The 60,948-nt window shown below is 43.1% G+C and overlaps 4 protein-coding genes across 6 annotated transcripts in view; 3 read left to right on the top strand and 1 right to left on the bottom strand.

Moving 5' to 3' along the window:
- The window catches only part of nrxn1a (neurexin 1a), a 52,448-nt gene extending 40,120 nt beyond the window's left edge, over window positions 1-12,328 (top strand). Inside the window, exons 19-25 of the mRNA XM_030077924.1 lie at window positions 873-992; window positions 1,761-1,942; window positions 2,039-2,210; window positions 3,187-3,276; window positions 4,416-4,726; window positions 10,777-10,855; window positions 11,616-12,328. Coding sequence (XP_029933784.1) covers window positions 873-992; window positions 1,761-1,942; window positions 2,039-2,210; window positions 3,187-3,276; window positions 4,416-4,726; window positions 10,777-10,855; window positions 11,616-11,917 — 1,256 coding nt within the window. The 3' untranslated portion in view covers window positions 11,918-12,328. The remainder of the gene's footprint in view (window positions 1-872; window positions 993-1,760; window positions 1,943-2,038; window positions 2,211-3,186; window positions 3,277-4,415; window positions 4,727-10,776; window positions 10,856-11,615) is intronic.
- Window positions 12,329-17,781: 5,453 nt separating this feature from the next.
- Window positions 17,782-28,104, top strand: fshr (follicle stimulating hormone receptor). Of its 2 annotated transcripts, XM_030078239.1 has the most exons (14): window positions 17,782-18,315; window positions 20,033-20,104; window positions 20,367-20,441; window positions 20,763-20,837; window positions 21,030-21,104; window positions 21,910-21,984; window positions 22,921-23,001; window positions 23,566-23,634; window positions 23,804-23,878; window positions 24,298-24,483; window positions 25,225-25,445; window positions 25,621-25,802; window positions 26,013-26,204; window positions 27,086-28,104. In XM_030078239.1, the coding sequence occupies exons 1-14, from the start codon at window positions 18,095-18,097 to the stop codon at window positions 27,599-27,601; spliced, it is 2,115 nt and encodes a 704-aa protein (XP_029934099.1). In that variant the 5' UTR covers window positions 17,782-18,094; the 3' UTR covers window positions 27,602-28,104. The 2 variants fall into 2 exon arrangements, with proteins under 2 accessions (XP_029934099.1, XP_029934100.1); XM_030078240.1 differs by lacking the exon at window positions 20,033-20,104 and having other exon boundaries at window positions 27,086-27,601.
- Window positions 28,105-33,213: 5,109 nt separating this feature from the next.
- Window positions 33,214-45,916, top strand: fbxo11b (F-box protein 11b). Of its 2 annotated transcripts, none has more exons than XM_030077435.1 (22): window positions 33,214-33,531; window positions 34,934-35,097; window positions 35,331-35,412; window positions 35,679-35,823; window positions 35,959-36,088; window positions 36,602-36,685; window positions 36,856-36,988; window positions 37,143-37,249; window positions 39,709-39,820; window positions 40,368-40,474; window positions 40,625-40,762; window positions 40,864-41,081; window positions 41,341-41,521; window positions 41,631-41,753; window positions 42,505-42,590; window positions 42,913-42,989; window positions 43,081-43,224; window positions 43,506-43,616; window positions 43,719-43,826; window positions 43,973-44,081; window positions 44,197-44,295; window positions 44,415-45,916. In XM_030077435.1, exons 1-22 carry the CDS (start codon window positions 33,444-33,446, stop codon window positions 44,542-44,544), a joined length of 2,676 nt encoding a protein of 891 aa, XP_029933295.1. In that variant the 5' UTR covers window positions 33,214-33,443; the 3' UTR covers window positions 44,545-45,916. The 2 variants fall into 2 exon arrangements, with proteins under 2 accessions (XP_029933295.1, XP_029933296.1); XM_030077436.1 differs by having other exon boundaries at window positions 35,682-35,823.
- Window positions 45,917-47,662: 1,746 nt separating this feature from the next.
- msh2 (mutS homolog 2 (E. coli)) lies at window positions 47,663-59,568 on the bottom strand. The gene is made up of 16 exons (XM_030077434.1): window positions 59,312-59,568; window positions 58,059-58,207; window positions 57,683-57,967; window positions 57,402-57,548; window positions 56,089-56,238; window positions 54,686-54,819; window positions 52,629-52,828; window positions 52,301-52,410; window positions 52,055-52,178; window positions 51,345-51,495; window positions 51,156-51,253; window positions 50,816-51,061; window positions 49,743-49,947; window positions 49,391-49,638; window positions 48,119-48,294; window positions 47,663-47,956 (listed from the first exon to the last, which is right to left on the bottom strand). The coding sequence occupies exons 1-16, from the start codon at window positions 59,517-59,519 to the stop codon at window positions 47,780-47,782; spliced, it is 2,808 nt and encodes a 935-aa protein (XP_029933294.1). The 5' UTR covers window positions 59,520-59,568; the 3' UTR covers window positions 47,663-47,779.
- Between the last annotated feature and the right edge of the window lie 1,380 nt (window positions 59,569-60,948).

Genomic DNA, 60,948 nt, shown 5'->3' on the forward strand with positions numbered 1-60,948 from the left:
TATGCGTGTGTGCGCGTGTTACTATACTTCCCAGTGGTGCCCAGTGTTGTGTGGATCCCAGTGATCCAGAGTCAAAGGTCAGAAGTTACCCGACACTGACCTGTCCTCTCCTGGCCACCGTAGTGACATCATCACAGTAGTGACATCACCACCGCTTGACTTGACCACACCTCCACTACCCGGGATGCCTAGCAGCATGCTCTCTAACCCCTCCCACTGACTCCTAACCTAACCTTGGTTGGATTTCAATACTCTGTCTGTGAATCTTTTCATATCCTTGTCTCCGTGCCTCGTACTAGAAATGCATCAAAAGGGAAGGTTGAGTGTTGACATTTTCTTCTAATGTGGTTGTAGCACGAGGCAAAGAGAGAATGGCGCTGTGCGGCTGAGGAAAGAGTATTGAGATGAAGGCCAAGTCCTTTAAACATAATTCTGCCCTCTTATGTTTAACTTTTCCTCCTGTCTTTGCCCCTCAGATCTAGTCCTGCCACCTGCATGCTTTCAACATTTGGCTCTTTTCACCAGTAGCAGCAAAGTCCATCAGCTAATTTGTAAGATGCAGCATCTTTTGTAAGTGTAAATCTAAGGATTAGGAGCCCTCCGCCAGCAACAAAAATACTATCTACTTTCACAATGATTGTCTACTAATACTACTAATCACTAATAAATACCATCATTGCAGCACAACAGTCTAACCACCACACTCTGAAGCGCATAATGATGATTCAAGGAAATGCAGGTCTGATTATGACCATGCCATACTGACATACTGTAGTGAACACACTGGGCTCCAGTCGAAGTCAAGAATAAGAGTCTTTTCATCTTTTCCTAACTTTCTGTAACCCACTGCCCCCACCCCTCTCTTTCTCCAGGTCCCAGCACCACCTGTCAAGAGGACTCCTGCTCCAATCAGGGGGTTTGTTTGCAGCAGTGGGAGGGCTTTAGCTGCGACTGCAGCATGACTTCATATGCTGGGCCACTATGCAATGATGGTGAGCCTCTCTGCTTCCCACTTCCTGTTTTCTGTCTGAGAGGTTTATGCTTTGAATTATTATAAACTGTATAATTCATTTTGCAGTGTAGACAGCCAGGCGTAACATAATTCTGCCCTCTTATGTTAACTCTTGGGCCGGATTTGCATTTTGATAAATATCAGTTGGTGTTTCTCTGATTATAGGGTGTCAGTGTGGAGTGTCAGTTTCTAAGGAAATTTCAAATATTGAAACTAAGTCTTGCCAGTGTGCATTTTATCTGAGCCACCACATGGGGGCAGTGTCAACTGTTGAGTCTTAACTGGCACTGAAACATTACCTACTCAAAAAAGCTAGTCTGGTTTCTCGTGGGTTTGATATGGAATGATTTTCTCTCCACAATTAATGGCCACAGACTCTACATTATCCTTAGCCAGGCAGAGAAGCAAGATGTGTTATTATTATAAGGCCATCTTATGAGTCATAATACTTGCCTCTTAATACTGAGAAGTGGTTTGGAAAATGCAAATTTAATTGTTGTTTTCAGCCTGCATAAGGCATAAAATAGGCTAGGCAACCAGTCATTTGGGACACCGTAGCTTTTAGAGTCAATATGCCCACTGTATATTTTAAGCACAGGGAGAGAAAAGGCAGAAGTGGCCGTTGCAGTGCGGTTGCAGGACTGAGGCCAGACATATGCCTGATGGGGAACGTCTGATGAGAGCTATTGCTTTTTACTGCATCTAAATGTGTCAGTATACATAATTTTTTTGTCTCTTTGTGTACCAGCTGGGACCACGTATATCTTTGGTCGTGATGGGGGCTTGGTGGTATACACGTGGCCCCCGAATGAACGTCCCAGCACCAGAGCAGACCGCCTGGCCCTTGGGTTCAGCACCCAGCAGAAACACGCCATCCTGCTGAGGGTGGACAGCGCGTCCGGCCTGGGGGATTACCTCCAGCTGCAGATAGTAAGTACACTCTTATGCAAACAGGAGGCAGAGTGATTTTGATGTAGTAACATACAATTTAGCAACATGCTCACTATATTTTCTCCTCCTCTTCAGGACAAAGGCAACATTAGAGTAGTGTTTAATGTCGGTACCGATGACATCAACATTGAGGAGAGCTCCAAATTTGTCAACGACGGAAAGTACCACATAGTTCGGTTCACCCGCAGCGGAGGCAACGCAACCCTACAGCTGGATGATTTGCCCGTCATAGAGCGCTACCCCTCAGGTAGGCCCTGCCCCGCCCACATCAGCCCAGCCCACCAACCACAGCACTGCCCTGCCGCGGCAGAGCCAATCACATATGGGCTCAAACAGCCCGCTTCTGGATTGATGAACCACATCTTTGTTCCTATCAATGTTGATATTCAAACACTGTGCTTTAGAAATATAATGACAGCCTTGTTTTATGTTATTGTGTGTGAAATGAAATATGTGTGATATGATATGAAACATGAATGTTTAAACCATAAAATGACAGATTCATTACAATAGCCTTGTACTAGCCAGTTATGTCATGTTAGGCCTGTTAAATAGTGTTAAAGGTAATCTATGAAAATATTCAATCCAGGTATCAGTTGTTTTTCTCATCATAAAAGAAAATAATAACAGTTGGTGCATTTTTGGACAAACAATAATTTAAAAAGATGTCATATTTTGAGTTAAATGTATAATTAGAGAAAAAATAAGAAAAAGAGAAAAAAAGAGTGTATTTTGTTGAACAGTTTTTGGTTTTATATTTGTTTGTTTTTATATTTTATCCTAAAGTTGTAATCTTAGCTAGTCACCTTTAACACACAGGTCTAGGTTTTATGTAGCTGTTAGCTAAAATGCTAAATGCCAGTTGTTGTGAGGTGTGTGTGAGGGTTCTTCCTGTATGTAACTCTAAACTCAGACAGTCATATAGACAGTATGTGGCAGCTGTAACATTATTTCCCTGTGCTCTTGCAGATGTTAACCCCTGAAATGTCTCTTTAAATTAAACCCAATGAACAGAGAGTAAGAGTCCGCTCACTGGAACCCTAGCAACTTCAATTCCTTTTCTTGTAGCACATTAAGCTTGGATGAAGCTTATCTTAACACAGCCACATGCTAACAATGAGCAGACCATTACTTTCTTTTCATTGCTGTTCTTTTTGTATCCAGCTCCTGTACCACGTTTGGATGTGCGTAATTACTACTGTGTTTTCATCTCTAAATTAAAGGCAACATTGATAACGAGCGCCTGGCCATCGCCAGACAGCGAATCCCCTATCGGCTCGGTCGAGTAGTTGACGATTGGCTACTCGACAAAGGTAAAAACCCTGATTAAAATTCCTTAAAACATTCAGCTTAAAAAAATACAATTTGAAGCCAGTTGAATATACTATACTGTGCACCATCAACTAACATCTAAAAATCTAAATCCATAACTAAGTATTTAAAAGTGGGGCAGCCATAGTGTGTAATAGTGTGTAAACTGTAGTGCCTGTGAACGTATCTTGTTAGTGTGTATCTGATAATATCAGGTTAAAGGGACGATGGAGAGATTTAAATGTGAATAAATCAGAAAATAGAAAACAAGTACTGATAAAAGATGCTTTATTAAGACTGTTTAATAATTTTTCTTTTTTTCTTAATCAAATTGTAAACTATAAAGCATTCACTAAAGATTATATATGGAAAAACAAATTTTTGTCATCAAATTAAAGTACATGCAAAGTATTGTGCCATGTAAGAATTATGTAAATTTGAAATGACTAATAGAGCATTGCTTTTTTTGTTGAACAATGTAAAAGTTTTCCTCTTAAACTTCGGCAGAGCTCCTTAAATTAGCCTCTAGTCCCTTTAACAGTGAGCAGTGCCAGAGCTTATAAACTGTGCATGCTTCATAGGGCTGTTACAACAGTTCTCTAGATCTCTCTCTCTCTCTCTATCTGCCTGTCTGTTGCTCTTTCAAACACAATGTCGTGCTGCACAGCCATCGCCATAGCAACCATCTGTCAGCCCCGTCTTCTCAGGGCCCTCTGACTCCTCTCATCTGCTGCCTCTTCCTCCTTCTCTACCTCGCCTCTTCATTCTCCTCTCCTCAACTTTCTCAGTCTTTTCACCACCGCCCTCCCCTCCCCGTCTTCTTCTTCTTCCTCTTCTCCTCTGTTTTTCCCTCCCTGTTTTCACTCTTATCTCTCTCAGTCTCAGCCCCCTCCACGGTGCTCCACGGCTTCGATTTGCTCTGCCATGCTTAATCTATCCCATCCTCTCACCGTGGCTTGGGGGTGGTAGATTGTGTAACACTCAAACACTCTTGTGTGTGTATGTATGCATGTATGTGACCACTTGTATGTATGTGTGTGTGATTGTATTTGCGTGTGTCTGTCCACCTTCCTTCCCGTGTGTGTGCCTGCCTGTGTGTGACTTTGCGCGTGTGCGTGTGCGTATGTGTGTGTCCGTGCAGGCCGCCAGCTGACCATCTTCAACAGCCAGACGACGGTGCGCGTGGGCGGTGGTGAGCGGGGTGCCGGCATGTTCCAGGGTCAGCTCTCTGGCCTCTACTACAATGGCCTCCGCATCCTCAACATGGCCGCTGAGGGCCACCCGCATATCCGGGTGGAGGGCAGCGCACGCCTGGTGGGCGACATGCCCTCCTCCTCCATTACCCCGCAGTCCAGCGCTGCCGCAGGGGGCAACCGCTCCGACTCCGCCCCCTCCATCAGTGACATGACCACCACCACAGCCACCAACAGGAAACAGGGCACCACGCAGCAGGTCAGTCAGTCAGGTTTATTATTAACTCTTTGTATAAAAGCTTTTTTATGCCCATCAAATCCAGGCTGTGTGTGGTTAACAATAAGATTTAGTGCACTGTGTAATTCCTTGTACATATATGTCCTATCGCTCCTCTGCCAACACACTTCATGGTGGTAATGCGCAATTAATGAGCGTTAATTTTCAGCGATAACTTCCTTATTGAGTCAATAAGAGGATTAGCATGCAGACAGCCCACAACTGAACGACTGACTAGTGGATAGGAAGAAGTAGCGAGGGTGAGATAGTTTTAAGCAGCTTGAAGTCAATCACTGATTCACAAATTTATGCCCCTGCAACACCCGATATCTATCAGAATAAATTGGGCCACAGCTAAAAAGCTCTCTGAGGTGTGCTGTTAACAGCTATCGTGAGCTGTATACTAATCAGGCGTAAGCAATTATGATTCATCATTCTTACCTACAATAAAAGAAGTGGAGCACGCACATCTAATCAGACACTCAGGTGCAGCAGAGACGAGGCAGCAATAGTCTACAAAACGGAGAGTCTGAAGTAAATGTAGCTCCCATGGCTTAGTGATAGATTAGATCAAAGTTTCAACCTCCAGTGGGACACTGATAAAAAGAGCCTGCATGTTTTTTAATCAAATTTTTTTTTTACTTGATATATGCAGCTGATCAATGCAGAAAAAAATCCATTAAGATTAATTCTGCAGTAAGATTAATTTTATCGGTTTGTGATGTAGCAGTACATTTTGTTAACAAGTGCAACAACATTTCTGAATTTTCTGATCTATATGACAACAGGAAAAATTGATTTTTTTTTGTATTATTTGTCATTTAAGATATCCTTATGTCAACACTTAAATGATTATTATCAAGTGTCCTGTAGATTCCAGCCAAAACCAACAATTTAATCAGTGGAAATCGTACACGCTCGTGTCCCCGCTCTCCCACATTCGCAGACGAGAGGATTAGGTAGGAGATTGTTGTTGCGCTCAAAGTAAGTGGTATCCACCCACTAAATTACAGAGGATGAATGTTTGTGTTAATGGAAGCTGTAATAGCTTTCCCCCAATAAATGCCGAGTAAACTGATGCAAATGGGACTCTACAATGGAATCACATAACTGTTGTTGATACTCATTGATAGTGGATGTAGCTGCACGACAAATGTTAATGCAATGCATTATCACGAGCCACACCACAGACTGTTATGGCCCATTGTTGTGATCACTGCCGCGATGTTGTGGAGCTCTTTGTGGGCGTGTGTGCGGTTCTTCTTCTGTGTTATAAAACCGAGCGACTGCCGCACTGAAAAAGATTTTTTTTTTTTTCCCAGTGATACCAGTTGCCATGGAGATAGTGAACCCCAGTACCCGCTGCTTTCTCTCGCTCCCTCCCTGTCTCCCATAGAGAATAGCTCCTCTGTGTATAAGCCGCCAGCTGTCTCAGACATAAATAATAGAATGCAGAGAGCTGTGAGCTAAGCCTCAGGCATCAATAATGGATATGAGAGCTGGATGGATGGCGCTCCAGAGTGACAGACTGTGTCACAGGGGCTTGTTTTCACACCTCACCTCTCCAGCTTTCTCTTGTTTACGTGCATTTGCATGGACCAAGTGTGTGTGTGTGTGTGTGTGTGTGTGTGTGTGTGTGTGTGTGTGTGTGTGTGTGCGTGCTTGTATGTGTGTGTGTGTGTTTCCATTATTTTCATATGAGGTATCCATTGATACACTGATGTCAGTGCTCTATCTGGTATGCAGAGCTGGTATGCACTAGAGTCAATATCACTGTATGGGAACTAGGTCACACTCATTATATGCTCAATATACTGCAGTGTGTGTGTGTGTGTGTGTGTGTGTGTGTGTGTGTGTGTATTTGTGTGAAAGTGCAATCACTCTTTCTGGCCCCAAACTGTGTGTGTGTTTGTCTTATTTAAGAAGAATCTACCACTCTCCAGTGAGGCTGCCTAAGGTTTCCTAGCAACCAACCTGGCCTTAACCAGTACTCACATATAATGTAGAGACGAGCACAGACTCACGTGGACGTGCACACACACATACACATACACACACACAAGCACGCACACACGCACATACACAGGTGGAGTGAGAACAATAGGCTTGAATTGCAGCACATTGCATCAGAGGAGGGGCAGCCAGAGCCGTCTTCCCAAGGTCCCGTTGGTCTAAGCAACTTATCGATTTTGTGCACGAATTCAAGTTGTGTGAGTGCGATGTGTAATGCATATGTGTGTATACTGAACTGGGTCAGCCTAAATTTCCCCGTGGGGTTACGCCTGCCCTCGGTGCTTAGAGCGATAAGAGTATGTTATGTGCCTCCTCCTGCAGTCCACAGTTTGTTGAGATTTTGTGTGTGTCGAAAAGTGGAAAGGATTAATAATGCATGACTGTGAAGCACCAGAGAGGACGAGAGAGAGAGAGTGTGTGTGTGTGTGTGTGTGTGTGTTTGTGCGTGCGTGTGTGTGTATGTGTATGTGCATTTATGTGTGTGTGCAGATGCGGGCTCAGTATTTTGCTACAGGCTGCTCTGACTCACAGTGCTCAGTTTGGTTTTGATGTTTGGTGTCTGTCTGTGTGTGCGTGCGTGCGTGCGTGTCTGTCTATGTGTGTGTGTTTTTGTGTGTGTGTGTGTCTGTGTCTCTCTCTGTTTGATGGGTTAGACTGATAGAAGAAACCTCGGGCTTGGTGAGGTGTCTGATTGGCTACCAGGAGTCAGCTGACCCAGACAGATCTACAAACCTTCTGAGCATCTCTCCCATCCTCCCTCCCGCTTTTTTCTTTCACTTTTTCCCCAACCCCCCACCTCCCTCCCTGCCTCCATATCTTTCACATCTATTTCTTCCCTCTGCCTTTCTTTCTCACTCCCCATCACTTGGAGTTACTTGCTCCCTCCTCTCTTGCTCACTTTTCTCTTCCCTTTCTCTCTCTCTCCTTTGCTCTTCTTCCTCCATATCTTTCCATATTTACCCATCACTTGCTCCCCTCCTCTCTCCGTCCCTCTCCCTCCCTCCCTCCCTCTCTCTCTCTCTCTCACTCTCTCTCTGTGGTTGAGCTCCAGTGATAGGCTGTTAATGCAGGCGGTGTATGAGTCTATCTCGCCATCTGCAGTAGTGGAGCTCGCTGCTTCTCTCTCTCTCTCTCTCCCTCTCTCTCTCGTCAGGATCGCTTCATCAGAGTGCCAACTTCTACCTAATTTGGTGTATGCGCGTATGTGTCTGTGTGTGTGCATGCATGCGTGTGTGTAGATAGATAGAAAAAGGCCAATGGAGGAGTTTTGCCAGTTATAGGGCAGTGTGTGTGTGAGTGTGTGTGTGATTTCCAGTTGTGAAAGTAAGACAGCGGTGATTCTTCTGCAAGAGTGTGTGAGGAAGAGTGCACCTATGTGTGAACTAGGCAGTCAGGGAGGCATGGACGGTCGTTGGCACTGTTCGGCTGCTCAGGTAGAGATTTTTCTCTTTCAGCATGCAGACATCCTTCCCTCCTTTGCTCTCTCTCTCTCTCTCTCTCTCTCTCTCTCTCCCTCTCTCTCTGTCTTTCTCTCTTTGCTTCTTTATTTTTGTCGTTCATCCGCTCTCCTTTGTCCATCTGTGTCAGGCATGTCAGCATGCTCTGTTGCAAGACAACGAAAAGACAAGCAAACATGAGGAGAAGAGGGAGGGAGAGAAGGAGCATTTTGGGTGGTTGAAGGAAGGAAAAAAAAATCTTGCATTACTCTGTCGCCAGGACGTTGGTCTCACTTTGAACTGAGTAGCCACGCGATCGCTGTCCAAACTTCAGTGGCTTATTGACATGCTTGTAGTTTTGTTTGGCATGCCTCTAATTTTCCTTTTGCTCAGTGTCTCCCATGTGATAGCTGGATCAATAGGCCAATTGACACCTTCTCCACTGAATGGGGTGGTCAGCTGACGAGGTGATGTCACAGATCAGAGGAGGGGCCTGGTTAAATTTACTTGTCTGCTTTTGTGTTTTTTTCCCCCCACAGCTCAAATCAGGACATCCAACAGGTTCCTGTGGATGACATAGGGGCCTTTGGGTCGATAATCAAGCTTGGTGGCATTGATCTGTGACAGATGTCAGGGGTGATGTGTTTTCTGCTGTCTGATTGGCTCTTGTGCTATTTGGATCCTGGCAAAGGCACAGAGGTTTATTGACTGGCTGGATTCCAGTGACTAAGCTCACCCAGCAGCATTTGACAGCCCAGTGGGCAGAACTGATTGGAAAGGCAGTGGAGGAGAGAGAGAGAGAGAGAGAGAGAGAGAGAGAGAGAGAGAGAGAGAGAGAGAGAGAGAGAGAGAGAGAGAGAGAGAGAGAGAGAGAGAGAGAGAGAGAGAGAGAGAGAGAGAGAGAGAGAGAGAGAGAGAGAGAGTGAGAGAGCGAGTCAGGCACCAAAACCCTACTGTACGTTCCAGGCCAAAGTAAACCACAGCAGACTTGTGCAGACCAAAGCCGACAAGACCATACCAAACACTTGCAAGCTGAATTGAGATCAGCGCTGGTGGCCAAGTGCAGCTCTAATCTTATATAATCTACACTGCTCTCAGGGCAAGATAGAGAGATCTAGAGAACAAGGGAAGAGAAAGAGCCTGATGAATGCCGCTTTTAAATATTGCCCACAGGTCTTCGCAAAGGCATCATCTAACACTTAGCACTTTGATTTGTTTCTGTTTTTTTCCGGTCTGCTTGTAATCTGCCTCTAGACCTCTTCTTTTTTAGCTCTGCCGCTCTCGCCCCTCTCCTTTGTAACAACTACTGCAATGCATCACAATCCAATTTTAATTTAGTGCTGGCACTGAGCGCCCACCGTGGTTAAAACACACACACACACACACACACACACACACTGACACACAATCATATCTCTCATGCCGAAGCATCTGGGCGGGCGATGTTTAACAGTAGCTCATGAATATGCGGAGCACATTAGCACCGTGTTAAGTAAAGACCGCAGCACTTTGAAGTCCTCCTCCTATCTTGTCTTCTTTTCTCTCCCTTTTCTCCCCAATCACATCTCCCTTAATTCCTTTTTATCTATCTCTCCATCTTTCCCTCCCTCCTCGTTCCTCTCTCTGGCTGGAATGATAAATCAATGCACAGGTCCCCACTGAGCGCGTGCACACTTCCTTTTTATTCCCCATCATTTTTAACACCCTGAACTTAGAGTTGCCATGGCAACAGGAGGAGCAAGGATGGAGAGGAGAAAGGGCGCTTTTTCCATAGAGAAGGAGGGAAGGCAGAGGAGTGGGGGGGCATGGGGGGCGGCGTCGTAGTAGAGAGGGAGTAGTTGAATAAACCTTGAATCTTGAATCTTGAGATAATAGTGGGTTGGGGAAGGTTAGAGGTTGTCTGAGAGTGGGTATTGACAGGCGGCTGTCACAGAGGGGTTAACTAAAGGAGGCTTAATTAACTATCGAGTGTACTGACTTACTCGCCTTCCCTGTGGCAGCGCTCGGCTGGAATCCTAATTGGGAGAAAGACTCCTGCTTTTCATCTTCTTCTTCAACTTCACATAGGCTGAGCACAACCGCAGTGCTCCTACACACACACACACACGCTAGCCCAGATCACTCAGTCAATATCAGGGAACCAGGGAGGTAGGTAGGAATACCAGTGGAGAAAAATAAAGGGAGAGTGCAGAGAGGAGGAGAGGATAACTGTGGCCGCCTCTTGTGGCTTGAAAACACAGCTGGGAGCCTACACTCCTCTCCTCCTCTTTTCTCCTCCCGCTCTCTTTTGCTCTTTGTGATTTTGGATGCATGCCATCGCCGGGGGCCACGGCAGGTAAAATGTCTTTGGCGATTTGCAAAGTAGGCGGGCGGTGGACCAGTGCTGCATGCTCACCCATGCAGAAAATAAACAGGAATCAAAGTGTTTGCCACAGTGACGATTACTGGTCATCCTGGCATCCTGGAGGTCGGGATGTGAGGTGCAAGCAAAGAGAGTTCAGATTCAGAAAAATGAGTGTGTGTGTGTGTCTCTCTGTGTGGTTTTATGTGTTTTATATTCCTAATTTGTCTCCTTTTCTCTAGTCGACAGATGACCTGCTGGTGGCGTCAGCTGAGTGTCCCAGCGATGATGAGGACATTGACCCCTGTGACCCCAGCTCAGGTTAGGCACTCCACCCTCTCAACACACACACACACACACACACACACACACACACACACACACACACACTTCCGTAGGTTTCTTTCCATTTTGGTCACCCACACTTTGCAAAACCCTCACCATCTTCCACTTTTCCCCACTTTGTGTTTTTCACTCCAATGAATTTTTCATTTCCACTTAGGTAGCCAGTTCTGTTCTAAGGTATTACCTAAGACTTTCTCCATCCTCTCACCACTTTTTTTTCTCCATCCCTTACTTCATCTGTTTACCTTACTTTCACCCATTTTCCTCTCCTGCTGCTGCTGTTCACCTATTCCTTTCCTTTCCTTTCCATCCCCATTGTACCCCCCTCTGTTTAACCCACAAAATTAGGATGCAAATTCTTTTACCAACAATCACATGCAGCGTCATATATCGCTGCACCACAGCCTTTGTTGCCTATGTGTGTCATATAATGTGAAATGTGTGTAATATAATTTGATATAATGAAGTCCTGTGCTGCAGCCCTGCATCAGTGTGTAATGTAATCTATTTGTATATTATGATAATCAGAAAATAGCTTTAGCCTAAGCTCCATGGTACGCTTGCCTACATGTAGCATTATGCAAAATGCATGTAAAATTATGTATCATAATGATGTATTATATCCCCTGGCTATAGCCGTCCTCCCACCATCTCAACATGTAATTCATATTAATAATGTATGTGCTATAATGTAACATCCCCTTTCTTCACCCTCCGTCCTCCACACCCCCTATAGCCCGCCCTCCCCTGCCGGAGGTGAAGGTGTTCCCGGGTCCCTCAGAGGTGGTGCGGGAGAGCAGCAGCACCACGGGCATGGTGGTGGGCATCGTGGCGGCAGCTGCCCTCTGCATACTCATCCTGCTGTACGCCATGTACAAGTATCGCAACCGCGACGAAGGCTCCTACCACGTGGACGAGAGCCGCAACTACATCAGCAACTCGGCCACGCAGCCCAACGGCAGCGCCAAGGACAAGCCCCTAGGCATCGCCAAGATCTCCAAGAACAAGAAAAACAAGGACAAGGAGTACTATGTCTGAGGCGGGAGGGTTGAACATGCAGACATATACACATACACCTTTATATATAACGGTATATGTACATACATAGATATACTCTCGAAAAAAAAACACACACACACACACACGCTGACATAGACATGCTGACGTTAATGTTTACTCTCAATACTCACACTTGCACACATGCTGGCAAGCACAAACACACATGCACACAGTCAAACACACACACATACAGAAGCATAAACACACTTTCGGGCACAAACACACACACACAGACTGGCCCAAGGGCATGGACCCATGCTGTACAGTATTAACCAATGAGCAGAGTCTCTGTCAGAGGCTTGTTTTATGAACTTATACACCAGTACAAATGATCTAGAAAGCACCAGTTCAATTCCCAGTTAAGAATCATCAAGGGTCCAGCCAGAAAAAAAAGATCAATCACTCCCCTGCTGCAGGAGGAACTCTCATGTTGGACTGAGAGAGGTTGGAGAGGTTGGGGAAGACTCGAAGTGAAGCACACAACAGGCTTGTGTTCCGTGTTCAGTGAGAAAGCACCAGAACAAAGATGATGAAAAAGCACCACGATCAACACTAAGTGTCTCTTCAAAGCCTCTCGGCCTTCATCTCCGTTAGCGGTCGATTACTGGAGACGAGCACTGAGGACGCTGAGGAAAGAACGAAGCACACCGACGGTCCAAGCATAACCCCAAGCAACAGGACAGGAAATCAGGGTGTAGCCGTAGACACGCAATGAAATACGATAGGGTAGGCAGAGGAAGGGCTGGCGCAGTTAAGATGAGTTGTGCTATGTGCTGTGAGTGTTGCTCTGCGCGTTGCGCCGCAGGGCCGATGTTGTTTTACGACGTCCTATAAATCACGAAGGAGGAATCAGTGGAGAGATATTTTCCTGGAGAGGAAATTTGAGACTTCAGATGCTACCTACAGACACCAGTCATGCATGACTGCGTTGTCACACACACAAACACAGACACACACATATGCACACACATATAGAAATACACTCACACAGACATACATACCTACAACGCTAGATACCCACCATATCTTCATAAGTGACATTTAAGATGTTGATTACACAAGAAGACAATGGTGAAAATGACAACGACCATTATGATTATTGTTATGGCGATGATAATGATGAATATGAAGAACATTCGGGCAGTATAGACTCTGGGGAGGGCGGGAGGGGGGGGACTTATTGCACGTGAATTATCTTACTCCATGTGATTTATACCGAGTTGAAATTTCAGAGGTTCTGCCTCTACGCACCGCCATCATAAACTTACCACCTTGGCTTGAAGTATTCCTGTATACACACTTTAAAATGGTTTTCAGTCCGTGGGATTCAAAAATGATTTACTATAATATAGACGACTCTCAGTTTAAATCCTCATTGACAAAGTGTGACCATCTCGAATGTGCTGCATGCCTGAGTCTCTGAGCCGTGCTGTGGAATGGCGTGTCCCACTGAGTCCAGAGGTGGTAGGTTTGTTGGGAAGGGGGTGCGGGTTGCAGTGTAACCCCGGTGCAGTGACTGGATGTGTGCTCCCGCCGCAGGCCACGCCCTGTTTTCTAGCCTGATGTCCTATAGACCACGCCCCACTATACCTGCTCTAACCGACCACCTTTTATAGCAAAAACCAACCGAGGAAAAGAATCAAAAACAGAACAAAGTAAATGTTACCATGTGTTGCTAATAGATAGAAAAGTCCAGTTCATGATGCCATTGGCTATATGAGAAGTTGAGTTGCTTCGATTTTGTTGGCCCTCCCTTTTCTCTTTCTCTCTTTGTTTTTGTGTCCTTCGCCCTCTCGCCATCGGTTGATTGACCCGTTTCTACTCATGACCAATCCCAGACAGACAGAAGGGTTTCTGATGGGACATGTTGGGGACTTTTTTAGTATTTGAGCCCTCTACTCTGCTATGACCAAGCCTGTTCAAGAAACTGTATTCACATGATTTATCTATACAAATTGTGCCATGGACAAGCCAGTCCAGGTCATCTAAGGAGTGTCATCAATCAATCAGATGCATGCAAATCAGATCGGGGCAGGCAAGGATACAAAAGGACTGTGAATGGAATCTCAAAGTATAATGGCAAGATTTACTTATAATGTATTCCCTCGCTCTCCCGATGCTTAACGGTGTCCTTTTTGACCTCCTTACCCTTCCTTTAGTTTCTCTCTGTCTGCCTACCAGTCTTTCTCTTCCTGTGTTTTATCTCTTTCTTTTCCCCCTCTTATCTGTGTTGTGTTGCCATCCGAAACAAAGGAGACGTCTGAACCAATGGGATTCTACATCTAGGTGTTCATTAACCATGTTTATTTTCTATATGTACAATTTTTCTACAGTATTTACTTTTATTTTTATTGTTACAGTTCTTTGATGAACATAAAGTGGAAATTTATTATGAAAAATAGTTTTGAAGATCTAATGAGTAAATAAAATATTACCCAAGTGAAATGAGCCCAGAGTGCCTTTTTTTTTTTTTTTTTTTTTTTTTTTTTTGTATGTTTTGTTTTTTGTGTTTCTTTTTGCTCCCCTCTGCTGGTGGACATTAGTACTACATTTGAGCTATGCATGTAGCCAGCAGAGCAGATCAGTGGAAAAGTAGGATGCAGTAAGAGCAGCAGCCTGCCCTGGGTCAGTAAGCACCTTAACTATCTTCTAAAAGTGTTGAAGTCCTCCTCTGCGGTCCATCCCTTCCCCTTCCTTTTCACCTCTTGCCTCATCCATGTAAGAAAAGCACCACCTTTTCTTCCGAGTCCCACTCCCCCTTCTAACTGGGACAGTAGACACACATAAATACCCTATTCGTCTGTTCCAGACACACACACCGAGCGAGGCTTTGAAGTATGACTCAGTGCAGCGAACGGAATAAGTCTCTGCAGAGTTGCTGTTTGCTGGATGAAAGATCCCTAAGACTGCAGAGTTGAGCCGGCCTCCTCAGGTGAGAGGAGCTACAAGAACCCACTGTTTCAATAAACACCTCTCCACTCTCTCCCTCTCTCTCACTCTGTCCCTGCCTAAATCTCCCATTTGCATCCCCCTCCTCATCCTCTTCTCTATCCTCACCTCTCATCCTCTTTCATTCGCTCTTTTTCCTTCTTTCTGTCCGTCTTTCTTTCGTTTTTTTTTTTTTTTTTTTTCCTTTTCCAGTCCAGGGATGAAGAATTTGTTTGCTGCACACAGTCTGTGCTCAACAGAAGGCTTCTGTTAGGCTGCTGCCATCTGCTGCTGTGCTGTCCTTGACCACAGCCAGCCAGCAACACGCACAGAGATAGAGATGTAGCCCTGCTATATTTGGGAGGGAAATAAGAAGCAGCTACAGAGCTGACCATCAGTTAACCATATCAACGCCTCCAACATTTACAGATTAAAAAAGGAAATATGAACACAGTGAGGTGGTGCTTTGTGTCTAATCCTCATTGATTTTAATGTATTTTTTGTTTTTTTTAAGGATGGCAGTGTCCTTCTGCATCCCCCAGATTTAGAAAATGTTTTTTTCATCTGCACTCCCCTGCACAGGTGCGGAGGACATTGTCACTGATTTACCAGCAACAGTCAAATTAATCTACAACTTCATATCATAGATGAGCACACAAACTGGTCCTCTGCCCTGCAGCTCCTCTCCTTTTGTCTGTGCACCTGCACTTATCTGCCCCGCTCTGTGTCTTTCTCTCTGCCCTTCTGCTTCTCTTCCTTGCCCTGAATGTGTAAGCAAAACTGTTGGAGATCGAGAATGTACGCATGTGTTCATGTATGCATGTGCATATTTCTGTGTGGGTGGATGTGTGTGTGTGGGTGTGTGCGTTCGTGAAGTCATGTTAGGAGCTCAAGGCTGCAGTTTTTTTGTTGCAGAGGAATAAATCACAAAGACTTACATTCCTTTACATGACGCTCCCACAGCACCACACACACGCTCACACACACACACACACTCTTCACGGGATACAATTGCGGAGGGAATTGTATAGGGATACCTAGACATTTACACAAAGGAAAAAAAAACACTTGATGTTGTGTAAGTGTCAACATATCTGCATGTAAAAGCTAATTATGTTCATTTCTACCAAGGCGACAAAAGAGTTATTACACGCTCAGATCTCAAACCCCACTAATTGTCTGCCAAATGGAGATTATCAATCACAGTGTTGAGTTTACACATGAAGCTGAGGCTGCATCCACACAGGAGGAGAATGCTGCAGCCGTAATTATTCTATAAATATTCAATACATTCTTATTAATGAGACATAATTGTCCAAACAAGGAGCAATTATGTTGAAAGTGATTTTGTCTGTCATGAATATAGAAGGGGAAAAAATTCTTCTGCACACTGGTAATGAAATTAGTCTTGAGGCAGGTAGGAACAAAACAACTGAAGGCTTTAGTGGCCCCCTCCCTCAGGACTTACATATGTGCATCCTTCTAGTCTATTGACGCCGAGGGAACTTTGTATGGCGCCTTATAGAGTCTTACGCCTGCTTTGTTTGCTCTTCAGGTGGATGTGTGCTCCTCATGCTTATATGCTTTCCTATTCAGGTGATAATTTTGGTGTTTTCTTCCTAAACGTTTTTGAGGTTTTGAGGCTTTGTTAATAGAAATGTATAGAGAGAGGTGCTATGAATTAGTACAGGTTGGGTACACTATTTCTAAAGTGTTCTATTTTTGATGCATAATCAATATTTTTTTATTTTTTGATATACCAGGAATGTGTTTTTGCCTTTGATCTTGCATTAGGACTTCTGCAATATATATATATATATATATATATATATATATATATATATAAATATATATATATCCTGTTTAACAGCTGTAATGTTACTGTAACCTATATAAGCATGTGCCAATTTGTCTGTCATTAATGAAAATAGTACAGACAGGAACAAGGCATTTTGAGGAATGGAAATAATTAATCAGAGCTGAAAGTGTAATTTCTGCATCCCAAGTTAAAAATCCTCAAATTTTTGGAAATATTGCATTTTTTAAAGTAGTTTAGCAGCTAAAAAAAAAGAGAGAAAGAATAAAACATCTCCTTTCCACACACTTATTCTTATTCTAAATATTCTGAGGCAGTTTTCCATAAGAACAAACATAAAGAGTCGTGATATGAAGATAAACTGAAAGCGGCTCTTTGTAGCGCTGTATTAGCAGGGGGGCCTAAACTAGGACAAATCATGCCCAGGAAGCCAGCTGAATCTTAAATTTAAATGAAAGTCGGACAAAAAGCTAAAACATGAATTTATGTAAGCCACATTATTATTATAACCCCAGTTAGGAAAGGGCTCATGTGCAATTCCCCACTAGCAGTGCCTCCTCTATCTTTAGAACAACTTGAGGCAGCAGTGGAAATGTAACATTTGAGCACAAGAAGCACTCACACACCGACTTTCGGTGTGTGTGGCCTCTGTTTCGGCTTAATTGCTGCTCATCCTGCCGCTTTGCTTACTTTCTATATTATGCCCAGTGTCTTTGTAAAGTGTTTTGCGACATGCCTGTGTGAAAACCAGATAAGTGTGATTGGATTTGATGGAGAAATTCCAAGAGGTCAAAGGGCAACAAATGGAAAGTGGGAGTAGATTTTTAGACGGACCACAGCGAGCATGTAATTTGAAAAACAACAACATAAAAACATGTTTATCAGATCGTCCTATCAAGGTCTACGCTATGCTGTGATGATCTTCAAACTTGGTCCCATCCCACACACACACACACACACACACACACACACACACACACATACACACATATATGCACTCCCCAGCAGAGACCTCCTATCTCGGATACCCTCAAAGCTTTACACACGCCTCCACACTCAACATTACAAGATCCAAAGACTCTCTCTCTCTCTCTCTCCCTCTCTCTCTCTCACTCACTCACTCACTCACTCTCTCACTCTCTCTCTTTCTCGGACCTGGCACTGAACTCTGAGCAGACAGATGGACGGAAGAACAGAAAACACTCCTATGAAATGAAAAGTGAGTTCTCTGCCGGAAGGCCTGCGTGCGTTACAAACCCACGACAGAGGAGAGAGGAAGACGGGGGAACTGACACAAAACTAGGGTGAGAAGAGGAAAGAGGCACAAACAAGGAGAGAGGAAATACCAAAAGAGAGAGGGGAACAAGGCTCCCGCTGGTCCCAGCTCAGGGAGCAGTGCACAAGCTGTGATAATGACCACAACGATGATGATGATGACAGTAATGATGATGCTGAGGGTGATTGTGATGATGAAGAGCGTGCCAGGCGTTGCAGCCTCAGTGCCGGGCGCTGAGGCGAAGGTGAGGCCCGGGGTTGAGCCCTGCTCGGCCAACAGCACCCAACACTCCTGCCACTGTGTGGGCAGCCGGGTCACTGAGATACCCTCCAACATCCCCAGCAACACCCAGTACCTGTGAGTACACACACACACACACACACACACACACACACACACACATACACTCATGCGTCTGCTTGGGAGGTGTATGCAAAGCTGCAGCCATTGCAAAGGTGAAATTGTATTTGCCCAACACCTGAGGGGATTTTTTTTATATATTCCTGCAGGTGTAAAGCAGAATCTACAAGTTAAAAAAATCTCATATCAATCAGAGGCAATATGGGCAGGCGTGCATTGCCTAATCTTATTGTTTTATCACTAATCCTTGCTTATCTCCTCTTGGCTGAACGGTGTAGTGAACGTGCCAATTTTAGTTTCACTTAACATTCGTTTGCACAGGGAAAGCATGCACATCACGTCTCCAGCTCCTCCCCAGCATCTCCCCGCTTCACGCTCACACTTTGAAACCGCAGCACCGCAACCACAGTTTTATACTATTGGCCACTGAACAACAAAGGGTCAAGAGATTTGATTTATTTTATTGCAGAAAGTAGGGGACGCTGATTATTGACTTGCAGATTTGAAGCATTTCATGGCAAAAACTCCTCCAAAGGTGGGAAGTGGAGGTGTTGCAGTCTGGTGAGGTGTTGCTGACTCGGTGACACAGAGCCAGATGTGTCAGGGGAGGGTGATTGCGACTCAGAGTAAACACTGATCTGTTGTTTTGGCACTTGAAACATTTTGAAGGAATCTCAAGGCTAGGACCACAGATGGGCTCAGGAAGGAGAAGTGTGTGTGTGGTGTGTGTGTGTGTGTGCATGTTTGTGTGTGCCCACATCAAGGTAGATAGTAGAATGAGCTGACACTTGCACAACCATGCACAAGGGCACATCGAGAACATGCATGTCGCACGTTCGCGTATGAGAAGTGCACATACAGTACACACAAAGACACACAGATGCACAAACGAGGACAGACTCTGTGCTAAAAAAAATGGGGATTATTCCCAGGAAGTATCATGAACTCCCTGCCAGCGATGTGTGTGTTCTGTTCTGTCTGAAGGTCAAGGCCGAGGAACATGGGGGATATTTTCAAGTATGCAGCGATGGCTGGCCATTTCAAATGTGATCTGCAACACCAGATGCAAAATAAGTTGGATAGTTTGTAAAGGCACGGTGGACACACAGTTTGCTACTTTGCGGGAAAATAATTTTCCCATTGTTCGGTACATATGACAAGTAGACAGAGAAATCAGCACAAATGGTTCAGTACATTACCAAAAACATCTCATTCTTAGCAAGTCATTTAATCTCAGGGATGAAAACATCTTCTTCTTCTTCCTCTTCTTCCTCCTCCTCTTCTTCTTCTTCTTCTTTTCTTAAAGCAGGGGAAAATCTGCCAGTTGGATGATTTAACTGCAGATGATCCAATTTCACTTGTTTCATGATTTTTTATTTATTTATTTATTTTTATTTTTTTTGTGGGAGTAAGAATAAATATATTGAAACAAGGCAGAATAATACAGATCATGACACTTGACTTTTTTTTTTTTTTTTTAAAATTGAAACAAGTTGACAAACATTGGAAACAAGTTGTATTATCTCATCCTACTGAGGGACTTTTTTATTCACGTGTTTTTGACTGACTATAGGACTAAATGACTTGTTAAGGTGGAGATGGAGACGTTTGCAGTGCGCTGATTGTTGACTGACGTTTGCCCTGAAGTGATTTATGTTTCTGCGATTATGTTATCAGTGAGAACAGATGTGATTGGCTGTCTCTGCATCGACAGGGAACTTAAACAGACACAGCTCAGAGTGATTCCCAAGGCCGCTCTCACCAGCCTGCTGCACCTCAGGAGACTGTAAGTGTGTGTGCGTGTGTGTGTGTGCGTGTGTGTGTGTGTGTGCATGTGTGTGTGTTTAGTCTTTGATTTGGAACATGATGAGTGGAGGAGGTAAAAACACCAAAGTTATGTATCACCCAAACAAAGGTGAGGAAACTGGAAGGTGGGGCAGATTTGTCTCCACTTCTCCCCCTTGCCTTTCCTTTCCTTTCCATTCACTCTTCTTCTTCTCCTCAAAACAAAAATCTGCACTCTTCTTCTTCTTCTCTCATCATTCCAGTGTCATATCAGAGAACGGCATGCTGGAGAATATCAGCGCGTTTGCCTTCGCTAACCTCCCTGAGCTCACTATGATGTGAGTATGCAAGTTTCTAAAAACCAGTGCACATCATGGGTTTGTGTAGCTGTGTGTGTGTGTGTGTGTGTGTGTGTGTGTGCATGCACATGTGTCTGTTTAGTCTTTGATATGGAACATAATGAGCTGGAAATTTGGGGAAAGTAGATCACCCAAACAGTGTGGGAGTAGGCTTGGCGGTGCAGTGGGAGACAAGTGTGTCAAAGAATAAATACGTCTGCAGACCAAACAGCTGTATTTCTCTTTTAAAGCTACACCACCGCCACTGCCACCGCCTGTCACAATATTCACTGACTCATATCTCTTGATTCCCCCTGTTAGTTTCATCTCCGAGAACGGTGTGTTGGAGGGTATCGGCGCTTTTGCCTTCTCTAATCTCCCTGAGCTCACTGACATGTAAGTGCAGAAAATGGTTCAAATCCAAGTTCAAGTTCAAGTTTATTTAAAGCCCAATATGACTGTTAATCCTCATAGAGGGCAAGAAAAAAAAACACAGATGTCACAGGGAAAAAAATGGAAGGCAAAAGATGGTAATAGTGTTATTCCATCCACTCACACGTATTTGGTGGTGTGATTTTTTTTCCCCAGAACCATAACTAAGTCCAAACACCTGCGATACATCCACCCAGACGCCTTCGTTGGCCTCGTGAGGCTGCAGTACCTGTGAGTGCCTGCAACACAGCAGCGAGGAACCTGATCAAAATGAATGCATGTGTGCCTTTTTATGCTTATTGACTTTGTGTGTTTCCAACAGTTTGGACCCAAATTGGGTCATGGGCAGCAGGCCTGATTCTGGTGGGTCCCTGCATGGCCGGAGACGTTATTTTTTAATGAGCCTGCGTCTCCTGGAAGAGAAATTAACTGTCACATTTGACTCCGAGGCAGAAAAAAAGTTGCCCCGAAATGAGTTCACTATTTCAATATTCCATTCAATATTCAATATTCATTTCACAGTCCTTTGCAAAACAGCTGATGGCAAGAATAATAAACTGGATTCTTTATATTTTCGAAATGGTACATGATAAATTTCAAAGCATGATTTTTTTTTTTTTTTTTTTTTTTTTTTTTTTAAATTGAGTTATATAGCATTATGGAAATGAGGTTTAGCAACTGTGCTGAATCTCAGAATGATCTAAAGCTGAATTCTGGTTCACTGGTGTAATGACAACACTTTCACCGCCTGGATCATATTTTAAAGATATTGAATGTTAAATATTTAATGAGCTTTTGCCCAAAAAGGCTTTAAAGCTTTCTGGGATAGAATTCACACTTTAATGCGTCCAGCTGCCCCTTTAGCCTCTTGCTAATAAATCCACACTTGGTCTCTTAGCCTTGGTTAATTTAACGAACGCTGCATTGTCAGACGGTATTACTGCAAGTAATTAGTCTGTGCAAAGTGTGTGTGTGTGTTGTTTGGAGGTTTTGGTGTGGCTGTAGTGACGTTCTGTGGATACTCTCCCCGTCACAGGACCATTTCCAACACTGGACTGACCATTTTCCCAAACTTCACCAAGATCCACTCCACTGCCCTTGGCTTTCTGCTGTAGGTCAACCCACCCCTCTGCACACACACAGTCAGACACACACGCTTGTACATATCCACACATACTGTATGTTCATATATTCCCCAGCAGACACGGGCAGCATTGTTCAAATCAATGCATTTACTGTACAGAATATCAGCGATGCACAGGCTTAGAAATCCTACTTAAAGTCACAATGAAATGAAAATTGCATTTTTTAGTTAATTTTCCATGCAGGAATATTTATTTAAAAGTGCACTATGCAAAGTGTTGATTGGAGTAAGCGTTGTTTAGACTCAACTTGCAAAAAAACTTAGAAATATCTATGGCCAGAGTTCAAATTTTGTGTTTATTCCATGTTTTTTGTCAGCTGAGTTACATAGTGCACCATTAACAATAAATGCCACAGAGTTTGTTAAATTTAAAATTTTTTTTCATATTTGTATATTTCTACATCCTGCAAAAGAGTGTATCTTCAGTGTTGGCATGATACTGAACTCGTAGGCATGAACAAAATTTTCAACTCATGAAAAAAAAGTCACAGTTTTGACTAATCATGTCCCTCCCACTGAAATAAAAATGTCTTTCTCTCTGATTGTTCACCCATCGGTTTACAATTTGTGAAAGATGCTTCTCTGCGTTAAGCCGTGCTCCAACGACCTCATTCAACACAAAAAAATACAGCAAATTAAGGAAACGAGAGGCTCTCAAAACGACTTATCACTCTCCTCGCTTTTATCTGCATCTCCACTTCACAATCAAACGCATGAAGTGAAATCAATAAGGGGGTTTTAGCCTTCAGCTGGATTTCCCTGGTCTGGCAATTTACCCCCCAAAAAAGCAGGCATTCCTTATATTCTGCACACTCAGTTTGTATCTGCTCTTATGCTAATAGTTTGTCAGCATTTTAGAGTGTGTAATTTGTCATGTGTGTTGTGGTGTGTGTTGCTGTGTAGTGACCTGCACGAGAACAGCCACATAGACAGAGTCCCAGCCAACGCCTTCAGAGGGCTCTGCACCCAAACTATCACTGAGATGTAAGGGATTTATTATACTCTTCTTTTTTTTTTTTTAGAAACACATACGCCTCACTCTTTGACAGCTCCAAGAGGGCTTTACCTGCACAGTGATGAATGTTCCCTCAAACGCTCCCTGCCCTCCTTCCTGCCTTCTATCTTCTCTTATTTGTCTCTATTTTCTCCATCTCTAACACACCTATCTCTGTACGTCTCTCATTTTTCTTCCGCTGGTCTCCTTTTATGCTGCAGAACGGGAATCCTGTTGAAACGCATGAATCAGGCTCAGTAAAGCACGCTTATACGGATTTTAGCTGCATGCATTTATGTATTTTTCCTCCACAAATAACATGAAACTAAAAATAATCCTACTAGTATGACTATTACTACTAATAATTCATATAACTGACAAGAATGTGGAATTGCAGAAACAGGAATAATAGATAATTCTAAACAGCCATAGCTATAGCTTTAGACACAAAAATAAGAATTATATATGCTTCTGAAAATTAGCCTAGATTGTCCAAATGTGAGTTTGCTGTTGGAGCCACGTGGCTGTAACTTGGCTTCTCTTCCCGATGACAGACGGCTGAACAGAAATGGAATCAAGGAGGTGGAAAGTGCCGCTTTCAATGGCACCAAGATGTACCGATTGTGAGTCACAGGCACAGACACACATTTACACACCAAAGCTAAAAAAAAAAAAAAAAAACACCATCAGCTGACATGTGCACTTTGCTTCTTTCTTTGTTCCTTGTCTTTTCTTTCTTCACCCCCTTTCCCTCCCTCTCTCTCTTTCTCTCCATCTCCCTCTCTTTCTCAGGTTTTTGACGAGCAACGAGCAGCTTACTCACATAAGTCCCAACGCCTTTGTGGGTTCCAGTGGGCTGGTGGTGCTGTAAGCGTGATGACCAACAGTAACTCATGCCCACATGACTCACCACTCCCATCATCAGTTGTTATTAAATCCTCGACATGTAGGAGAAAACAATGAGAAATGCGGCCCGTGTGTGGGGAGGCTCGATAAAAAAACACAAAATGCCAGATTTATGTTAAAAATATTCTCACAACTAAAGTGAAGTCGAATTTAACAAGAGAGACGGTGACACTTTTTTCCACATAAGAATTGCTGGCATTAAAAAGTGCCAATCTGCAAAATCATGAGCTAGGTTGAATCATTGATGTGTTATTTCAATCTGCACCAGAGAGTGGCAGGGCATTTAATTATGAAAATGTCGTGGATTATTATTATTTCAAAACGGGGCTTCCACTCCTCCTTCGGCCCAGCTGTTGAATCGGCTGTGTTTGTGTTTGCAGGGACATTTCCGGCACAAAGCTGAGCTCCCTGCCAGAGTCCATCCTGGGAGAACTCCAGCGGCTGATTGCAGAGAAGGCCACCCATCTGAAAACGCTCCCTCCTCTGCAGCTTTTCACCAAGCTGCACCAAGCTGCGCTCACCTACCCCTCACACTGCTGCGCCTTCCGCAACATCCACAGGAACAGGTCTGCCCCAACACGCTCTACTCACACATGCACATACATATGTACAAGCGCGGTAGGCTATTATATGTTCATACTCAAGGTGAATTATTAAAAAGATACATGCTGTTCAAAACATAACCACTGTTTTTGATTTTTAATAGAGCAGTTTACTCCTCTTGGGAAAATGTTTATATTTTCCCCACTTGCAGTCTACACACCCAGAGAGTTTCTGTGAGATTTAGCGAGGTTTCCAGTCTGCTCTTATTTGGATAAACTGTTCCTTTAATTACTCGAATGCCACATTTCAAGGCAGAGATCTGGGGTTAAGTCTTTTTTGTAATATGGGATTTTTGTCGGGTGATCAGAAAAAAAAAAAAGATCAGAAAAAAATATTGCGTAATAAAAACTCAATAAAACATACCATTTTAAAAATGTATTCACTTATGACAGATGAACAACCGACCAAATATACTGGCAAGAATGATAAATAAAGACATTTTCCCTACAGTTTTAGTTTATGTTAGTTTTGCAAACACATATTACAGTTTCAATTAGTTTTTTTTTTTCATTAACAATAATAACCATGGTGTGGTCATATAGATGCATGCATGTTAAAAAGGCTCTAATGCAAAATGTCAACAAAATGCCTGTCTTTGTGTACATGCATATGTACATACATATATAAGTGTGTGTTTCTGACTTTGCCTGTCCATGTGTGTTGCATCCACTGCACGTGTGTGTGTGTGTGTGTGTGTGTGCTAGGTCCAAGTGGAGCGACCTGTGCTCCCACCCCAAGGCTCAGGACAGCCCGGACTTCTACAGAGACTACTGCTCCAACTCCACCTCCATCACCTGCAGCCCCACCCCCGATGCCTTTAACCCCTGTGAGGACATCATGGCCGGCATCCCCCTGCGGGTCCTCATCTGGATCATCTCTGTCCTCGCACTGCTCGGGAACTCAGCCGTGCTTTTTGTCTTATTAGGTATTAAAGGGGAAGTCGCCTTTAAAGCAGCATTCACACAACTCTCAGATTTAGGCATTTCTATGAATATTTATCCAATTTTCCTGTTACATTGGTTTGTCAGATGGTGCGGTGCTGCTCTGTACTCGTGAGACTCATTGTTCTCACTTTCCTTTTCCCACCTTTGCGTTGCCAGGCAGCCGAGCCAAGCTGACAGTTCCCCGTTTCCTCATGTGCCACTTGGCATTTGCTGACCTCTTCATGGGTATATACCTGGTCGTCATAGCAACTGTAGACATGCTCACTCGTGGCTGCTACTACAACCACGCTATCGACTGGCAGACTGGCCTGGGCTGCAGCATTGCAGGCTTCTTCACGGTGTGTGTGTGTGGGTGTGGGTTTACGAGACTGTGTGTGTGTGTGTGTTTGCAAGCATGTGTGCATAAGTCTGTGTATTTGACATTGCTTTTGAGGGAAGTCACATTCCCAGACATTGCATACAGTAACCAATAACAGGTTTATAGTATTTGTGCAGTATATTTTATAAATTTATTCATATATTTCTGTGTGTGTGTGTGTCACTCTCAGGTGTTTGCCAGTGAGCTGTCAGTCTTTACACTAACTGCCATCACCCTGGAGCGCTGGCACACCATCACACACGCTCTGCGCCTCGACCGTAAACTCCGCCTCCGACACGCCTGTATTGTCATGGCAGCAGGCTGGGCCTTCTGCTGCCTGGCTGCTCTGCTTCCCACAGTGGGGGTCAGCAGCTACAGCAAGGTGGAAGCTGCTTATAATCCCTGCACATTCTTTATATGCTGTCATGACTGCTTAGATAGGAGATACATTGTTCCAGCGTCCAAAGTGCTGTCTGGAGTAAATGCCATTTACCTAGAGAAATACATTTATTGGAGGCAATTTGTGTATATTTTGAAAAACATCTCACGAAACAGAAGCAGTTGGAAACTGTATCATGCACCAAAAAAAAAAAAAAAAAAAGTTTGCTGTCAACACTGCTATAAGTGACGAGCACTTCAAAGCAAGAAATGGGCACAAAACAGGCTTTTGAAGGAAGCTTTACCAAACCTTTTTTCTGTCTATTTCTTGCTTTGAAGTGCTTGTTACTTAAAGCACAAGTGACAGCAAATACATTTTTTTTGTTTTTGTGCAGATGTTGCAGATTCCTATCCATTCCATTTCATACATCCTAACCCACCGGGAACCTATTTCTTCCTCTGTCTTTTCATGTGGGCTCCTCAACATGTAGGGGAAAACAATGATCATAGGAAAGCAGCCTGTACGCAAGTGAATTTAGTGGTAGACATTTTAGAGCTCCCCTTAGCTTGTATCCAATTTCCTATAGCACTGTTACATAGTGCTGTTTCTTATACGCTTGGACTGGAAGAAACTGTCAAGCAGCAGTGCAACAAGCAAGTGAAAAGTGGGACTTCTGTTATGACTACATCTGAAGCTTCTTTGTTGAAGTGCAGTGCATTATATCAACCATAAATAATATATTCATGTTACTAGCTTTTATGTGGTGCCTTGGTTCCTTATACATAACAACACCATGGTATTTGTGCACAAGTTTCAGTCTATATTGGTTTGAAAGTGTGTGTTTACATCTCTGTATTTATGTTTGTTTATCATATGCCTTGCAGGTGAGTATCTGCTTGCCCATGGACGTGGAGACTCCCTTGTCTCAGGTCTATGTGGTGTCACTCCTCCTCCTCAATGTGCTGGCCTTCTTCTGTGTGTGCGGCTGTTACCTCAGCATCTACCTGACCGTCCGCAACCCCTCGTCAGCCCCGGCCCACGCCGACACCCACGTGGCCCAGCGCATGGCCGTGCTCATCTTCACCGACTTCGTCTGCATGGCTCCCATCTCCTTCTTCGCCATCTCAGCCGCCCTCAAGCTCCCTCTCATCACCGTCTCCCACGCCAAAATCCTACTGGTGCTCTTCTACCCGATCAATTCCTGCTCCAACCCCTTCCTATACGCCTTCTGCACACGCACCTTCCGCCGGGACTTTTTTCTCTTTGCAGCACGTTTTGGGCTCTTTAAGATGCGGGCACAGATTTACCGGACAGAGAGTTCCTCCTGCCAGCAGTCGGCATGGACCTCCCATAAGAGCAGCCATGGGACGCTGTACTCTCTGGCCAATATCAGCCACTGATCCCTGACCTCTGACCTCTGGCCCACAACAACACAAGGCATTGGTGACCAGCATCATTCTGAAACTTTGGGACCCATGGGTGAACTTTAACCATGTAGCAGTCGAACTACACTAGGACTCATGAGCCAACTAATTCTTTGTGTCTTTCAATCTGCTTGGAGTGCCAGCTGGGTTTACTTCCTAAACACAACTTGGATAATGTCATGTAATTTGTCAATCACACAACAAATTCACTTTCAGGCACTGTCCTATGTATCAAACCCCACCCAACTCACACTCCAAGCAAAATCAAACATACAAACACAGACATTATGATCAAGTGAGGTCAATAAGAAGCACACAACTGTGACCTGCTGATTAATACACATATGCACACATGCACTGTCTCCTGCAGCTCTACACATGTCTAAATCTCCTTTTGTCTCTGATGTCTTCTTTCTCAAATGAATGAAACGTAATTATTCTATTTTTTCTAAAAAAAAAAAAAAAAAAAAAAAAAAAAACAGTATTATGAGATGTCACTTTTTTATGTAATTTTATATTGTTGTGTATTTATTGTGTTTTTATGTCATTCATAAAGATGTTTTTATATGTTCTCAGCCTGAGTGGACTTTGTTATAGCAAAGGTGAGTGTATGAGGGGAAAAAAGGGGGGGGGGATGGTCACAAACACATGCTAAGTTGAGCTCCCTTTATCTCCGGTTTGTCCTTTAGAGCATCCAGTGTGTTCAAGGACGAAGTGACCCCACCCACCCTCTGCTCTGTGTGTCATGGTGGGTGTAGGAGGGGAGACAACACAGCTGCTTTCACCACTCATAATAGGAGGATGGATATGGCAGCTAGATAAGGCACACACACACACACACACACACGCACACACACGCACACACAAACAGGGATTTCAAGGCTGCAGGTGCAAGACAGGACCCGCTTCTACCTCATTGGTATGGATGCACACACCGCCTCCCACATGCCAACAGTGAACGTGGGTGGAGTTACCCACTTTAGCCACCAGAGGACGCTAATGAAGCAGGATTTACTGTAATGTGATCACCACTCTGATATTGTCTGCTCAGCCGTGAAATGAACTTCCAGGACAACAACAAACCACAAATTTAACTCACCTTACTTTACTAGCACAATGAGCAAACAAAAGTGCATTTTTGCATTTTTTTTTATTCACATGATAATAACATCAGAGCTCAAAAACACAGCAGTGCAGCGTGGGCACTTTAAGTTCTTTAGTCAAGCATGAGAAATAAACATGTTGGACAAATCTTGGCAGCATGGGGGCAGTGCAACATTTTGTTTTTTTTTCTACAATAAATACAACACAATGTAATATTCCCTGGGGAGCTTTAAGTGCACACGTTTTAGCACATTCTTACAGCTGGTGGCATCATTCTTTTTTTGCATAGTCCCCGTGAATGTGTGTTTCGTTCTGGCTTTGTACCAAATCAGGGGTATCAAACCGGCTCTAGCATGTCAAAAAAAAAGAGGCTGAAGACAAAGAAGAGTTGCATATGAGATTACATCCACAAGATGCCCTGGGCAAAAAGGAATGATGTTATTTCTGAGGCAGGCTGTCTTGAAGTCAGTTTAGAGTGATGCAGTCCCAGTAGGTCTCTGCTTTACTCCTCAACACTGGGAAGAGTCTCTGCAAACCAACCTCACCCTGCCTACACTTTACTGTCAACTCTGTTTTTTTCATTGGAATTATGTAATAAAATCTTCCACAACACGGTCAAAATGGGACCAACAAGAATGTTAAATTTGCTGGCACAGAATTCACAAGCCAGTCCAACCGTGGAAGAGCACTGGGATGTTAACATGGCTGCAGCTGGAAACCACAAAGGTCAAACTGTCTGTCAGTGGTTCTGCCACAAATGGCTCACTGAGCAGAGCGCTGTAGAACAATGTGACAAAACAATGAGCCTCGACACGGAGCTGCAGTGCTGGAGTTCAGTTTCAGCTGCGCTTTTCTGGCATCAGGGAATGCCAAGATGTTGGATGTTGACTCCACTTTGTCAACCTCAGCTGCAGTCAAAACACAGCAGTTCAGTGTGGCAGAGAGACGGAATTCCACAAGGAGCGCTGTGACAAAACAGTGAAAATTCAGACAGAACACAAGAACAATGTAACAAAATAATGGAACTCTGTGCAAAACACAGAAACAATGTAAGAAAACTATGGAATTCCATGCAGAACATAGAAACAATGTAGCAAAGCAATAAAACTCCACACAGAACAAAATAATGGAATGATGTCACAAGAATGATGTGAAACTTCTTGCACAACATAGGACCAATGTGACAAATGATGAAACTCCATGCAGAACACAGGAATTATGTGACAATGCAATAAAACTCCATGCAGAACACAGGAATTATGTGACACAAAATGAAACTCCAGACACAGTAAATAAGCTTTCAGACAGATGATGATAGAACAAACATGACCATCACACAATACCAGGTGGAACATTATGAAAGTATCCTGAACTATCCATAAAAAAAATTGATCCTCATGAGAACTCAAAAAACTGGGAGACAATGCAAGAAAGAATTACATGAAAGCAAAATCAGAATCAGAATAGCCTTTATTGTCATTGAAAATACAGTTGTTGTTGTTTTTTTTATTGCTTGAGCTCATTTTGAAAATGCTTTGCTCACTGTGCCAAAACTCTAAACACAACACAAATAAGACACATCACCTGGAAATAAACCATTCACATTTATGGCAAACTGAAACTCAGTCATCAAAACTTAACAATCCTTTGTCAAAATGTAACTCTGATGACAAAAGGACACACATTTCCATCATGTGAACACACTTTCACGTCAGCAGCAACATAATAACATACTACACACAAAACACTGCATTTTTTACTGCTTTTCATTTATTTCTTCAAAAAGAATTCAGCAAACCTCAAAATAGAAATCAAGCACATTTTTCACTGTAACAACTGTTTCCAAAATAACCAAAAAATAAAAATAGAGTATTGCGTATACTGTACTTTACAGTACAGTACAGTTTTTTTCAATCACTTTTTCCAGTATAATGGAACTGGGATCCACTTTGTCATCATCTTCATCTCCAAACCACAGCAGAAGTTTTCTTTTGCAAATGTGTTCATACATTTTCATTGGACTCACACATTTTTCACACTCTTTTGCACCTGCATCACTGTGAAATCACTAGTGCACCTGCATCACTGCCCTTTCCACCAATCACCATTCACCAATCAGTCAGGATGCACCTCAAAAAAGGGGACTATAAATTGTATTCTGTATTTTTTTTTTTCAACTCCTTTGAGTTTTTCTGTGTAATACTGTATGTGAATTACAGTATTTCAGTTTTTGCCATCAATACAGTAAAAGTTTTACTAAAAAGTCTTTCTGAGTTTGGATGCAATTCTTTACTGTAAGTTCACATTTGAATGTGTAGCACACAGGAGAACCTTGTTCAAACTGACAGCTGTATTGTGTATTCTGCTGTCAGCTGTGGTACAGTACAGTAGAGCTGATTGAAGGAATCTACTCATTTGGGCAGAAGTTGAGTTGTTTGAGGGAAATATTGGAACATGGAAAATATTTTGTTTTGTCATGGTAAGAGCCTTTTGCAAACAAAATATGTTGTTTTGGGCAGCGCACCTCTCATTAGGCCTGTGTATTTACTGTTTTGAAACCATGGTTTCTGAGTTGACAAACATAAATAAACACACATACATAGTATGTAAAGCAAAAATAAAACAACACAACAAAATCAAACTATGCATGGCCACAAAATCTCATCCACGTCGCATACGATGTCTTCCTGTGCCTCTTTCTCTCACCGCCTCCACGCAAAGTACTCGACATGGCTGACCTGGGGCCTGTTAGTAGTGCTTCGGCCCTTACTGACTGGTGTTCAGTTTTCTAAGTAAGTGCTTTCATGTGTGTATCTCAGGTTTTCTAATTACCTGATGTGTTTTATATTTTGAAGTGTTTTCCCAGTGTTACCACATGATTTCATTTTTGAGCAAGGTGTCGTCTGTATGAAATAGTGTCTAGTGTTCAGGAGGAAGTGTGTTGCAGAATTGCAAACACAGTTCAAAGCCGCACGTGTGTCTAAGGTATGGCCACTCTGTGTTTAAGGTTTAGTTCCAATGGGCTTAAGTTTTGTCACATTGGTTTAAGCATATGCTCTTAGTTTGTAAGCAATCGATAAAAACTGTAAATACAACGAAAGTAGCAGTGGCACTCAAAATCCACACACAGAAAATGTTTCAGCTCACTTTGGACGTGCAGCAATCATGTCCTGTGTTTTACGCAACACTCAGTTTGTTCCTATTTTTTTTCTCATAAGTTTGTCTCCTGTAAAGGTTTAGATGTTTCCTCAGTAATAACTAGGGATGTCACTATGGGACACTGTGGGTCTCATATGATCCTGAAAAAAATGCCAAAAAAAAAAAAAAAAAAAAAAAAAAAAACCCTCCACTTTGAATTCAGAGCTTGCAGTAATCTTTCGCAGCAAAACAATGCCATCTGGTGGACCACGAGTTGTCCTTCAAATGCAAACAAATGAACAAATCAAATGAGTTTGCTGTAAATGTCGCAGTATATATTAGAAAATATTCCCTGAAGTTCCTCAAGTGCCTGAAAACCTGTCTCCAGAGTCCTTCTCTTTATCATCACTCCTTCATACAACTGGAGTAATGCATTCGATCCCACTGAATGAAAAAAAAGAAAGAAAAAGTACACAGAATCATCAGCTTCCTTAAATACCTGGCTGTTGGATTTTTTTTTTTTTTTTTTTTTTTTTTTTTTTAAATCTTCCCTCCTGATGTAACTGTTCAAGAGGGTTTTCATTTTCCCCATTACAAACCTTTGGAGCAGGGGCAGCGAATTATACAAACACTCTTAGTATTACAAGTGATTAATGAACTTACATGTAATGTTTTTTCGCCATTCACAAGGCAAAATAATACTAGGCACCCAGTTAGTGGCAGAAGAACACACTGTATTTAATTTCATTTTAAGGAGACTAATCATCCTGGTTTTATTTCTAGTTTTGATAAGAAAAAATCCACAGACAATTTATTCCAGTCTAGTGGATTTTATATTCTTTGACTGCATGGTGCATTATAATAGAATAGTTTGCTCCTGAGCCTCAAGCATAGTGTTGGCCTCGAGAAAATATTTTAATTACAATGGGTCATTGCCAGTAATTGCACCTACCTTTAGCCCCCACCCCCCAGCCCAACACCCACTCCCCAACCCAACACCCAACACCCCCAGTAACCACACACACACACACACACACACACACACACACACACACACACACACGCATCCACAGCACAGCACAACTGGGATAGTGACTGCGCTGTGTGCACATTATTTTGGTGAGTGTCGGATGTGGTCCATTAGCGAAATGACCTGTGTTGATTAAAACGCTGCCTGACCGAATCAGAGGAGATCATATCGGCACCCGACAGAAAGGTTGGTCGGGTAGTTTGATACAAAGCCGCTGATTGGTCACTGTAGGAGAGGATTCTGAAAGACTGATTGTGATTGGTCAGAGAGACACTTTGCTGTTTTTTTCTCGCGATTGTTTCCCGTGTGGGTTAATGGCTCCTCCTGCTACAGACTGAGACGGAGCTGGCACAGAGCGGCGATACGGGGGGAGCAGAAACACTACGTAGAACGGCGTTTACACCCCAAATACCAGCGGGTTTTCGGTCGCAATTGTTTGGGTGTATTTGTAAAATTGGCGGTCGGGGTTGTAGTTCGGCTCGAGTGTCAAAATTAGAAGCGGGCGGTCGAGGATAGGAGTCTATTTTTTAACAACCAACTCCCCAGATGAACTCCGTCAGATCCACCAGCAGGAGACCCAGGCGAGTGTCGAGGCCGCGCCCGGTGCAGCCCGAACGGAACAACGGGGAGCGAGGTAAGCTAGGCCGTGGTGGGCAAACGGTTTAAGACTGAGAAGTGTCAGGCGGTAGGAGCCTTCACATATCCCTCATTTTTCTCCCACCGGCCTATTCTGTTCACTTAACATGTCGAGTTCATTAGGAAAAACCGAGGCTTCTTGCTCTGTGGCTTAGGCCAGGCCGCGCTTTGTTTGGCTTGAGTGATTGTGGCTAACGCCGCTAGCTCGCTAGCTACGAGGTTAGGTGGAGGTTGGGGGTTGTCTTCGCCTGCTGCGTACCAAGCTAGATTGCCAACAGTATTAGCCCGTGTTCAAGTAACCCTAGCCGGAGCCAAATGGCTTGACTTCATCCGTTTTAACCGGGCTCCTCGTTCCTGCTCGGCCATTGCATTCCCAGCTGTCACTACCGATTCAGAGGGTGTAAATCTGCGGTGTCTTTGGACTGCCATTTTTGGGGTGTAACGTTAACAAAAACATTAGCAAGTGGGATACGGTTAGCTAACTGCCCAGCTTTAAGAGGCCACGCATATCAGCTGTGATAGACTGTATGGCTTACGATCATCTCAGCCGACGATTTGGATGCATTCTGTGTCCATTTTGTATGGCCGGGACAGTCTTTTCCCTAAGGTAGCTAGTGAGCAGACTGAACCCAGAGTCCCTTCCTTGTTCCCAATGTCTGTTAGCTCTAGCTCGATTTGTTTACACCGCGGATTTGCCAGCTACGCAGTTCAGTTTTTAGCCATTAGCCACACGTCTGATCGACCGTGCTCTGCGGCCCTTTAACGACCTGCTTTATTTTGACAACATTATAAAAGAGGAGTCTCTGATTTTGATTATGTGCGCTCACACCGGACCTTAGTGACAAATGTCCATTGCCCCGATATGCATTGGGAATAACTTGACCCACCGGGCTGGCTGACTGGCTACAGGGGGGTGGGGGGGTGCATCTGCTATTATCAATCACCAACCTTTGTCTGTCTTACCAATTATTACCCTGCCGTTTAGCCTGCGCAATGTGGGCACAGTATGCGGGTTGACTGCACTGCATTGATGCAATAATGTTGACTGAAATTAAAATGTCAGTTGTCAAGTGTTTGTGACTGCTTTTTTTTACTAAACACAATAAGCAAGCTGCTGTTACTAGAGGAAACCAGATGCATTATGTTACAACAGAGATTTGATTTTGTTGTTGTGAAGACAATTGTCATGCATCCAATTCACTTGATTGCAGGGCTTGAGTGATAGTGAACATCTATATAAACCTGAAACGTATAGCCACGGTATGCATATGTTTAAATCTGTGCAAAAGCCTGTGTGTGTGTGTGTGGTATGGCCTTGCTCTATGCTGCAGCTTTGTGCCTTATAGTGCATGTATAGACAGTTGCGTATATATGGAGAGTGTGTTTGTCTTTCTGCTCAGATGAGGAGGCTCCTGCAGCAGCTGCAGCGGAGATGGCTGTGGAAGAGTCCGGTCCAGGAGCTCAGAACAGTCCCTACCAGCTTCGACGCAAGTCCCTGGTGCCCAGGAGAACCGCTGCTGCCTCTGCCACCGCCTCTGCCTGCCCCAGCAAGGGTCCTATGGAGGTTAGACTGGAAAATTTAGCCACATATTTTGTGCACATGTTGGCACTGCATTGTGCTTATTTACAGAAATGTGTGTATATGAGTGAGAAAGAGAGAGAGTGAGTTGGAGATTGATTGTATCCTGTTCTGAGGGACCAGTGATTTTCTGTCAAAATAGTAAACATTGTAACCAATAAGTTTGTGCTTGGCTGTTGACATGTGAGGTTGATATGTTACTTGTCCCACTTTTGTAGGGAGCATCTACTTCATCAACAGAGGCCTTTGGCCATCGAGCCAAGCGGGCACGGATGTCCATTAAGAGCCATGACCTGCCAGGTATGTGTGGAAGCTTTGCAAGGAAGATGCTTGTCTGTTTTTGAATTTAAATCAAGTCCTTATTGTTGACTTTCTCTCAGCATTGCAAAGGCATGCTGATGAATAAATTGTGTTGTGAAATTGTTCATTAAATCATGTTGTTTGCATTTGCACTATCAATCTGTTTAACAGCATGAGTCCACAGTTTAATTATAGTGCAAAATGCTTGGAGTGTAGAGATTTGACTTAAAGGCTTACTCTGTGTCTGTGTATCTCTCTGTGTGTAGCAGCCCCAGCAGAGCAATATCTGCAGCAGAAGCTTCCAGATGAGGTCGTGTTGAAGATCTTCTCCTACTTGCTGGAACAGGACCTCTGCCAGGCAGCCTGTGTCTGCAAGAGATTCAGCCAGTTAGCCAATGACCCTATCTTATGGTTAGTGCATAGGGGTTGTGGAACAACAAAAAAAGAAGAAAAAAAAAACACTCAAACTACACTATCCTGCTTTGGCTTTCACAATTACAAAATGGAAAACCACTGAAATTGTGTGCGTGGTTTTTTGTTTTCTAGGAAGCGTCTATACATGGAGGTGTTTGAATACACACGTCCCATGATGCATCCTGAACCAGGCAGGTTTTATCAAGTCAGCCCTGAGGAGCACGAACACCCGAACCCCTGGAAGGAGAGCTTCCAACAGTTGGTCAGTGGTCTTGCAGTTTTTGTGAAAACTAAATGGTTCAAAACCATATTGTGTCTTTCTGCTTAGCTTTATTTTTTCATGCTGTTTTATCTGACATGATTTTTCCATGGTCACAAGAATATTGGTTGTGTATTGTAATGCCAAGCCTTGTAGTTTTACTCTTGGCTGCTTGTAATTTGGTGATCTAGGAATTAAAGGTTATTGTACTGTCACATTTATTAAGTCACTCTGCATAATTGCATCAGCTAAATGACTCAAACGTGAAATGTGCCTGTGTGCACTTTTTCAGCAGAGGTTTGTTGAACGTATATGACAGTTTTGTCAGTCTTAACTAGGTTGTGTCCCTTTGGGATTTTCGCTTCTAAATCCTTAATCCTTAGCACCTAAAAATGATGTTGTCTAGTGAAACTCTGTGTGCAGCTGTGGTGGCTTATTTGATGTCTTGCTTGCATGGTGACTGGGGTAATGTTGGATGTAATCAACATGTTGATGATGGTGTGTTTCATGTTACAGTACAAAGGTGCCCATGTTAAGCCAGGCTTTGCTGAGCATTTCTACAGTAACCCAGGCAGATACAAAGGCAGAGAGAACATGCTGGTGAGTCACAAATTCACAGCGAATGAGAAATCCCTCTCGATTTATTTCATCGGCCACAGCACCAAAATTCATGCATTTCACAGTCAATGTAAACATTTCCAAACTGTAGTCAGATAAATTGTAGGTGTGTGTATGTTATAGCTGAAAGTGTTTGTACGTTTCTCTTGCAGTACTATGACACCATTGAGGATGCACTGGGTGGAGTGCAAGAAGCTCACTTTGATGGTCTAATCTTTGTCCACTCTGGCATCTACACAGACGAGTGGATTTATATTGAGTCTCCCATCACCATGATCGGTGCAGGTAACCACATCGCATTCACAGAAAAGCACTTTGGACATTACCTCGCCTCTGCTATGTGCAATCAATACCTCTGTGATGAGGATAAACCACAGGCGATGTTTGTTTTCATATGTATCAGGGTTTTAATGAGGGTTCTCTGTTTTCCTCCTCTCAGCTCCCGGTAAAGTAGCTGACAAGGTGGTGATAGAAAACACCAGAGACTCTACGTTTGTATTCATGGAAGGCTCAGAGGACGCCTATGTGGGATACATGACCATCAGGGTAAGAGCAGACCTCATATCCCTGATTCATCTCAATTTTCAAACAAGCTTCAAGAAACAGTTGTATGTCATAGGGCTATTCCTTTTGCTCTCACGATGTGGCTTCAGTGTTCACCCTTTTGGTCACATCTTGGGACTCTTGTATCAGTAGTAAAGATCAGATTCATCTCTGATTCATATTTTAGAAATTTAAGTTGACTAAAGTAAGAATTTATCATAGCCTGTTTGTTTATTGGCAAATCTGTCTCACATGTACAGTCTGTTAGTAATTGCTCTCTAAATCAAACCTGCAATTCAGAGGGCTTTTATCAGTGGGTAATTTATAATTTATCAAGTGCCTTACTAATCCTTCATGTGGAATGTTTACCTCAACATCCTTCATGTGGAATGTTTACCTCAACATGTTCTCAAATTAATTTTGATTGCATTGTATAATGAAAGATGAGACCGCCACAGTAAAGATGGGCATTTTTCTGTATCTAATTCTGCATGATATGTGTAGAACTGACCTACAGCAGGGCTGAACAATCTGCACAAAACCAAATATCACAATATCTTTGACTGAATACCTCAGTATTGATATTGTGACCATACTGAAGGGATGACTGTTGGTGCATATGATTATACTCGAGATTTTTGATAAATAATTTGTAATGTGTGAGCTACATGACGACCAAGCGGGTAGAGGCAGGTCTAATAAAAGTTAAGAAAATAAGACAATTGCACCCCTTTACTGTAATACAGCCTTTTAAACCAGGAAAACACAGCCTTATCAAGTTATTACAATATCCAAAATCCTAGACAATATCTAGTTTCATATTCTTTCATATTCGTATTCTAACTTATGGCAAAAGTGTGGCCTCAACCAAAAAATGAGCAGCACTGTCTGTCTCCACTGGATTGTAGACAGATGAATTCATTACAAAGCACAGAAGATGTACAGTCAAATAATGCCAAGCTAGGTGTGTTGCATCAGCTGTTGCTGTATTTACTACAGGCTTTGAATAATCAGGATAAATGCACTGGTCATGTTATATATTGTAAAGAAGAATAAAAATGTACAAAATCTCAAAAATCGGAACATAAACACTTTTTGCCAAAATTTCTCACCGGCATTTCCCAAACCTAGTAAAATCCACACTGTTATACAGAACTTCTTTGGTAGCCCAATATAGGTGTAAGTAAATAAAAATCCACTGGCAAAAAAATGTTTCATTCATTTAATGGTTCATTCATAGAACCATTAAAATTGATGTTTTAACTTTTCCAGTAGCACCACTGTTTTCCCCCGTTCACACGTCAGCTACAGTCTGAAAATTTTTGGTTTAGCCTCAGGTTACCTTTTAATGTACATGTAGTTTTAGAAAAATGGCACTTTTGGAGCTCCTGTGGCAGGGTCCCCGTTTTCTCCTACTGGTAGTAGGAGAAAATCCGACAAATTGCAGAATAGTTCGCCTGTGATTATTGAATAGTATTTTTGCCTGAAATGCCCAGCCCTGCTACAGCTGTAATACTTAGGGAAATTGCTGTATCTGCTATATAGGCCATCAAGGGCCCAAACGCCCAACATAAGGGAAATAAAACATGTGCTATTACACTAATTAGCGTGCACTGCAAAAAGTAAAAATGATCTAACCAACAAACACACTGCCCCATCTGTTAGTAGGCACTTTTTAGCACCTACTAACAGAAGAAAGTTTTGTGGTTAAATGGAGAAATTGTGTCTGCAATTAATTTTGGGCGTGGATTTAAAAACCACAGTCATCTTGCAGAAGAGATGCCCAGCTTATTAACCAGCTATTTGTAAAATGCAAACTAATTGGTATGAACTGTGAGCCCTGTTAAAGAGAGTAGACAGGTTACCCAGTGTGAGACATTTGAGTTGACATAAGAGCAAAATTCATCTGATTGAGGAACTCAATGCAGTTCATAGCCGTTTACCCAAATTTGCAGTTGACATAGTTTCCTCTCTGACAGTGTTATAGATTTGTTCTTAGCCTTTATCAGGCATAATATGTTTAAGGTAAAATGTGAGAGCTGAAGTTTGCTTTTCCATCATGTGACATAAAGCACTGCACGGCCCCTTTTTGTTCATGGGCGGTGCAGTGTAAAATGATTTAAGCCACTTCAGTATGGGGGTGATCATATTTTTTATGACCTGTTGTAGCAAATTCCTTTCTATTGTCAAAGCAGAGATTCAGTCTAGTTGAAGCAACAATTTTCATTTTGATTTGTGCTATTCTGATTATAGTATCTGTTTTGTCGAAATAATTGCTGTCACCTGATCAAGAACTGTTGCCATTACTGAGAAATTTTAGTGGCATAATTCCTTTCAGTAGAAAAACATAGTCTGGAGGCCTGCTTTTGTTGTAGTAGATATGTAAACCTGCGTGGAAAAAAACTGGATGTGCTGTGAGTAGATAAGCTTCTGTCTGACCTCAGCTGCACCTCTGTCCTCAGTTCAACCCTGATGACAAGTCTGCGCAGCACCACAACGCTCACCACTGTCTGGAGATCACAGTCAACTGCAGTCCCAATATCGATCACTGCATCATCCGCTCCACCTGCACAGGTAGCACACACACACACTCTGACACACACACAGGGCAGATATGTCTTAACAATGCAGAGCCATAGTGTGTTATGGTTTTAGAATGCAAACTAGGTTGTACCTCTTCTGTGGGTCACTAAGCAATCAATAAGTATTCATGAGCCAGCGTTCCAGGATGAGAGATTAAAAATGTAATTTGGGCTAAGGGCTGAAAAGTAAGAAACCCTGAAGTAGAAATGTTTTTGCTGACTATTTTGAGTTTTGTTATCACAGTTTCTCTCTCTGGTGAAATTTGCTGGTTAATATGATTCTTCATGGCAGGAGCTGAAAATCTGGAGACATAGGAATTTTTTTTTCTAATTCCCCAGTTTCAGACTATTTGGAATCACAAAAACGTGTCCAGAAAAATATTGGCAGGGGAAATGTTAAACTGTTAAACTGCATTCATACCCATTTAAGCATTCTGTGTATTTGTGCATGAGGTTATTAAAATACCTGGTTATTTGTTGTTTGGTTGTATAACCTTTGACAAGCATGTGAAATAGCTTTTCCCTTTGTCTGTCCTCAGTGGGCTCAGCGGTGTGTGTGAGTGGCCAGGGGGCATGTCCAACCATCAAACACTGCAACATCAGTGACTGTGAGAATGTAGGACTGTACATAACAGACCATGCACAGGTAAAAATTTTAATTTTAGTTGTAATTTTCACATGAAACACTGACAGTCAGCCACATGTACACACACACACACACACACACACACACACACAGATGCACCAGGTGTTAACACAAGCACAGAGTCTGACTATGACTCTTATTTTGTCCCAGGGCATATATGAAGATAATGAGATCAGCAACAATGCCCTCGCGGGGATTTGGGTGAAGAACCACGGCAACCCCATCATCAGGCGCAACCACATCCACCACGGCCGAGACGTCGGAGTGTTCACCTTCGATCATGGCATGGTAACTAACCAGCACTTACTTTGTCATGCCTGTCTGTGGTAATAAGCTCATTTAATGCACGACTTTGAAATCCGTCTAATGTGTCCGCCTCTTTTTGTCAGGGTTACTTTGAGAGCTGTAACATCCATAGGAACCGCATAGCAGGCTTTGAGGTGAAGGCCTACGCTAACCCCACAGTGGTACGCTGTGAGATCCATCATGGCCAAACGGGAGGAATCTATGTCCATGAGAAGGGACGGGGACAGTTCATAGAGAATAAGATTTATGCCAACAACTTTGCGGGAGTCTGGATCACCTCCAACAGCGACCCCACGATACGGTGAGAGCACACATTTCACAGACGACACCATTCACTAGTGAACCTGTAGCACACAAGCCACCTTGGAGGGTACAGCTAACTAACTGCCTCTTCTTTTGCTGTTACCATTACAAAGTTCATTCTTATCATTTGGAGCCAGCAAAATCTGTAAAGTTCACAAATAAATGCTTAAATATGTCACTGCTGGTCAGAAAGATGTATTGGTTTTATGTACATGTTCATTCAAAGACTTTGACATAATTGTTTTCCCTATTTTCAGGGGAAACGCTATATTCAACGGCAACCAAGGAGGGGTGTACATATTTGGAGATGGGCGGGGTTTGATAGAGAGTAATGACATCTATGGTAACGCCTTGGCGGGAATCCAGATCCGCACCAACAGTTGCCCCATTGTACGGCACAATAAGATCCATGATGGACAGCATGGGGGCATCTACGTGGTAAATACACGCACACATTCACAGGCAGACATGAAGTTGGAAAATAATGCTTAGGTCACACTCCCAACATGAGATCATATTTGACAGCTGACTTTACGGTGTGTTTCAGCATGAGAAAGGCCAGGGTGTGATTGAGGAGAACGAGGTCTACAGTAACACACTGGCCGGAGTCTGGGTGACCACCGGCAGCACCCCTGTCCTCCGCAGGAACCGCATCCACAGCGGGAAACAGGTGAAACTCTACATTATTTTACATACCTGAACCTTCTGTCCCCCTTTCATCTGAACTTATTCAGGCTGCTGATTTTGCTCATGCTTGTTTTGATTCAGTCTTAACTTGATTACCTTCATAGACGAGGCTATAATTGATCTGTGCACCTACTTTTGTGCTCAGTCTGTGCTTACTTTAAAAAATATAAAACAGTTTTCCATTGGCATTGTAAATAAATGCATATGTAAGAACCAGCTGCAGTGGTGAGCTACAAGAGCAAGATTTCATTTGCTATGTTTTACTTAACTACGATACTTTTAAGTTATGTGATTTTTAATCCATTTGACGCATTTTAAGATTATAAGTGTGTCAAACAACTCAGGTAAGCTCCAAATTACCTGTTTTAGATGCCTGGTTTTCTCAGATATACAGTGCCTGCGATACCCTGGTTTAACTGTAACCACTGTGTCACAACCTTTTCAAAATAGCTCAGTTTAAGCCCAGAAACAGATTATTGGTGGAATTATCTTAACTTCAGAACACTAATCTGGTTCCTAGAAATGGTATCGTGGTTTAGGATTGAACATTGTATCCCTGGCTTTGTCTCATCATTTTTGTCTGCACAGCCTTCCCACTATGTTGTTTTAAGAAAATATACTAAGGGGAGCTGACTGTTTTCTTAAAATTGCCTCACAGAGCCATTTTCTATCCCTTAGAAGTGTATTGTCTTTTTCCTTCCATCCAGTGCTCTGACCATCTCTCTTCCTCTCAGGTTGGTGTGTATTTCTATGACAATGGACATGGCGTGCTGGAAGACAATGACATCTACAATCACATGTACTCGGGTGTACAGATAAGGTTAGAGCTGTCCCCTTGATCTTTTTCCATTAAATGGATTGACCCAGGGATTACATATGAAGGCTTTTTACCCTCTACTGGTTTTACTTGTTTTCTTTATCCATGGATCTGTCTATTTTGGCCATGTATTTATGTTTCTCTTTTATTTATTGTTAAGGTTGCCAGAGCATCCATGCTCATTTTCATGAACACCATACATTATCATAGTTCTGTAATGCAGACATGTATAGTTTAGAAGCAAAACGGTATTAGAAAGGTGTTAATATTTTTGTGCTTTCAGTGTAAATTCTGATTTTGACTCATCTTTGTTGAATCTCAACAGGACGGGGAGCAACCCAAAGATTAGGCGCAACAAGATTTGGGGAGGACAGAATGGAGGCATTTTAGTCTACAACTCAGGTCTGCGCTTGACCCTGTCGCTCTATTTTTATCTGGTAGACAGTGTCTGTGTACTTGTGTGTGTAATCCTGCGTTTCGGTTAATGTCACAGGTCTGGGCTTCATTGAGGACAATGAGATCTTTGACAATGCCATGGCCGGCGTCTGGATCAAGACAGACAGCAACCCCACACTGCGGCGCAACAAGATTCACGACGGCAGAGATGGAGGCATCTGCATCTTCAACGGAGGCAGAGGTGCACTGACCTCACTTAGATGCAGGAAAAACAAAAGTGTGGGCTGCTCTGCGGGGCAGGAACACAGTTAACTATTTTGTCTTTGGCGATAGTCAGTAATTATAACTGACACTGCCTAACCCACCTAAGAGACCAGTATAATCATCAGCTTTTCTTTACAGATACTAAACAGGAAGTTAGACCTATACCTCACTTATCTGGATGTTTGATCCTCCTTCACTTGGCTGACTGTGACCTTTCTGTCAGTATATATTGTAAATTCTTTACATTATTGTGTCCAGGTCTGCTGGAGGAGAATGACATCTTCAGGAATGCTCAGGCCGGCGTGCTGATCAGCACCAATAGCCACCCAATACTCCGCAAGAACCGCATTTTTGACGGCTTTGCTGCAGGTCAGCTTTATCAGAATCAGCGCCATGTAGCAACATGTAACATCGCAGCTGCCTTTTATCTCCTGTTGCTGACGGTGGATTTCTTTTTGATCTTTTTTCCAGGTATTGAAATCACTAACCATGCCACAGCCACACTTGAGGGCAACCAGATCTTCAATAACCGCTTTGGAGGTTTATTCCTGGCCTCGGGGGTCAATGTTACTATGAAAGGTAGGTACCTGTTGTTGCTTTGCTTTAAAGCTCTGCTGACTCTGGTTATAAGCTGCATATAATTCAGCGCTGACACTAGCTTCAGTGCAATGGTTTGGCTCTTGCTCACTATTTTTTTTTTTTTTGCTGGTTCCCTCCTCTGCCAGATAATAAGATTATGAATAACCAGGATGCCATAGAGAAGGCTGTGAGCAGAGGACAGTGTCTCTACAAGATCTCCAGCTACACCAGTTATCCCATGCATGACTTCTACAGGTAAACAAGATGCAACTTTAAAAAAAAATCCTTCAGAAGTGCCCAAAACAGTTAAATGCCTACTGAAGGTTAATGAATTCTCTAAGTGAGCTGGTTTTGTCTTTGGTCTCTCCAGGTGTCACACTTGTAATACAACAGATAGGAATGCCATCTGTGTTAACTGCATCAAGAAATGCCACCAAGGGCATGACGTAGAGTTTATACGGCACGATAGGTGAGCTCCCAAACATTGATCTCCCTGAGGCCGCTCCTGCCTATGCAGTGCAGCACCAGAGTTATTAATCTGTGTTAAAATCCCATGTTTTTTAAAGCCCTGACATCTGTGCTCTCCAGGTTTTTCTGTGACTGCGGAGCGGGAACGTTGTCCAATCCCTGCACATTGGCCGGAGAGCCCACACACGACACAGACACCCTGTATGACTCAGCGCCACCCATCGAGTCCAACACACTGCAGCATAACTGAACATGCACACACACACACACACGTAACATCACAGCCTTCACATACAAACACTCGCACACATCTACAGAAACACACACACACACACATGCACACACCACTGCAGTTGCATACACACACGGACATCCATATGCAGCCATAAGGACCCAGAGAGACTCTGTGTGTGCAGCGCTCTCATAACAGGGCAGAGGTGAATGAGGCTGCAGAGGAAGCAGCTGCAGGCAGACACGCCGCAGTGCTGGGAGTCTCCACCAGAGGGAGCAGTGGAGAGACTGACCAACCCACACAGCACGGCCACAAGAGATTCCTCACTCGACTATTTCTTATTGCAGTCGTTACACAGAGAGAGAAGAGTAGGGCTGTGACGAGGAGCTGCCGATGGAGGCCTGCGCCACCATGGCAGCGTGTGAAGATCCTCCAATCACAGCCCACGTCTTCTCCACATGAACTGCCCCCAGAGAGACTTCCTGCTTCCTTGCAGCTTCCGTCCCCATTGGTTGCCCTGGCAGTTGTAACTAGGCAACGGATGGGCGGATGTAGCGCTCGTGTGTGGATAAAGAAGTGCGAGACTTGTGTGTGATGGAGCACTTGGGTTTTTTTGTTTTTGTTTTTGTTTTTTTTTTAATATGTTATCCTGATCAATGGATTTGATTTCAATGCTTTCTCATGTAGTTTTGTATTTTCAAGCAAAAATCTGACTGTATTTGAATGTCTTTTATTTTATTATATATTATTATAATTATTGTTATTAATTTTCTTTGGTTAGCGGCCCCCTCCCGCCCCCCTCACCCCACCTAGCCCCAGGCTTACTGCAGTTACTCAGGCGTCCCAGTGGTCAAGTTCTTTCTGTGAAAGAGAATCTCGTTTAACACTAAAAACCCTCTCCAGCATATTAGCTTAAATGGCAAGTGGAGGAGCTCCACAGTTGTATAAAGGTGTGTGGGTGTAAATGTGTGTGGTGTATGGTATGTGTACAGTGCAAGTTGTGAATGTGTGTGTGAGAGAGTGAGTGTGTGTGTGTATGTTTATAAGTTGATGCAGTCAATGTTTTCTGGAGGGGGTTTCATTAGGAGGAGTCAGAGCTCCTGGAAACTGGAACTGAAGAGTCAATCTGCAGACACCCACCCGCCCCCCACCCGTTTCCCCTCCCCTCCCCTCCCCTCCCCTCCGTGTATCGTGGTGACTGTGGCTCCTCATGCAGCCTGAATCGTATGCATGTACCATAACATCTAGACTTAATATATTGTGAAGTATTCAATAACCATTATGTAGATGCTAGTTGGAATTCAAAAATGGGTTTAATTTCCTAGAAAGACAAAAAAAGAAAACAGGAAACTGGTCATTTCTAAGAAAATAAAACTTTATTAGATCACAAGTGTTTTTTTTTTTAATTATTATTTTTTATTATGATTATTTTTTTTCCCCTCTTAAATTCATGCCCAGTGATGAAATCCATGTATTGTAAAACTAATTGCCTTGTCTAATTGGTTGCTTTTATGTAACCTAGGACAGGGTTTTCCTGCAAAGTTTTTTTTCTCGCTCTTGACCCCCAACTTAACTTTAATTAAGCTGTTGGTCTCCATTTGAAGTAGTTTTAGGGACCCTCGGTCTGAAAAGAGACTGGCCTGTGTAGACTATTAAATCATATAGATAATATACTGGAACATCATCAGTGGTGAGACCAAAATAATCATTAATACAATTTCTTTATAGCATCGGTTTCTAGTGTATTAAATTACAGTGAAATGAACTATTCCTCATTTTGCTGAAGCTCCTCAAGGAAGCCTGGGCGTCCCAGACGTCATTGACCTATGAGGCCACATATGCCTTTTGGCAAATTATGAAAAATTGATGATTATGCTGCTCAGTCACATCAGTGCAGGTGGGACAGGTAATTTTACTTTGCAGGAAAAATTCCCAGGTAGATAGAAAGCTGTCATGGTTATAAAAGACTTCTGGGATCACTGCCTCTGGTCACAGGCTGCGCTGACCGATTCTGATGTTCTGATCATAATTTTATATTTTAACTATGTGCTTACATGTAGACAGAAGCATGTTGACATGGCTCACTTTTGACAGGGAAACAAGTTGGTAAGCTAAACAATGAAATCACATGAAATTGGACAAAAGGTTACATATTCAGGGTCAACCAACTTTAGTGAATTATATATTCTATTCTAAATGATTTCAAAAATTTGCAAATTTGTTTGAACAGGACAAACCCAAACTGCACCAACATTGGTAAAATAGACAGAATTTAGAAAAAGTATTCACAAACTTTAGGAGCATTTTCTTGAGCTACAAAATTCGTTCAAAATGCATTTACTGGGGATTTTGGGCCTGAAATCCAAGAAGTGCTCAATGTGCAGTGCTGATCGCATCATTGCCTCGCTGACACAGATAATTGTGAATTTACAGCACCACAGCTCTTCTCTTACTGTTATTTTTTGTTTCACAATTCAAAATACTGCCTATCGAAGTACAGTACTACATAAGTACGTAAATACTTCCATAACATTTAAGAATAAGTGTAGCACATGACACTACAACAGTATCATGTATTAACAGCCATGATCAGCCAGTAAGAAGCAACTAAAAGTGTGGCTCGAACCTTCGAGGACCTCAGATGAACTCAAAACACTGCCTGGAGAGTACATATTAAATATTCTCCAGAGTAAAAGTATATTTGAATATGTCCTTAACACTGTCATGATTAGTATTGCAAAAGAATAGCTTGCGTGGCTATATAATACCTACTGATATTTTGATTATTTCACACGTATATCCATTAAGTCGGTGAATACAAAAAACATGCATAACCCTTGGCAACAAGGTCATGCAATTGTTCAAATATTTTAGAGAAGTTTTAAATGAGGATATTTTCTCCCTTTGTATGAGAACAGAAAGACACTAAGACCCACTTTTAGCTGTTATTTAAGGTGGCAACAGGGGAAAAAAATCTGACTGTGTAAACCTCTGTTTCTTGGCCAGCACGCATTCAAAGGAAGACGATCAAATCTGTCATACCCACATTCTGCTTTATATTCAATGTGCAGGCCAGCCAGAGTGAGGCTGGTACAACTGGAATTATTGGGGGGAGAAAAAAATCACAAAAACCACATCCAGGGATAAGTCTTTATTGAAAAAGAAATGTATAAAACTAAGATTTCAGGCTCTCTACCTCACATGAACTTTGAACTGTGCTGCATATTAGTGTGTGTGTGTGTGTGTGTCCGACTCAGGCAGTCTGTGCAGGAACACAGCGTGCCAGGATCTCCGTGATGTAACTGTTATTTTTAGCGACCAACTCCTCCTTCATCCTCCTGAGCTGCGTCTTCACCTCTTCTTCAGTCAGCGTGGCAGCAGGAAGTGACTTCACCCTCTCCAGGAAGTCCTGGATCAGACTCTCGCCCACCTGCACGACACGACCAGACAACAGCGGTTCAGTTTCCAAAAACACACGCGGCGCCGCAGCGAGCCTGCCAGGCAGAGAGGATGTGACTCTGCTGTGTGCAAGATAACACGAAACCAGCAGCCAAGCGGCCCGCCGTCACGCGTCGGGACGAGTGACGCCCACCTGTTTGTCTGTGCGCCGTCTCTTGGCCTCAGGCCCCTCCCCCTGCTCCGACCTCTCCCCTGCCGGCTCCTGGAACTCCTCGAGCTCCTCGGCCTTCTCCTTCGCCATGGCAACCACCGACGGCGGAAAGCAAGCCAACTCGGCGACGTGGATTCCAAAACTCTGGTCACACACACCTACAGAAACACACACTTTGACTTCTGGGTGTCATATCAGTGCTACCAACTCAGAGAACCTGGTGGCAAAGTCTGATACGTCACACACACGTTACACACTTTGATCCAATCACACACCTGCGCTAAACCTCAAAGTGACAGCTGATTGGCTCACCATATGCAAGAAAAAAAAAGGGTCTATGCCTCACTATACTTATTAAAGTTATTCAAGTTTTGCATTCTTGATTATTTTTTCATTTTTATTTGTGTTGACATTTTGTTTTCGACTACACTTGAGGTTTAATTTTCTTTTAGGGCATGTTTGCTTGTTTCTTTCTTTTTCTTGGAAATGCTTAGTTTTAGTTTCATTATGAGTTCCAGTGTTAGTTTTAGTCTTTTTTGTAATATGGAGTATTTGTCAGGAGATATTCAAAAGGTTAGAAGTATTGCATCATAAAACCTCAACAAAACATCCCATTTTACAAACCAGTATTAAATAAATTGACAGATGATAACTAAAGACATTTTCTCAATAATTAAAGTCTATTTTAGTTAGTTTTGTACACAACCAGTTTCAGTTTTCATTTTTAATTCAGTTCTGACAGTGCACGTGACAAGAAAATATGTCATCTTGCACACAAAAAAACCTCTATTTGCCTCTGCCCTTTTGGTCATCGTTTCCACATTACCAATTGTTTATCAAAAATCGTGTGTGTGTAAAAGTTTTATAATCATCAATAGTGTCACAATATCAGTATCGTCATATTCGATTTACTCCATATTGCCCAGCCTCATGATCAATCAATAATAATACTAATCAGTGATTAATCATTGTTGTTAGTCCTGTTGAACATCCCTGCATCCTTTAAGAAATTAAACAGAAGAGAAAGACATTTACACTGAAATTTCTCCTCGATGTCTTTCCTTCATATCATGTTTTGTAATGTGGATTGTCAGCTTCTCAAGGAATAAACAGCTACATAAAGAAATGCAGCTTAACTCTTTGACCTTTAGAGATAGGGGTGAACTGATCTGGTTCACTTTCCTTCAGAGAGCCGACTTTGAATTGAAGCGGACAAACACATGAACACACACTCTGCTGCTGCGGTGCACTGACCTGGCTTGACCCTGTACAGCATGGTGAGTGTGTTGTGGGAGGTCAGGGCCGTCACGTGCAGGTTGTGGACGGCGTGCTGCTGTGCGGCCAGCGCCGTCAGCTCATGGAAGTGAGTGGCGAACAGGCAGAAGCAGCCGACCTTGGAGGCGATGTGTTCGCTGATGGCCCAGGCCAGGCCGAAGCCGTCGTACGTGGACGTGCCTCTGCCCAGCTCGTCGATGATGATGAGCGACTTCTCCGTGGCCGACCTTCACACACAGAAGACATGGAGATGTTTGTGTCTTCTTGTGTGTGTGTGTGTGTGTGTGTGTCTGTGAGAACGTGAACAACATGCCAGTGTCTGTGCTCCTACCGCAGAATGGCGGCCGTCTCCAGCATCTCGGACATGAAGGTGGACACTCCTTTCACCTGGCTGTCTCCGGCTCCCACCCTGGCCAGCACGCTGTCAATCACGCTAAGCTCCGCCTTCTCACACGGCACAAAGCAGCCAATCTGAGCCATCAGAGCGATCACGCCCACCTGTCGGATAAACGTGGACTTGCCGCCCATGTTTGGACCTGCAGAGACAGACGGGGGGACAGCTGTAGCAGGCGGAGCTCTGACTGCGACAGAAATGTGTTTGGGACTTTTTCCGTATTTTCTACGAGTTTTCTAGATGTGTTAAGTTTTGCTTTAACATCTTCAGATTAGGTTTGGGCCAATCTGCGATATGTGTACAGGTAGGGGTATGGATGTGTGTATATATATGTGTGTGTATGTGCATGTATTTATATGGATATATTTAGTTTGTTCTCCCTTTTCCTGTCTTTTTGGTTATCTCATATCTTTTTCTTTTCCCCTTAAAATTCAAACTTAACAGGATGCCACCCCAGAGATTATAAAAAAAGACCAACAGGCTTGGGGGGATTTGTATCTTCTGTATCTTCTGATTTATTGCTTTAGATTAGCTATTCTTCTTTGTTTTTGTCTCTTTTTTCTTTTTTCTTTGCAATAAAATGTGAATAACAGGCGGTGTTGTAAAGCTTAACATCAAATTTCTATTTTTTTCCGACAATAAAATGTGTTTGAAAAAAAAAAAAAACATTTGCGTACATAAAACATTTAAAATTAAGATAAAATTAAATTCACTTTATCAAATTTTGGGCTGATGTTGTCTTGTAATATTGCAGTATTAATTTTTGCATTTTTAAATGCAAAAATTAATTTAAAAACCCAAGACTATGAATGAAAAAATTTCATCATTTTTCTGATCAACAATTATCTACTTTAATCCGTCATGGACTTCCAGCATTTCAGGCCTTAATTTCTCACAAATCCACAAACATTCAAGGATTTTCAAGGCCTCTAATTATATGTACACATTTTGTATCACTTTAAAAAAAAATGACTGTCTCTTGTCTCATTTTGGAAAGTGAGGTCAAACACCTGTTATGATGTAGAAGCTCCTCTCTCCGTGGGTGAAGCTGATGTTGTTGGGGATGAAGGCGGTGTCGGCGTCCGTCTCCATGCAGGGATGCCTGGCCTGCAGCAGCTCCAAACGCCGACAGCCATCCTCCAGCAGGCGAGGGCGGACGTAAGGCACCGGGGCAGAGACGGACGCCACGGCGAAGCTCACCACCGCGTCCAGCTGGGCGATCACGTCGCTCAGCGTCTGGAGGGGGTCCACGTAGCCTGGCGGAGAGGAGGAGGAGGCCGGGGTTAAACAGCAAGGCAAACAATCCAAAGCCATCAGTCTCATCAAATACAGGATTTATTCAAGTGTCACCTGAGGCGATGCTGATGATCTCTTTGACGATGGCGTTCTGCGCCTCCTCGTACTCCTCCCTGCTCTTTGTGTACTCCTCATTCAGAGAGCTCAGCTTGCTGCAGATCCAGGAACACACAGGCGTTTGGTTCACAACAGGACACAGAACACATGGACACGGCATGGAGGGCGTGGCGGAGCGACACACACCTGTTTGTGAAGCGCACTCCGTTCTTCTGCACGTCCAGTGTTGTGAATTTCTTGTTGTTCCTCAGGCTCTTCTCCTCCTTGCAGGTGACCCTCAGGAAGTAGCCCAGCATGGCGTTAGACTCCAGCTTCACCGTCTTACCGGCATCCAGACCTGAGCACAAAGTGGTTACTGTGAGGTCAAATGAAAACGAAACCAAATTATCTGTGTTCTGTTACTGTTTGATAAATAAATACACACTTTTTGTGTGTATTTATTCTGTTTTTAATAGTACTCTTGACATCGTTGAAAATGAGTACATGCCCACACTGATCCTCGAGATTTAAATAAAGATTGAATTGACAGATTCCTCTTAAGTTAAGTAAAAAGCAGGACTGACGCATTACAATAGCATGTCTGCAAGGAATCACTCATGCTTTAATGCTCCTAGACAGGTTTTTTATTTAAGCACAATACGCCTCTGCTTCTCTACATAGAATATGCTAATCATGTTTATATAAAACAAACATTCAACTTAATCTTTAATATGAGCTGCTTGCATTGCTCCTTTCTCTATTGCAGATTTAAAACTGGTTAACATGGTTTACTTGGTGTAATAGGCCTCGTTTGGCCTGATGGAGCGATGCTCAGTAAAGTTAGTATCTTAGTATCTAAAACAATAGAATAGAATATCGATGGTTGTGTGTGTGTAGTGTGTGTGCGTTGCATGTACCTAGTTCTCGTGCTGCACTGTTGAGCACTGTCTGCATGCTCTTCTCCAGAGTGTCCATGTTCTCTCTGAGCTCAGTCAACACCGGGTCAAACGACGCCTTCACCAGGAACTCATGGTGATCAACCTGCACACACACACACACACACACACACACACTATATGAAAACTTACATCTATACGTTATGCAGAATAATACACCCAACATTGTACAAACACACACACACACACAAGTATGAGGTGGCAAACCTGGTTCATGTCAAGGGTGGTCTCGATCATCTCCTGGTACTTGGTGAAGTCGGTCTGGAGATCCCTTAAAGGAGAGATGAACACTGCCTCCAGCAGAACCTGGTAACTGCCTATAACACACACACACACACACACACACACACACACACACACACACACACACACACACACACTATGGTTACATCTATCAAGGCAGCATTTTCCCCTCCACCTAAGCAGCCCTCTGACTTCAACAAAAAATTACAAATGAATGCAAATATCAGAAATTTCTATATGGATATGAGGGAATCACATGTATGACCTGCAGCTGTACTCTGTGTGTGTGTACCTGAGTATCTCTCCAGGGCTGTGATGAGGGCGGGGATCTGGCCGACAGCTTGGTAGACCCGGTAGCAGTCCTGCAGTGTTGCAGAGTGACGGTGGAACTTCTTGGCCAGGCGGTGGAGGTCTGGAAACCGCCGCAGCAAATCCTCCTGGCAGGTCTGTCGAAGCTCCGAGTCGCACACAAAACTCTCCACCAGGTCCAGCCTACACACACACACACACACACACACACACAGGCAGAGGCACACATTCTGATCAGCTAAGAACTGAGAGGATAGCAGCATAAATTATTGATTATTATTAAGTATTACATAAATTAACATTTGTTACATTCAGTCTAATGCCAACAGATGTCACACAGTGATGATCAAACCTGTCAACCACTGATACAAGTCCCTGTGTTTTGCGTTATTGCTACTTTTTTTTTTTTTTTTTGCATGTGGGGGCTGAAAGGCATTTTTTCCTGCACGTTTTCTAATGTTTAAATTCCTGCCACAAGAGGTAGACATAATACACAGAACTTGAAAATTCTGTACCGCATGTACTGGGGATTTTTGACTTGACTTTCTGATTGATTCGTCAAGCGCGGGCTGAAATATTATTATTTTTTGAGTTCAGTTCACAAGAAAATTTCTGTACTATCTTTGAAAAACTGTGAGGTCAATAGTTTTGTTTTCTTCTTTCCATGTCAGAGTCTCTGTGGTCAAACGCACATACACTACTCACAAAAAGTTAGGGATATTTGGCTTTTGGGTGAAATTTATGGAAAATATAAAAAGTTCACGCTACAGTGATATTATATCATGAAAGTAGGGCATCTAAGTAGAAGCATACACTGGTGATTTCCTCATCTCAAACAATTTCTTGAAACAAAAGCCAACAACAGTGGTGGATATACCACAACAAAAAATGTCAGTGTCAATAACTTGTCATGTGCCCTTGAGCATCAATTACAGCTTGACCACGACGTCTCATGCTGTTCACAAGTCGACTTATTGTCTGCTGAGGCATGGCATCCCACTCTTCTTGAAGGGCGGCCCTCAGGACATTGAGGTTCTGGGGTACAGAGCTCCGAGCATCTACAAGGCGACTCAGCTGATCCCATAGGTTTTCTATGGGATTCAGGTCTGAGAAAGTGCAGGCCACTCCATTTGAGGTACCCCAGTCTCCAGCAGCCGTTCCCTAATGATACGACCTCGATGAGCTGGAGCATCAAACACCTGATGTGAATTTTGCCGTTAAACTCCTTGTTAGAGAACAGCAACTTGTGCAAAAAGAAACATTGAACAGTTGGACATGTGCATTCAAAAGTTTACAGAAGGTCACATTAAGTTCACCTGTAAAGGTTAGAATGCATTTTAGGTTCATCCTGAAATTTCACCCGAAAGCCAAATATCCCTAACTTTTTGTGAGTAGTGTATACTACAAAACAAACATCAGCATGTACAGGTGGACAGATAAAACAATGTACACATTCCTTTATCTCATATATATGCCAAGAATGTAACTGTGATATTAGATGAGAAACAGCCATGCAGCGCAGCTCCAATGTTTTTTTAAAACTCGGGACAGCCATGTAGCTAACAAACTAGTTGCCCGTAGCAACAGTGAGATGATGATGACGCCGTGTTAAACAGATGTTATGGAAATGCACCTTAATTTGCTTCTAATTATCCACTTGCAAATAATGTGGATGTTTTTGGAAACACAGCTTGTGTCGCTTACACATGATGTTTGCCCTATTCCACCTGGTTCTCCATGAGCCGTTGTTCCAGCAACATCAAATTTATCCACATATGGGATTGTAAATTCAGACCCACCGAATTCTGATTCAATTCAGCTGTTACCTCTCAAAAAATGATTCACATCAAGTAAACGTCTTTTCTGATCCTGGTGAAAAGGACTGGAAAAAGGGCTATTCAAATCCTTTTTCCAAAGACTCTAATGCAAACCACAGAAAAGCAAAAATACAAAAAAACTAATGACCTGTGAACAAAATTTAATATCTGGGCCAGACAGGCTGTCGTGCATGAATACAGTCTGCTCCTGTATTTGTGTTACCTCTCCTCTATTTTGGTCTTGTCCATTAGTGGCTGTTTGATCCACTGGTTGACCAGCCGCTGGCCCTGTGGGGTGCGGCACTTGTTCAGCAGCCCAGCCAATGAATGAGCTCCGCTGGTGTCGTCAGGCGATCCCTGGAGGACACAAACACATGCCTCACATTCAGAGAAGAACATGATCACAAACCCCGATTTCTAACATGGCGGATTATCAAAAAAACACAATGAGGGACGAGGTGCTGACGATGCCTTCACAAGACCACGGTGCATTTTCCCAGCCATATGACCGGGGATGGCTGTCACGCCCGTGTTAGAGATACTGAATGATATCTTACGCAGTTTGCCCCATGCTCGGAAAACTTGCATTTTCCCATCTATACGGACGTGGTGTTTGAGTCACCGCTCCAATCATTTTTCATACTTTTCCAGACAGCATAGCAACTCTGTAGCTCTGACTGCTGTGTTATCAAGGAGCTTAAAGATCCCTGGGCACAAACAAATGGGGGAAAACAATACAACACAATACAGTGTCCATCACTGATCATTATCATTCCCTGTCATCTGGTTACATGGCCAACCTGCAAAGGCAACCACACCTAAGACAGAAGTGGTTATAACTACATGACAGATAATCATCAGCAGCAAAGCACATTCCTCTCTTTCAGGCTATAATATTTCACCAGGTATTCAGCAGTGTGAAAAATAAAACCAGCTGTGCACACATGACATTCTGCTCCACTCATCATGTGTATTTCTATGTTTATTTACTCATCAAAACTCACCCCTCATACTTGGTTACTGGTTAACAACATGTTGTTTAACTACTGCAAAGCATGCCCAGTTAAGGATCTCTGTTTGAATACTTTGTTCAATATTTCTAATCGCACTCCAGCATAGAAAAGAAGTGTGGATGGTGTTACCTGCTGTAGGGACGGTTTGCAACAAGGCCACTGTGTTCTGTTCGGTGCTCTTTTTTTTTTTTTAACAAACTTCATGACATCCATCAATTTCCCTAAACTGCTAATGAGCAAAGGCAAAATGCAAAATGACTCTTCTGTTCGGATTTCTGTTTTTTTTTTTGTTTTTTTTTTAAGAAACTTCCAAGGCAAATGACATCCAGCAATTTCCCTAAACTGCTAATGAGCAGAGGCCAAATGCAAAAACACTCTCCTGGATGTAACTGGGATGATGACTGATAACTGGAATGTCATATTTATTTGGTTTCCCACACCAATGTAACTAGTCAGAAATCAATGTCACTGGCTGTAAATCATTAGCAGCACACATGCCAAAGCCAAAAGAGGGGGAATCAGCTCAGAGACGCCCAGCCACCGGCCCGATTCAGCCCAGATCTTAATTCTTTGCAAACTTTGAGTGTTTGTGTCGTAAGACTGTGGCACTAACCTGGAAGAGGTTAAGCGCCTGCACGGCAGCGTTGTCCAGCCGCATGTACTGACCCAGGTCCAGCGTGGTCAGACTGAAGGAGTTGAAGTTGGACTCGTCAGAGAGCAGCTCCAGGAAACGCACCACGGCGGCCAAGCACGACATCGCCACCTGGGGATAAACAAAGAAACCAACAAAAACACACTTTAATTTTGGTTGCAGACCCCATGAAATGGACTCTTATTTTCTTGATTGAATGTTTTTCCTTGTTGAAACAGGAGGTTTGGGTAGGACATTAGGGCCATTTGCTCCGTATAAGCAAAAATGCCCCCCTCCCCAGTCCCCGGCTGGCCTGCTCTCACATTACCTAAAGCCCAAACACACCCAAGTGTGATTGCCCCCGGTGTGCACGTCATCACGTTGAAATACGACAACAGGCATGTTCCGACATCATCATAAATCAATATAGTTCAGATACATTCATCATGTCTTCCTTTTAACTAAAAGACATTTTTGTTCCTTTTAATCAGACATGGGATGTTTAATTACCTTGACAGTTTCGGAGGTAACTTCCTCCTTGTTCAGAAAGGTCCAACTGACAGCTGGAGTGGCACCTGTCAGATCCAGCAGACCAGACCTGACCGGGTGCCACGGCTGGTGCTGGCGCGGTGCCAGCAACAGGTCTGCCGGATCTGACAAGTGCACCGCGCAAACAGACTGCTGTACTTTCATTATAAACCGACTTTTGTTTATACACTGTTGGAGCAGCACAACGGACAATGACACAGACAACATAGTTGATTATTGATTGCGCAACGCATCCATTCACCGGTAACCGCGCTGTGCGCATTAAACAATTTTGCAGAGGCAGGAGAAAAGTTGCATGATTTACGTCGTATCCACATTCACGCGCTGCATGCGTGACCATGCATGTGCTTGTGTATGCCCCCATACCGTGACCCCTTCCAACCGTGCCAGAGCGGGGGAAGTGTACTGTACTTAAAGCACAGAACGGAGCGAACACACTTGTCAAATAATCCGGATTTTAGGGGCAAACGTGCCTGGGCGCTCCTTACACTTGTGAAACAGATGGAATTAGAGAAAAAAAAGTCCTGTTACCCTCTCTAGTTTAGGTAGATAAAGGTCTCAGTCACATTTGAGTAAAATAATCTTATTTCTATAGATGCCATAGAATCTTTTTAAAAAGATATTTTATTTTCACGGACCCCTTGCAATTACACCACGGACCACTAGGGGTCCGCGGACCCCCGGTTGAGAAACACTGATTTAAGATACTCTGGTGTCTGTGGGGAAGGTTCAGTCACCCCCTGTACCTGTTTGTCCAGCTCTGGCAGGGTGTTGCTGGCCACAGTTTCTCCTCTCTTAGCCCTCAACAGCCTGTTGAGATCCTGGACCATGTCCTTACTGCTGAACTCGGTCTTCTTCCTGTCAGAGACCAGCATGCCACCACGCTGCACCACCTACAGACACACAATACTCACAGTGTAGTCACACTCTACACACTGATATACTCAACCATACAGACAACTACACACACATGCAATACTTTTTGTCTTTTATATCAGGATTTAGGCTCTCTTGGACTGTGACATACCTCACGCAGTTTAGCAGTGTCACCGCTGGCATCTCCGTGGGCCAAGAGACACTCCTTAGGGCTGATTTGGACAAGCAAGGACTCCAGGTTGGAGAAGATCTCACTGTCGGGGAACTCACACACTCCCATGATCCTCTGGGCTGCGTCCACATAGCCCACACCCACCACACGCTGCCCGTCAGCCCCCGTCGCCAAGCGTACAGCCACGACCCCGGCACAGCCCTCTGCTCCAGCGCCGCTCCCAAACAGAACCTCCTCAAACTGAGTCAGGTTTCCCGGAGATGCCTGAGGTGGGATGAAGATGAAGTGACAGCGGGAATGAGCGGGATTAAAAGCAACACCATCTTTCTTTCCCTGGCAGTGATGGGGTCAATACCTTGTACTCGAGCTTCCAGTCGTGCTCTTTACTGCTCTTGCTGTGGTTCTTGTACACCTCCACTCTGTACTGCCTCACCAGCAGCAAGTCTCTCACAAAAGCCTCGAAGTTCAGCTTGCTCAGGACGACACTCTCCAGCTTGCGGCTCCCTGCGGACCAAAGCCATGAATAGCAAAGTCCTGCATCTCAGAGTAACACAGTATCTGAAAGTGACCCAATTCTGATTTGTTTCTCAAATCTATTCATTTTGCCTTAACTGTTCACATTCATCTCTGCATGTGACCTACATCTGACATCAGCTTGGACAGATCTGACCCAGCATGCACAAATATATACCAAGCATGCTGCTAAGCAACAAAAATGTCAATTTACATGACAATCCAGCATCACAATCAATGAAATAGTGGTGCAGGCATTTATTTCTTGAAAAGTTTACAGTGGTGGTGGTGAGTCAGCTGTTCAGGCTGAGGGCAAAAGAAGGGCTTGGATTGAAGCATCCTCCCCTAAACCTATTAAATTTGCAACTTCTGTCTCCTCACTGTCATTGCTGCTATGCTCCATATTTTATTTTGTCCACTTGAGCTGACAGTGAGTGAATAATGACACTCTGATACACAGTGGGAATAAAAACCCATACATTTTGATTTGACTCCCCACACCGCTGTGAAATCTGCAGGAATCAGAAACTCATCTGACATAGGAACCACATAAACACCACTCACACTCCAACCATGTCTGTTATTGTTGTCTACACTGAGCATGTGCCTTTATTACTGGATGTAGTGTGATTTACTGTGTTGTGCTCTAACCTACTTGTGAAGCAAGGCAAATTTCCACATCGGAGGAGAACATAGATGATCTAATGTCATCTTATATTACAGCGGCCCAAATCAGAAAGGGGAAAAAGTGGCATTCGGTGTGATTTTAAGCTGTTCACACTGGCTAAAACTGGCTGTATTTATCAGCAGCTATTCATGCATTGACCACTGAAAGGCTAGACGGCAGTGTCGCACTTTTATTAACTCAGTTTGTTATTAACTAGACCGTTTAACGTTAGCATCCTGCAGCTGCTGCACAGCTCGTTGCATAGGTGTTTGCGGTTAGCTTGGTGCTACCTCTGCTGTTGCTACACTGTCTAACAACATCAAAACAACATCGATAACTTAGCTAACGAGTAAAATATCAGTTTGTCAGCGGTGAAAAAATAAGTATGTGCGCTAGTTGTTTAGCTAGCTGGTGTCAGGGGTACCGACCCGAGCCCAGGTGTTTGATGACCCCGTTGGTCTTGAAAACCTCCTTGGCGGCGAACAGCGCGTCCTTGCCGTGCACGGTGTAATAGTCGCTCCGGTCGAAGATGCGGAAGGTGCTGTCCGGTTTCTCCGGCATGGAGAAGAAGAAGCTGAGGAAGCCATGCTCGGCTGCGCTGTCCATCGACAGGTTCTGCTTCGGCTGCACCGCCATGTTGCAAACTCCCGCCACGGCTAGAGCCAAACAGGAAACAACGTCATCACGCTGCCGCGCGTTACCATGGAAACTAGTCAGCTGCTTTTCCGGTAGCGCGCCAGTCAGAAATCAGAAATCAGAAATCAGAAATACTTTATTGAGTGGCTCAGCTGCAGTCAAATTCTCAAGAGAAGAATTAAACTATAAGAAATAAGAAACATAAAATTATGTGCCTTACAAATTCATTAAAAAAAAGAAAAATAGAAAAAAGTATGGGCATCATGTAGGCTAGAAATATGTGCATTAATCCTGCTTGTGCATTAATCATAGTTGTAGAAAAGTATGTGCATTAAGTTCTACAAAATCCTACTAAATATTACAACAAGAAATGCAGAAATAAGAAATTGAGCATGGGTCAAAAAGAAAACCTATGTGCACCATGTACACACAGGGATAATGTACAGCAGACTGCACACTTTAGTGATGCTAATGCTAGTAATATTACCTGCTGGCTGTTTAGACTGTGGTACGGTGACAGGACAACACAGATGGAAATAACATTTATATAGGCCTACTTTTGTTCACCGTTATAATAAACACATTCTATGTATACATTTATAATTCTGCGAGCCTTAGTTATTTGGCTACACAGAAATTAGTGGCTAATTATTTGCCTATACTGTCATTATAATAAAAAAAGGTTAAAAAAAAAAAAAAAAAAAAAAAAAAACGGTGATCCATCTCACCTCTTAGCCTCTTTATCGGCTTCTAGTGACTCGGCCATTTACCTGTCATTACCACCATCTAGTGGCGAGGAGTCTGTCTTGGCTGTACATATGAGAATATTTATAAATAAATAAATAAATAAATAAATAAATAAATAAACGAACAAGAAAACTATAATTGCACGGGGGCCGTAGGAATTGCACAGATTTAACATTTACAGCAGAGAAAATGGATGACGAGCTCACTTTTGATGCTATTCTTTAAAAAAGAATTTGAGAGACTTTAGTGTTAATAAGAAGATCTTTTATTCAACCTTTGCCGTGATCTGCGGGGTTTTGGTAACCTCTGTGTGGAAAACTAAACAAAAAATAAATTTGGGAAATTTGTAAAGTTGTGTGAGAAGATAATTGGTGTGAATCAGAATAACCTTGGTCATTTATAGTCATTTATATCAGGTTTGAGTATGTTATATATATTTCTCAGTCTAGCTCCAGCCTAATTTTTATATTCTGTTTTTGATTTTTAACCTCCACTTTTCCTATTGGTCACATGACAGTGTTACAGCTCACAGCTTATGTGTATTATGTGCAGTTGTCTGTTGTTTTCACTACATTGGAAGTAGCCTAACTGCATTTATTTGTGAACATCATCTATAAATGAAAATTGCCTTTACTCCTCTCTCCTCTCCTCTGCTACCTGCATTTGTCATGCTTCCTTCCAA

The sequence above is a fragment of the Myripristis murdjan genome, chromosome 19, assembly GCF_902150065.1.
Source record: "Myripristis murdjan chromosome 19, fMyrMur1.1, whole genome shotgun sequence".
NCBI classification, from domain to species: domain Eukaryota; kingdom Metazoa; phylum Chordata; class Actinopteri; order Holocentriformes; family Holocentridae; genus Myripristis; species Myripristis murdjan.

Coding starts and splice junctions, on each gene's coding strand:
- fshr (XM_030078239.1), top strand. CDS start 18,095: ATGACCACAACGATGATGATGATGACAGTAATGATGATGCTGAGGGTG. Junction 23,002..23,565: donor ACCCAAACTATCACTGAGAT/GTAAGGGATTTA, acceptor TCCCGATGACAG/ACGGCTGAACAGAAATGGAA. Junction 25,446..25,620: donor CGTGCTTTTTGTCTTATTAG/GTATTAAAGGGG, acceptor TTGCGTTGCCAG/GCAGCCGAGCCAAGCTGACA.
- fbxo11b (XM_030077435.1), top strand. CDS start 33,444: ATGAACTCCGTCAGATCCACCAGCAGGAGACCCAGGCGAGTGTCGAGG. Junction 43,617..43,718: donor TTTTGACGGCTTTGCTGCAG/GTCAGCTTTATC, acceptor TCTTTTTTCCAG/GTATTGAAATCACTAACCAT. Junction 44,082..44,196: donor CCCATGCATGACTTCTACAG/GTAAACAAGATG, acceptor TGGTCTCTCCAG/GTGTCACACTTGTAATACAA.
- msh2 (XM_030077434.1), bottom strand. CDS start 59,519: ATGGCGGTGCAGCCGAAGCAGAACCTGTCGATGGACAGCGCAGCCGAG. Junction 54,820..56,088: donor AGGCGCTTAACCTCTTCCAG/GTTAGTGCCACA, acceptor TGTGTCCTCCAG/GGATCGCCTGACGACACCAG. Junction 52,829..54,685: donor AAGACCAAAATAGAGGAGAG/GTAACACAAATA, acceptor GTGTGTGTGTAG/GCTGGACCTGGTGGAGAGTT.